This window comes from Erpetoichthys calabaricus, chromosome 2 (genome assembly GCF_900747795.2).
Source record: "Erpetoichthys calabaricus chromosome 2, fErpCal1.3, whole genome shotgun sequence".
NCBI lineage: Eukaryota > Metazoa > Chordata > Cladistia > Polypteriformes > Polypteridae > Erpetoichthys > Erpetoichthys calabaricus.
Genome location: NC_041395.2, coordinates 40,544,406 through 40,616,211, shown reverse-complemented (window position 1 = coordinate 40,616,211; position 71,806 = coordinate 40,544,406). Strand labels below are relative to the sequence as shown.

General features: G+C 42.5%; 2 protein-coding genes across 2 annotated transcripts; one reads left to right on the top strand and one right to left on the bottom strand.

Annotated features, from left to right (window-relative positions):
• Positions 1-22,924: 22,924 nt before the first annotated feature.
• Positions 22,925-33,044, top strand: LOC114645803 (neuritin-like). Its single transcript, XM_028793652.2, has 3 exons — positions 22,925-23,101; positions 23,540-23,687; positions 31,626-33,044. Exons 1-3 carry the CDS (start codon positions 22,975-22,977, stop codon positions 31,870-31,872), a joined length of 522 nt encoding a protein of 173 aa, XP_028649485.2. The 5' UTR covers positions 22,925-22,974; the 3' UTR covers positions 31,873-33,044.
• A 6,731-nt stretch (positions 33,045-39,775) lies between these two features.
• Positions 39,776-71,464, bottom strand: LOC114645254 (ciliated left-right organizer metallopeptidase). The gene is made up of 16 exons (XM_028793127.2): positions 71,360-71,464; positions 68,844-69,179; positions 63,666-63,759; positions 63,505-63,556; positions 63,267-63,416; positions 60,149-60,274; positions 59,980-60,064; positions 59,657-59,802; positions 52,754-52,934; positions 52,591-52,660; positions 48,627-48,723; positions 48,436-48,540; positions 41,507-41,644; positions 40,817-41,085; positions 40,535-40,717; positions 39,776-40,382 (listed from the first exon to the last, which is right to left on the bottom strand). Exons 2-16 carry the CDS (start codon positions 69,157-69,159, stop codon positions 40,172-40,174), a joined length of 2,223 nt encoding a protein of 740 aa, XP_028648960.2. The 5' UTR covers positions 69,160-69,179; positions 71,360-71,464; the 3' UTR covers positions 39,776-40,171.
• Positions 71,465-71,806: the final 342 nt, after the last annotated feature.

Sequence of the window (71,806 nt, the reverse complement as noted above, 5' to 3'; positions counted from 1 at the left end):
TGACTCTAAAAGACTTGGACCTTCATACTTTTGCAGAGATATCAGGAGTACAACACAACCTTTTCCAGCGATCTCATGATCAGCCCATGCTCTCCCAATCTACTGACTTCATAGGAAGAGTCACCAGAAACATGAAAGTCGCTGCTGAGGTAAGTGAACTTCGCAACAAGGTCGACATTCCTTCTGCATACAGACACACTACTGATGGCTGTGCCCAAGAGGTTATTAAAGGCCTAGATCTTGGTTTTTATCCTGGAGTCTTGCAAGCCCAGACACTCAGACTCCTCATTCAGTCTCTCAGGATCCCCAATTAGAGCCTGCATTAAGTCCACGAAGATCACAGCATTGTTGGCAAAGTCAAGATCAGTGAATTTTTCTTCACCAACAGATGCCCCAAAGTTGCTGGACCTCATGACCCTGCCCAACATCCAATCCATTCAATCCATCCAATTGGGTAGACCACATTAGATGATCTGCAGGAAAATGAATCATCTCCATGTATATGTATATAAACTGCTCAAAAAAATTAAAGGAACACTTTGAAAACACATCAGATCTCAACGGGAAAAAAATCCTGTTGGATATCTCTGCTGATATGGACTGGCTAATGTGTTAGGAGTGAAAGCATGTCAGAATCGTACTCAGTAGTTTGTATGGCTCCCACGTGCTTCTATGCATGCCTGACAATGTTGGGGCATGCTCCTAATGATACAATGGATGGTGTCCTGGGGGATCTCCTCCCAGATCTGGACCAAGGTATCACTGAGGTCCTGCAGAGTCTGGGGTGCAACCTGGCGGCGTCGGATGGACCGAAACATAATGTCCCAGAGGTGTTCTATTGGATTGACGTCAGGCAAGCATGGAGGTCAGTCAATGATATCAATTCCTTCATCCTCCAGGAATTGGCTGCATACTCTCATCACATGAGGCCGGGCATTGTTGTGCACCAGGAGGAACCCAGGACCCACTGCACCATCATAGGGTCTGACAATGGATCCAAGGATTTCATCCCGATACCTAATGACAGTCAAGGTGCCATTGTCTATCCTGTAGAGGTCTGTGTGTCCCTCTATGCATACAGTTAGGTCCATAAGTATTTGGACAGAGACAACTTTTTTCTGATTTTGGTTCTGTACATTACCACAATGAATTTTAAATGAAACAACTCAGATGCAGTTGAAGCGCAGACTTTCAGCTTTAATTCAGTGGGGTGAACAAAATGATTGCATAAAAATGTGAGGCAACTAAAGCATTTTTTTAACACAATCCCTTCATTTCAGGGGCTCAAAAGTAATTGGACAAATTAAATAACTGGAAATAAAATGTTAATTTCTAATACTTGGTTGAAAACCCTTTGCTGGCAATGACAGCCTGAAGTCTTGAACTCATGGACATCACCAGATGCTGGGTTTCCTCCTTTTTAATGCTCTGCCAGGCCTTTACTGCAGCGGCTTTCAGTTGCTGTTTGTTTGTGGGCCTTTCTGTCTGAAGTTTAGTCTTCAACAAGTGAAATGCCTGCTCAATTGGGTTAAGATCAGGTGACTGACTTGGCCATTCAAGAATTTTCCACTTCTTTGCTTTAATAACCTCCTGGGTTGCTTTGGCTGTATGTTTTGGGTCATTGTCCATCTGTATCATGAAACGCCGCCCAATCAATTTGACTGCATTTAGCTGGATTTGAGCAGACAGTATGTCTCTGAACACCTCAGAATTTATTCGGCTGCCTCTGTCCTGTGTCACATCATCAATAAACACTAGTGTCCCAGTGCCACTGGCAGCCATGCACGCCCAAGCCATCACACTGCCTCCACTGTGTTTTACAGATGATGTGGTATGCTTTGTATAATGAGCTGTTCCACGCCTTCTCCATACTTTTTTCTTGCCATCATTCTGCTAGAGGTTGATCTTGGTTTCATCTGTCCAAAGAATGTTTTTCCAGAACTGTGCTGAGTTTTTTAGATGTTCTTTAGCAAAGTCCAATCTAGCCTTTCTATTCTTGTGGCTTATGAGTGGCTTGCACCTTACACTGCACCCTCTGTATTTACTTTCATGCAGTCTTCTCTTTATGGTAGACTTGGATATCGATACGCCTACCCCCTGGAGAGTGTTGTTCACTTGGTTGGCTGTTGTGAAGGGGTGTCTCTTCACCATAGAAATGATTCTGCGATCATTCACCACTGTTGTCTTCCGTGGACGTCCAGGTCTTTTTGCGTTCCTGAGTTCACCAGTGCTTGCTTTCTTTCTCAGGATGTACCAAACTGTAGATTTTGCCACTGGTAATATTGTAGCAATTTCTCAGATCGTTTTTTTCTGTTTTTGCAGCTGAAGGATGGCTTCTTTCACCTGCATGGAGAGCTCCTTTGACCGCATGTTGTCTGTTCACAGCAAAATCTTCCACATGCAAGCACCATACCTCAAATCAACTCCAGTCCTTTTATCTGCTTAATTGATAATGACATAACGATGGCAAGCATGGGGTCCAGTCAATGATATCAGTTCCTTCATCCTCCAGGAACTGGCTGCATACTCTCACCACATGAGGCCGGGCATTGTTGTGCACCAGGAGGAACCCAGGACCCACTGCACCAGCATAGGGTCTGACAATGGATCCAAGGATTTCATCCCGATACCTAATGACAGTCAAGGTGCCATTGTCTAGCCTGTAGAGGTCTGTGTATCCCTCTATGCATACAGTTAGGTCCATAAGTATTTGAACAGAGACAACTTCTTTCTAATTTTGGTTCTGTACATCACCACAATGAATTTTAAATGAAACAACTCAGATGCAGTTGAAGTGCAGACTTTCAGCTTTAATTCAGTGGGGTGAACAAAACGATTGCATAAAAATGTGAGGCAACTAAAACATTTTTTAACACAATCCCTTCATTTTAGGGGCTCAAAAGTAACTGGCTGATTGACTCAAAGGCTATTTCATGGACAGGTGTGGGCAAGTCTGTTGTTATGTCATTATCAATTAAGCAGATAAAAGGCCTGGAGTTGATTTGAGATGTGGTGAACCTGCCAATTCTGGTATTCTATGGCAAGTGCCAATCGAGCTCCACAGTGCGGGGCAGTGAGAACAGGGCCCACTGGAGGACATCAGGCCCTCAGGCCACCCTCATGAAGTCTGATGGTGATTGTTTGGTCAGAAATATTCACACCAGTGCCCTGCTGGAGGTCATTCTGTAGGGCTCTGGGTAGCGCTCATCCTGTTCCTCCTTGCCCAAAGGAGTAGATAGCGGTCCTGCTGATGGGTTAAGGATCTTCTACGGCCCTGTCCAGCTCTCCTAGAGTAACTGCCTGTCTCCTGGAATCTCCTCCATGCCCTTGAGACTGTGCTGGAAGACATAGCAAACTGTCTGGCAATGGCACGCATTGATGTGCCATCCTGGAGAAGTTGGACTACCTGTGCAACTTCTGTAGGGTCCAGGTGTCACCTCATTCTACCAGTGGTGACATTGACCGTCACCAAATGCAAAACTAGTGAAAAAACAGTCAGGAAAGATGAGGAGGAAAAATGTCAGTGGCCTCCACCTGTTAAACCATTCCTGTTTTGGGTGTCGTCTCATTGTTGCCCATGTAGTGCACCTGTTGTTAATTTCATTAACACAAACGCAGCTGAAACTGATTAACAACCCCCTCCACTACTTAACTGACCAGTTCAATATCCCAGACGTTTCATTGATTTGATACTCTGATTAAAAGTGTTCCCTTGTGTTTTTGAGCAGTTTATATACAGTATGTATATATATATATAAGGTTTTTTTATTTTCATTCCACCTCAGTAATTTATACTGTATCATTAAGTCCATTACATAAAATCCAAATGAATATCCATTTTAATTCAAGATTGTAATGTGACAAACAGGACAACTGAGGGGGAGGAATACTGTTGCAAGGCACATCAATACAAAATGTGTTCAAATGAAAAGATGTACTCCATTAAGTCATTTGAAACTGTGATATCCGTGATGCAGTGGACCACTTTGCAGTATCACTGGTCTTATTCCCTGCTTTACTGCCAACTTGGGCTGCCCCCTGTGTTGAGTCTGCAGTTTCATCCTACATCTGTGTCTATGTTCTGTGGAGGCTGTGGTAGATGCATACAGTATAGAGATATATACAGTGATGCAAAAGAGGACACACAAAACCTAGATAAAATTCGATCAAAATGAAACAGTGAGATACAAATAAACTCATTAGAATACTCATTAGAACACTCTAGACGAGAACAGGCCACTCAGCCCAACAAAGCTCGTCAGTCCTATCCACTTATTTCTTCCAAAAAAACATCAAGTCGAGTTTTGAAAGTCCCCAATGTCTTACTGTCTACCACACTACTTGGTAGCTTATTCCAAGTGTCTATCGTTCTTTGAGTAAAGAAAAACTTCCTAATGTTTGTGTGAAATTTACCCTTAACATGTTTCCAGCTGTGTCCCCGTGTTCTTGATGAACTAATTTTAAAATAACAGTCTCGATCCACTGCACTAATTACCTTCATAATTTTAAACACTTCAATCATGTCACCTCTTAATCTTCTTTTGCTTATACTATAAAGGCTCAGCTCTTTTAATCTTTGCTCATAATTCAACCCCTGTAGCCCTGGAATCAGCCTAGTCGCTCTTCTCTGGGCCTTTTCTACCACTGCTATGTCCTTTTTGTAGCCTGGAGACCAAAACTGCATGCAGTACTCAAGATGAGGCCTCACCAGTGTGTTATAAAGGTTGAGCAGAACCTCCTTGGACTTGTACTCCACACATCATGTTATATAACCTAACCTTCTGTTAGCCTTCTTAATGGCTTCTGAACACTGTCGGGAAGTCGATAGCTTAGAGTCCACTATGACTCCTAAATCCTTCTCATAAGGTGTACTCTCGATTTTCTGACCGCCCATTGTGTATTCAAACCTAACATTTTTACTTCCTATGTGTAATACTTTACATTTACTGACATTAAATTTCATCTGCCACAAATCTGCCCAAGCCTGTATGCTGTCCAAGTCCTTCTGTAATGATATAACGGATTCCAAATTATCTGCTAATCCACCTATCTTGGTATCATCTGCAAACTTAACCAGCTTGTTACTTATATTCCTATCTAAATCATTTATATTTATTAAAAATAGCAGCAGCCCTAGCACTGACCCCTGTGGAACACCACTCTTAACATCGGCTAGTTCTGATGAGGTTCCTCACACCATCACCCTCTGCTTCCTGTGTCTGAGCCAATTCTGCACCCATCTAAGAACATCACCCTGAACTCCCACTTCTTTTAATTTGATGCCCAACCTCTCATGTGGCACCTTATCAAATGCTTTCTGAAAGTCCAGATAAATAATATCAAGAGCTCCACTTTGATCGTATCCTTTTGTTGCCTCCTCATAAAATTCCAGCATGTTAGAACACGACCTCCCTCTTCTGACCCCATGCTGACTGTTCCTAATAACTCCTGTCCTTGCCAGGTGTTGCTCAATCTTATCCTTAATAATTCCTTCCATTAATTTTCCTGTGATGCATGTTAAGCTTACTGGCCTATAGTTGCTTGGATCTGCCCTGTCACGCTTTTTATATAATGGGATGATATTTGCCATTTTCCAGTCCTTCAGAATCTCTCCAGTGTGCAGTGACTTCCTAAAAATATGTGTGTGTCCTGTGCTATGTGTTATGCAGGCTACTTCCCAACTCAAACATGTTGCATGGATGCCAAAACCACACCTTCACCTAACAATCTGCAAAATGTGAACACAATACAAAATTACAAGTGCCCCCAAAACCAGTAATTCTTCCATGTATCCACCCGTTGTCTCAAACCACTTATTACACTATAGGCTTATATGGTGCAAGAGCCCAACAGTACTTGTTGCAAGGCAGGAACCAACATTTTTAAACATTATATAAGAAAATATCTCTCATTCTCACCCATTTCATCACAGTGGTATGTAAATCCTATCTGCTGTTAGTTAGATTTCCTTTCAATGAAGCCATAGCTGATTTATCTAGCATCATCACTGTCGAACCAGAGGTTTGCACCATTCATTTATAATCAACAAAAACATAAATCAATTAGTGCTACACCCCTTCTGTATGATCTATGATATAATTAACTCTGCAAGGAGCCTTCTTAATTCACTGTCATATGCCCTGCACACCTTTCCTGCAGGAGGACAGTTTGATTTCACCCTGCAGCGAGAAATTCCTAAAGCCCTGTAGGGTTATAGTATAACCCTTGGTGGTATGCTCAGGAACGTTAGACTTTCCCAGTCAGAGGTCTGTAACCATTTGCATGGCACACATGAAGTATTAACAACAGCGCTGAAAGCCTGCCCTTCATTATTCAACATTATTGTGCATTGTCAAAAGTAAAACAACAGATGAAGCAATTTGGCCTTTACAGACTCTCCTTGCATATGGCGTACAGACAGCATAAATGTGAAAAGAAACAAATCCCTGTTTCAGAATTAGATATATAATTATGAACTAAAAAGCCTTTCTATTACAATATATTTAACAGTCATTTCACAAGTACTGAATTTCAATGCATATTTCATGCTGGTTTGTTCTATCTACAGTAGATTAAAGGTTTATTTTTTCTGCTAATGAAAAGTGTTTTTATATGGGAAAATTAGTTAAACAAGAAGCCCTAAAACAAAACACAAATTCAAAAACGTGTGGATTCTGTAGTTACAGACTCCGTAATGCACTGACAAGCAAAAACAGAAAAATGTTATTTTTATTCCATTTTTCAATGTTGCACACCATTACAAGATGTTTTACAGCTAGAAACATCTATCCATTATGTGAAGCCCCTCGTTCCAGTTGAGTGTTGCGCAGGGACTGGCCTCACTGCAGTTGCACAACAAAAGTGGGCCAACAAATGTGTACAGGAAAAGAGCATACAACGACAAATGCGCAGCACTAGTAACCCCCTTGGGGTACTTTCATTTGCTGGCAGAAGCATTTCTGCATTGAAGTTTCCTGTAGGTGAGCAGATTTCTTTGATGTAAACATTAACTTACCTAATAATGTCTGTCCCTCTTTTGCTAATGACTAGAGAAATATGCAAATTGACAAACCTTTGACTTTACAAAACGGGGTGCCTGTGTCTGGTCTGTTTCAGTTGATATCAGGTTATGGTTATACCCTGTGATACTGTCATCATCTGAAAAAAATACAGTCATATCCATTTAAATGCTAAGTAAAGTGAGAATCTTACAACAACCCTCAATCTTGTCGGCTATGAACTGACTGAATTGAAATGGTGATTTAAAATCAAATGACTGTCAGGTGAAAAAGGACAACCCACCATAGCACAGAAAGAATATCTGGACTACACACCTTGCATGACTCAAAATGTAACAGTAACTGCTGTGTGGCCAAGAGTTTGGTGGCCGCACACTGACCGGCAAAGAACTGAAAAAATATTTGATATTTGCATACATAGCTATTCTTTCCATACCAGGATTCTGTGCCTCCTTGAAACAGGAGCATCATACTGCTGGCTGCCCTGGAGGCATTTCAGGTTTAGCAAGGTCCTCCTCAACAGTAAGTGATAATGAAGATGCAGTGTAACATCTTGTAAACAATGTTACTTACTGTATATTTATCTCCTTCGAGTTCTGGGCTTTTCATACCTCTTTGCTGGTCTGTGTTTTGTAGCCACAACTGGGAAAAGCTCAAAGTGATAGTGCAAATGCGTGATTTAAAAATCAACAACAACAGGTGGTCCCGATCTTAATTCAGACAATGACCATCAAGCCCCAGTGCTAAACTGGAAAGCTCAACCTGCACATATGCATATCTCCACCCCAAAGGTATAGAGAACACTGCAGGGCCAACTGATCCAGCACCTCAGCTGAGAAACAGGTCGCATCACCCTGCACAAAGACAATCCTGAATATTACAAGAAGCAGTAGATAGAAAGAGTTACATTGAATGTATGATAGAAAAAAGTTGAGGGTTTTTATAGTCATTTTAATAATAAGTTAAATTACTGAGGGAAATGTATTACTTATTTTTCACAACATCCCGGTTGGGCTGTGGCCCACTGGCCCTTAATGCAGAAACACCACTGTTTACCGGAAAGGTTTTTTTTTTAAAATAATATGCATGAAATGTATATGTTGCCTGACATATAATGCAAGGAGAAACACAGTACAAGTGTGTGCCTCAAAATCCATGGAAGTAAAAAGCTACCTGTACTGTGCAATCCGGCACAACCTTTCTAAAAGCAGCATTTGTCTATGTGTCGGGATTAAGTGTTGCAGGTCTCAAACAAGGCAATACACAAAGACATGGCCTTTAACACATAAAATCACATTTTCCCATTTCCTTTTTGTGATGTAAAGTGCTTTATGTTTAAAAGTATTCATAAGTTCTTCAAAAGCATCAGGAATGTCATCGAAAGGCACAATTCTAATAACGTTTAACAGGCAAGAGATTTGTTGCTTTTGTAAATGTCCGCTAAATTACATTTTTGCAATTTTCTCCACAGAAACTGCCCAAGATGGAGATAGCAGGATATTAGCTGCATGTATTTGCTCTTGTGCACATTTTTCCTGAACACATTTGTCAGTCCACTTTTGTCAGAGTGCCACATTTTCGTGTTTAATTATGAGGTTGGTTAAGTTACACCATACCATGCTTTGGTCCCAACTACATATCTGGACCAGAATCGTCCTCTTTGTGGAGTATCAATGTATTTAATAGACAAGCAACTGTTAGGATCCATTGGACAACTAAAGATTACATTTATTTGTTATGGTGGCGACGCATGTATATGAAGTAACCTTGGGTCCTGGAGTGCAGTTTCCTTAGTCATTGTGCCACAGATGCTACCATAGCTTCTATCTGAGAATACTTACAATATAAAAGACATGGTGTGCCAATTCAAGACTGACTTCTATCCAAAATGGCTCTGTATGACTGCTGTGCTGAAGACAAAGACTTTTCCAGTTAGGAGAAATAACTGACATTTACTGTGCCATTGACATTAGATATGATTATCCAGGATATGGGCCTCTTTTTATTATTTTTTAATTACTAATCATAATGACTTTACTGCTTTTATGTTTCCTCTTTTCTATCAGTGTACCATTTTCTAAACAGCAACTGTGGTGACATCTTACTTGTTAACCTGGTAGGTAAGCACATGCAGCTGTCAGACACACTAGACAGGCCTTCCCTTAGTATGATGCTTGCCATTGGACAGAAGTGTCATCACTCCGGATGGACAAAAGGACAGGCCACACATCATGTGGTGAAAGCACTGGTATTCCCATCCACAGCTGAAAGATGTATGTGGGAGATGGGCAGAATCCTGCTGGTGTGTTTGACAAATGTGTGGTCCCAGTGTCAATATTGGCGCAGGTGGTAGTGCTGCTGCTTTGCAGTAAGGGGACTGTGGAAGGTTGTGGGTTCGCTTCCCGGTTCCTCCCTGTGTGGATAGCGCTTTGAGTACTGAGAAAAGCGCTATAAAAATGTAATGAATTATTATTATTATTATTAATATTCCAATATCCCTGATATCTGCCTCTATGTAGAATATTCAGCTGCATGCTAAGGGGTGTACACCTTGAGTAACAACATGGATAAAAATGTGAAAGAGGAATATGAGAATACAGTCTGAATACATGAATAGAAAATCTGATGTGTTCAGACATGCAAACCCAGCTAAGAATGTTAAGTGTCATTTTATAATTAAAAAAGAAAGTAAAAGCAGTGTATTGCATGACCAGAGCAGAATCAGCTATTAAGCAGGACCTGGAGTCTGCCATGAAATGGTAAGAAGCTTCTGTCCCAGTCTGGAATTTGCTCTTTGGAGTTGATACTAAGTGCTCCCTGCCACCTGCAAACAAGAGACCTTTGGGTTATTTAAGGAAATGTCACATTACATGACTTTTCCAGCAGTTTTCAGTCATAGCCTTCATTTTCCTAAACTTAGTTAGTCGGAGGTAGTTGCTTAATGTGACAACCCAAACGACTCACTCCCAGACCATCAAACAGGTTTGATTTTATCTTCACTCATGGTGGGGGGGTTATGTGTGTGAGAGCTGATAATCCCAATTAATGCTCATCCGGAAGCAAAATGTGTTTAATGTAGCAACATGGAACGTGGGTGTTTTGGACCTCACAAACAGAAGAGAAGCTTGTCAGTCTGATGTTTAATGCTTTACTACCACAACAGAAAGGAAAAAAACAAACAAGCGGCCAAGATTACTGCTGAACTCACCATAGCTGTTAACTCTTCATACAGTGCCATTTCCAACAGGTGGCACATTACTGGCTGTCTTATAAAGGGGCCAGCAGGTCAGCACTCAGTTGTTAGATGTGACATAGGTAGCAATTTTCAGTTGTTTAAATTGACTTGGTCTGGAGACAAGATCGGCAACTGCAGTCAACAAATCTGATATACTCCATGACTAGAAGTTGTGTAATGTGACATTGGCTTTAGAAGTTTTCACATCAGGGAGAAGCTGTTCTGTCAGGGACAACTTCTGAGTTGCAAATGGCACTCTTCTTTGTGTGTGGCACCAGGCTGAGCTGTTTCCCAGCACCCCCTGTGTGCCCCTGGACTATTACAGCTTCCATATCCTTCTTTTGGGACACAAATAAGGTGCTTGTTAATTTGACGATTGCTGGTTGTATTAGGAGTGTTCGGATCACCAGCTCTGACTCCTTCTTTTTTCTTTATTCTCAGCCTGAAGTCTGCTAATCCTTTGATGCTTCCTGAAATGAATATTTGCTACACTATTACTGTAGGTAAGAATGAATAGACTTCTAATAAAGATGCCTGCCAGTCACAAAGCTTGTGATGATAATCACACTGTGAAATGTTAATGAAGATTTAGCATTCAAGCTTTGATGACTGTTCTTTTGCAGATTATTGTTACAAATCAATGTCTTCCGTCGAATCAGCCATCCACTCATTTTCTGTACATTTTCTATACAAAACAGAAATAGAAACATTTTGCTTTCATAATGGTGTAGTTATTCAGGATTCTATGTAGTCATTCTTTCAATTAATAGCCTTTTCAATGTGTTGTCAGTGGGACAGTCTAGAATTAAAACCAAAATATATTTCAGCTGTTTTTTAGGACACTGGGAAGTTCACTTCTCTTTGTTTTGTCACTTTATGTGTCCAGTAAATCGCATTAAAATCTTCAAGTATGATGTGCTCATTAAGGTGTAGCCTCAACTGTGATGAGACCTCAGCAGAATCTCTAGAAGGAGGCTCAGGTCCAAGGAAGATCGTATGCCACCAGCATTTGAACCAGAATAATGGAAAGCTACCAAGCCCCTTTAGTTATGAAACAATGCCAGGAGGCTTGTCTTTAGAGGATAAGAAGGAGCAAAGGATAATAGCCCAGGATGACCAATAGCAAGAAGGCACCTTGTATGACACAGGTGCAACATTGTGCTAAACAAGCTAAAAGTGATTCTCATTTGAAGAGCATAAGCAACCAAAATCTGTTGACAATATGGTGGACATTTCACTCATTCAAGCTCCCTTGAAAAAGTGAAGTTTACTTAGTGTCACCTACACCTGGTCGCCATCTCCATGGAGTCTGCATGTTCTCCTCTTGTCTGGGTGGGTTTTTCTTCCTGATTTCCTCTCACATCCTCTATGGTAGGTTTATTGGTGACTCTATATTGGCTCAATGTGAATGTATGCATTATTAGACCCTGTTATGGACTGGTTCTCCATCCTGGGCTCGTTTCTATATTAAACCACAATGATATTTTGTGACCATGAACTGGACTAAGTAGGTCTGAGAATATGTTATAACTTTTCTGTGAATCCCTGACAAAAAAGGGAGCGTAGATAAAGTTCCAGTAATTTTGGTGTGTATTTGGGTTTATTATAAGGAGGAATGGTGACTGTTGGAAAAGAGACTAAAAATACAGTAGATAAGAAAGTCACTTTATTGAACAATCCAACATAGTGCCTTTCATTTCTATCTAATAGACAATTTTATATTTCTCCTTGAAAAGATGTTTTTAACAAAAAAAAAGCACGTTAAGATAATCTAAAGTAGACTGCTTTGAAAATGATATGTATGAGTCATCCTGAATATACCAACAGGCTAAATATTTAGAAGCAGTGAACAGTTAAATGCAAATGATGAACAAACCTCACTTGTTAAATCAGATGTTGGCACATTATTTTCAAAAAGCCAGGATCCAAAGATATAAATACCTTCTGAGAATTCTATAAAAGTATGGAATGGCAAGCCTTTCAAAAGTGTTGGAAAGCTAATTAAAGCTGAAACTTCTCACGAGGAAAGCGTGCAAACAGATTCTCCAACATCAAACTGTGCCATCTGCAAGGATCTTTGCAAAAGGAAGCTTTACCTTCTTGAAGGTACACAATATCTGTGTAAAAATAATTTATTGTCGCTGGCATCCTGTGAAAGGATTTTAAGGATGATGCCTTTACCTTAATAGAGCAGACACATCAGTCTGTTATAAGGTGTCATAGGCCATGTGGGTTTGGAAAAGGTCACACAAATGTCTCAGTCAACACTAAAACATTATTCATTGAGATATTAACCTTTGGAAATACGGCTTATAAATGAGACACACCGTTCTGTAAAACATATGACTTTTATTTTATACAAAGCTCTTTCAAGGACGCGTCTCACAACCCTAAAACTGGATTGAGAGTTTTAGTACATGAGTGGCTGGTCTTAGTGCAGTTCTGAAATGTGACCAGTAGTTATTTAGGCCATTTATGTAACAACTTGATTATTCCAGTCAGGGTCCCAGATCTGAGTGAAGTAAGAAAGAATCAGGATCCGGGTGCCAGTCAATGTGCTCTTAAGATATTTAATACTGGGCTCAGTCCGGACGGTGCTGTAACATAATTATTTGTTTGAAATTGTAAATCTCTATACTGGAGAGATTAGAATTAGAATGATTGACAAAAACAAATCTTTATTCACTGTGTAAATATTAAAAATATGAATAATGTTTACTGTTCAATATTTAAAATTCTAAACAAAATATCATTCTTTGAAAAGTTATTACATAGAACTTGCTTGGATAATCATGTCAGGTCGGGGAGATGCACTGGTATAGCAGGTTGCTGTGCCCATCACATAACGAAACAGCTTGGCATCCTGGTTGGGAACCCCCCAGGCAGACATGTGGTCCATTCCTACCCTATGGAAATGACCATCTATCTCTCGCAGCCAGATATATCATGGGTGTCTACTTGGCCTGGTCCAGCTACTCGGGTCCTCAACAATGAAATATGTATAATAAAGAATGGGAATTTCTAATTATGGAAGTTACTTTAGAATGACTGAATAACACTTTCTGAAGTGCTAGAGCATGGAAATTTTTAATTTTATGTAGAGTGCTCTGTGTTTCAGAATAACATCTCCGTGACACATAGGATGGAATTTCTATGTCAGATTGAGTAGAGTTTGTTTAACTCCCAACTGGAGAGACTTCTGTGCATAGTATGCATCTTCCCCCAAAGTCTTCTTCAGATTTTGTCTTCATCCCACGTTTCATAAGGATACCTCAGAGTACATCAATAAATCTAAACCTGTGCTTCTAAACGTGTGGTCCACAAGCTGACAGTCATCAGGGCAAAATGTATTTTATACCACTCAGATATGTTAGTCCGTTGTGCTTACACTTAATCATCTATTTGTAACAATCAGGGCTGCTAGCTGACATCAGCACTACTACAGTAAATCAATATATTAAGATACATGAGAAATGGACCTAACACTACCACCATGGGGCACACGTCTAACTTTCTTATGAATGGTATTAATTTTTGCTTCAGTTCCAAGTATTCCTGCACCCCCATCTCTACCTCAATCTCTCTCACTGTTTCTCTAACATGTAACACTTCTTCCATCTCAGTGTCTGTCCTGTCCAGCTGATCACTGTAGTGGACTCTCTTCTAAACTCACTTTGATGTCAACCTAGTTGGCCCACATCTGGTCGAGGCAGGCCTTTAACTCCATTTCACCGGTGATGCGCACATGAACACATCTTCATGGCCAAAAGTGTTATTATGGATCACAAACTTACAACATGCACATTGAAATGCAAATGTAGCAATTTTGGATTTGAATCTTAGTATTTATCACATAAATACCCTTCATAAAATACATTTGGTAAGCGTAATGCTGAATTACTCTAACAGGTGTCTGTCAGACTCAAGTGGTCCGCTTTTAAATTTCACTTCAGCAAAGTTTTCCTAGGTCCAAAATACTTTGAATACGACTGATCTAAATGTACTCTTAGTGAATGAGCGTGTGTGTGCATAAAGGGGGCTTTGTCATTGGCTGGTGTCCCTTTCTAGGAGTGCACCCATAAGGACTCTGGCTTTATATGACCCTAGTCCAGGGGTCCTCAATCACAGTCCTGGAGGGCCGCAGTGGCTGCAGTTTTTTGTTCTAACCTGGTGGCTTAATTAGAAAACAATTCTTGCCAATAATTTAATTTCATGGCTTGTTAGTGCTTTAACTCTGCTATGTCAGTTAATTCTCATATCCTGGATTTTCTTCCCCTTTGTAAGGATATCATCCAAATGATTTGAAGGCTAAAATGGAGGAGAAATTCTCAGTCCTTCATTTTTTTCTCTTCACTTTCCTTCCAAGTATTTAATTAAACCAAATAGTGCATGATAAATACACACGGGTGTACATGGTAACAAGCTAAATGGAGAAATGCTGGTCTCTTTTGTCATTTGCATGTTATTGCTAATTAAGAGCAACTAAAAACCAAGAATTCAGCTGTTTAAGACTAAAATAAGAAATAAGGGTTCAAAATCTTAATGAGCGAGACCACTAAAGTGAAGCAGAAGTGTTACTTGAGCAATAAGCGCTTCTTATTAAGCAATTGGGTTGGAGCAAAAACCTGCAGCCACTGCGGCCCTCCAGGACCCTGACTGAGGACCCCTTCCCTAAACAGAAAAAATGAATGAATAAAATGGAAGTGAATATTCATCAGGCTGTGCATTTCCTGTGCTCCTTATCCAATTTACAGGTTGGGTTTACTTCTGTTTAATTCATCTGCCCGCTCTTCTCTCCACTACCTTTCGTTACCATTGTGTGCTTGGCTTGTTGGTAGCACGTTGTACGTATTAACATTGCATGTTGTATGAGCCTGGCAGATTTTAGACTTCTTTTTAATCATCTTCATCTTAAACATATTCATGATAAGACAATTTTTTTGTGTTGTGATACTCTACCAAAGCCTAGAAACATCTGCTCTTTCAAGGTAGTAATTCTGTGCCAAATGTGTGACAAGGGAGAACTTGGCTTACTCAACCACACGCAGGAATTCAGTTTAATTGAACTCGTTATTATATGCAATATCATATTTCCGTTAACACGATAGATTGTTTCTGGCTTGATGCAGCATTAATTATTATCAAGGCGTCAGAGACATCCCATTTTGGCAAAACAGGCTCCAGGCCAGCTTCTCCTCTATGACCCCCTTTGTCGCCGTGCCCCGTGTAGTTCACGGTAACTCCCAAGCATTCTTCCATTTCCACCAAACAGTAGAATCCCATCAGCCGCAGCTATATTTTGCCTTGCAGAGGATTACAGTGGCCTCCAGCTGAGCTTTCATGGCCCTTTTCTCTTTGAAAGTGTCAGACACTATCAGCAAAGACCAACCTGGCAGCTGTCTCTTGTATCCTAGGAATTCTATTCAGTTCTTCACTTAGTGCTCTTGGAGTTGGCTCTTACAGGACACATTTGTTAAGAACGGGGTCCTTTGACTACTGATAGCCACTGGTCGGTCGTGGAATTGCCATTATTCTGGCCTTTTAGTTGACTTCTACTCACACGTGTGTGACACTGTATAGTTGTTTGCACAGTGTCCGATTAATGGTGGGTTGAAATTGTGTTGTCTCGAGTTGCTTATGTCTTGTGTCGTGGTGAAAAATTGTCACCAAAAGGCTTTTACCTGAAATGAAGGCTATTAGGACTCAGAGGATAGGCAAACAGAGTTTATGGTTTTATTGCAATAAAACAACAATAATAACACAAACTCAACCCAATATGGCCAAACTGGACTGAGCCCTGAACAGGCCAAGAATCACAGTTTATATAACTATTTCTTATCATTCTGACCTCGCTCAAATTCGCTGTTCCCTCTGACTCCCCTCTGCACCTGTCCAGCCGGTACCTCGAGTTCTCATGGGAACCATTATTATCTCCTGACTTCCTTCTGCAGCTGGCCACTGGTATTTTTACTGTCTATTGTTCTTTTTTATTTTTGCTGTTTTTGCTTATTTTGGTTGGCCTCAGCCGGGCAGATGTTCTTTCTTTCATTTTTGGGCTTTCCCTTATCACTTCCCCTTCCTTGGCTTTCAAGCTATTTTATACTTGGTGGCTTAAAGCTAAGCTTTAATTAAAAAGAAATATGGCATGTGATTTTATTTAATCATTTGCTTGGCAGGCCTGACTTGCATTAATATCTGCACTAAGGTTAATGCTTATATATTTTTCTATATTTATTTATGCTAATACATGAATACACTCATTTTATTTTCCATACATTACATCATCTTGACCTTGTTGTAACAATACATTTGCTGTTTCTGCTGACTCACTATTCCAGCTGGTTTCTCACGTGCCTACCCTGACCATTTTTCTGTATTCCGTCATTGGTATCATTCCTTGCTTCCTAGCCTTCAGACAACAGGTGTTCTCCTTATTCCCCCTTCTGTTGTCCTCAGATAGTTTCTGTATGTCATTTTCTTCCTGCTGTATTCTTCCTTTCCCAATATTTGGTATTTTTGCTTCAAGCTTAACTAGAAAATGCAATATGACTAATGTCTTTATTTAACTATTTGCTTGTCATGTCTAATTTATGCTAAATCTAATGTTTCAGAAGCTGTCAATTACTTTTATGTCTATTTATACTAATACTAATACATAAATTTTTATTTTCCATACCTGTATCCCATGTTTTTGCACCTAACCAAAGTCAATTCTGGTATGTTTCACATACTAGCAATTAAGTGATTCTAATTCTGAAAGCTCTCGACAATGAAAGCATTAACACCGGACAAGGGCTATAAATTGTTTGTGGGGGAATTTCTTCTTGATTACAGTGGTAAATTTATTAACTTTCTGAAAACAGTATGCTAAACATTGTGGCGAATCAGTTTTAAATAATCAGCCTTAGATCAGTCTGTGTCGACAGATTTTAGCATTCAGTAATACAGAATAAACAAGGTCACTTAGCTGTAATTGTGTAAGTTGACTGTATACAGTGCATCCAGAAAGTATTCACAGCGCATCACTTTTTCCACATTTTGTTATGTTACGGCCTTATTCCAAAATGGATTAAATTCATTTTTTCCTCAGAATTCTACACACAGCACCCCATAATGACAATGTGAAAAAAGTTTACTTGAGGTTTTTGCAAATTTATTAAAAATAAAAAAACTGAGAAATCCCATGTACTAAGTATTCACAGCCTTTGCTCAATACTTTGTCGATGCACCTTTGGCAGCAATTACAGCCTCAAGTCTTTTTGAAGATGATGCCACAAGCTTGGCACGCCTATCCTTGGCCAGTTTCGCCCATTCCTCTTTGCAGCACCTCTCAAGCTCCATCAGGTTGGATGGGAAGCGTCGGTGCACAGCCATTTTAAGATCTCTCCAGAGATGTTCAATCGGATTCAAGTCTGGGCTCTGGCTGGGCCACTCAAGGACATTCACAGAGTTGTCCTGAAGCCACTCCTTTGATATCTTGGCTGTGTGCTTAGGGTCGTTGTCCTGCTGAAAGATGAACCTTCGTCCCAGTCTGAGGTCAAGAGTGCTCTGGAGCAGGTTTTCATCCAGGATGTCTCTGTACATTGCTGCAGTCATCTTTCCCTTTATCCTGACTAGTCTCCCAGTCCCTGCCGCTTTAAAACATCCCCACAGTATGATGCTGCCACCACCATGCTTCACTGTAGGGATGGTATTGGCCTGGTGATGAGCGGTGCCTGGTTTCCTCCAAACGTGATGCCTGGTACTCACACCAAAGAGTTCAATCTTTGTCTCATCAGACCAGAGAATTTTCTTTCTCATGGTCTGAGAGTCCTTCAGGTGCCTTTTGGCAAACTCCAGGTGGGCTGCCATGTGCCTTTTACTAAGGAGTGTCTTCCGTCTGGCCACTCTACCATACAGGCCTGATTGGTGGATTGCTGCAGGGATGGTTGTCCTTCTGGGAGGTTCTCCTCTATCCACAGAGGACCTCTGGAGCTCTGACAAAGTGACCATCGGGTTCTTGGTCACCTCCCTGACTAAGGCCCTTCTCTCCCGATCGCTCAGTTTAGATGGCCGGCCAGCTCTAGGAAGAGTCTTGGTGGTTTCGAACTTCTTCCACTTACGGATGATGGAGGCCACTGTGCTCATTGGGACCTTCAAAGCAGCAGAAATTTTTCTGTAACCTTCCCCAGATTTGTGCCTCGAGACAATCCTGTCTCGGAGGTCTACAGACAATTCCTTTGACTTCATGCTTGGTTTGTGCTCTGACATGAACTGTCATCTGTGGACCTTATATAGACAGGTGTGTGCCTTTCAAAATCATGTCCAGTCAACTGAATTTACCATAGGTGGACTCCAATGAAGCTGCAGAAACATCTCAAGGATGATCAGGAGAAACAGGATGCACCTGAGTTCAGTTTCGAGCTTCACAGCAAAGGCTGTGAATACTTATGTACATGTGCTTTGTCAATTTTTTTATTTTTAATAAATTTGCAAAAACCTCAAGTAAACTTTTTTCACATTGTCATTATGGGGTTTTGTGTGTAGAATTCTGAGGAAAAAAATGAATTTAATCCATTTTGGAATAAGGCTGTAACATAACAAAATGTGGAAAACGTGATGCGCTGTGAATACTTTCCGGATGCACTGTATGTTTTGTTAGCAGCTATTTATCTTCATTTTTGTTATTCTGTGTATGCTACTCTTTGCAAAATATACTTAATGGTGAGGTGCTTGTAGAGTTGGACGCTGCACATCTGTCCAGGAGGGCAGCAGCAAAAAAGATGTGAAAACGATCACGAAATGGGAGAACACCAGTGAGGGTCGAGTGCTGGATGTTTTCCCTGACTTGTGTTTGTTTAATTGCTATTTTTGTGATTTTTGAGATATTCTTTTTCATGTTTTGATGTGATTTCTTTATTATTTGTATTCTGTCCCTTTAAATGTGAGTCTGTTCCTTGTGATCTGTGTGTGGCACCTCAAGAGGCAGGCCACTCTGATGTACGTCACCACTCTGTGACCGCCCTCTGGCTATTTAGGGATCTGGGATGAGGACCTCGGGAGTGGCGCATTAGGCTTCGCCTAGGACCACCTTGTAAGTGGGCCCTTTTTGCTGTTTCTGAAATTTTGGTTATATTGTCTGTTTTTGAACAAATATTCTCATTTGTAAACATTTCTTTTGGTGAAGTCTATATCTTCAAGCCAGAGCTTTCTGTCCCTTAGTCTTTTAGGACTTCAAAGGCATTTGTGAACTTTTGAAGCCAAAACTACTTTTTAGGTCAAAGCAGCCATCTACACTCAAAAACAAAACAACAATTAATTTATAACAATTATGCTACACAATGTTGTACAAACAAATGGTGTTGATTTAACATATGCAGAGGGCTTAACAGCCACATAAAGTACAATTGTTGATATTTAAAAATGTAAACATATCAAATCTGGATTATTTTTATTAACCTAAGCATCTTTACTAACTGCAAGAAAAAAAATTCTTCAGTGCAATTCACTGAGATCAGGGTGGGCAACACGTATCATAAATCAGCTTCCACAACCACACAAAATCCAAGGCATTCAGAAAAACAAATCAATTTCCTAAAAGTCTTTAACTTTGTTTCCAAATTTGTAAAGGTGTGGAGATCCTGTGGACCACAATGCAACAAAAGGGGCAGATCTTTACGGAAAAATAGGACGGTCACATATATAAAACTTGCTTATTTTAAGTCAGCATAATTCGACTGTATATTGTGAAGCTAAGTGTTAATTTTGAGTAAGACTAACTTAAAATAGACGAGTAAAGACAACAATCCCTGAGGATGTTGTGCTTCTGTTTAACAAAAATAATTTAATGGATTTGTTTCAATGTCATTTAATTGTGTTGCTGTGACATAAAGAAGATGATGTTGATGTAACTAGAAAAAGCTATGTAATATCAAAAAGCATGATTATTTTAAGTTTAATTAACTTCAATTAGATAAATAAAGTCAACAACCCTGTTGGTTATTTTTAGATTTTGGGATCAAGCTGCCTAAGTAGGCTATTTCAGTTTTTCATTTTTAATAAATCTCCAAACTTTTATGAAGTCATTTTGGGTTATGGGCGGCACGGTGGCGCAGTGGGTAGCGCTGCTGCCTCGCAGTTGGGAGACCTGGGGACCCGGGTTCGCTTCCCGGGTCCTCCCTGCGTGGAGTTTGCATGTTCTCCCCGTGTCTGCGTGGGTTTCCTCCGGGCGCTCCGGTTTCCTCCCACAGTCCAAAGACATGCAGGTTAGGTGGATTGGCGATTCTAAATTGGCCCTAGTGTGTGCTTGGTGTGTGGGTGTGTTTGTGTGTGTCCTGCGGTGGGTTGGCACCCTGCCCAGGATTGGTTCCTGCCTTGTGCCCTGTGTTGGCTGGGATTGGCTCCAGCGGACCCCCGTGACCCTGTGTTCGGATTCAGCGGGTTGGGAAATGGATGGATGGATTTTGGGTTATTAAGTATAGATTGGTGGGAAAAATGGAAAATTTATCAATTTTAAAATTAAATTTACAATTCAATAAAGTACACAGAAAGTGACGTCTGAATTCTGAGTCAATATATCTCTCTGTCTGTCATATAGTGCCTGTCCTATCTATCTATCTATCTATCTATCTATCTATCTATCTATCTATCTATCTATCTATCTATCTATCTATCTATAGTGCTCTTCACTATCTATCTATCTATCTATCTATCTATCTATCTATCTATCTATCTATCTATCTATAGTGCTCTTCACTATCTATCTATCTATCTATCTATCTATCTATCTATCTATCTATCTGTCTGTCTGTCTGTCTGTCTGTCTGTCTGTCTATTTATCTATCTATAGTGCCTTTCCTATCTATCTATCTATCTATCTATCTAAAACAGCGCTTCCCAAACTCGGTCCTGGGGACCCCCTGTGGTTGCAGGTTTTTGTTCCAATCAGCTTCTGTTTTTAATTGGACTCCTGGGGGAATTAAATGAACTGTAATTTCCCAAATTTCCCAAGTTCTGTGTTTTGGGATCAACATAGAAATTAGAAAATTAAGTTTGGTAAAAAAAAAATAAAATAAAATGTTCCAATCAGTTATGGGAATAATGTATTTTTTTCTTTTTAACAATGCAGCATTTTCATCTTGATTTTCATTCTACTTTTCTAGGTGTTCTAATTGTTTAATCCACTATTTACTAATTAGTAAATAGTAGTAGTTGCAGCCTTTGCTTATTCAGTGTTGTTTGCCTGTGTCTGCTCTGCTCGTTTTTAATTGTCATTAATAAGATACAACGAAGGGGAAAAACTGCACAGAGAAAGGGCAAAATATAATGAAATCAACAAAAGAGAGTTAAGCATTTAAATCGATAGCAAAAGCAGAAATATTTCTAAATGTCTTATAAATGTGCTTTTCTGAATGTAATAAGAGAAAAAAAATCCCAGCTAATTCAATGAGCTCAGTGCTATCAGGTGTTGTCATCGATTATGAATCTGATTGGAACAAAAACCTGCAGCCACAGGGGGGCCACAGGACCGAGTTTGGGAAACGCTGATCTAAAATGTATAATCTTAGTACTTTACATCACACAAAATAAATTCACTTTAATTCTACCAGTTCTAATTTTAGATCTCACAATATTGCTTCACTCAATTTTCTGTTATGTTTAAACAGGGTAAGCAATAATAATCTTTATGCTTCAAAGCTTGTAATATTAACTGATTTATAGTGTTAATTCTATATGAAGCTATGTTTGAACTGTTTATTTTTTTCATTTTAAATGTATAATTTATACACTAATAACCTCACATTTATTTATTTAATTTATCCATCATCTATTTCTTCATGTCGGTGTAGCATTGGCGCAAGGCGATTGCCAGCTCCCGACGGGACGCCAGTCCGACACAAGACCCGCGCCCACACACACAGTTTCCAGTTCTGCAATTTTTCACATTTATGATTTTTTTAAACCCGTCCATATAACGATGGTTTTCCTATCCATCAAGTGCGCTTTCTTTGGGCGTTGAGCTCTCGGAGACACAACTTTGTTCGCACGGCTTTACTTTAATGAGTCAAAGTTTTAAAAACGCGTGATGTTATTAAAATCGCGACTTGTGCCGGCTTTGTAGGGCCGAATTCTCCCAATCAGGTGGCAGCTTTAGCCAAGGTACGGCGTGTCGCCGGTTTGGATTATTGCGCTTCTTCGCTTGACTGACAGCTGCCTGCTCGCGGGATGCTCGGTGCCCGCAATTGACGAGCGGGCTGCGGTGCAGAAAACCCCGGTTCTGCCACGGGCCGGCATTGCGGGCGCTTGTTTTTTTTTCCGTGACATTTTATTGGTCCCTCTAAGTATCCCCACCTATCTGGGCAGTTGGATACACACCTCTGACGAAAAGCTTTGACTGCTCTGTTGGTGCTTCTCCCTCCTGCTGATACTCCCTCGAGAACAAATGCTGTTTGTGTGTGTGTGTGCGTGTGTGTGTGATGGGGGAGGTGAGGATGAAGCCTCAGTAGCCCCCAACGAACGCGCTGTCCCCCTGTGCCTACTTCAGTTTCACATCTGCTTCGCTCATCGCCACCTCCCCTGCCTTATGGTACCCTTCTCTTAACTCGTTTCCACCCCCCGCTCGCTCTCTCTCTCTCTCTCTCACACACACGCGCGCACACACACACAGTGCCCCCCCCCCCCCCTTCTCCCCCCACAGCCCGCTCCCTTCCTCCTCCTTTCGCTCTCTCGCTGTCTAAGCAGATGCTTCGTTCCTTTTTTTTCCTTTTGCATCGCTGCTTGCTTTATTTCGTTCCGTTGGCTCTGGCTGACAGGCTGGCTGAGATGGAGCTCGGGTTCAAGGGCTTGACATTGCTGCTCATGCACACTAGTGAGTCTTCCTCGACCGATCCTGGATGTCTTTGTGTCATTTCTGCCCCCTAACCTATTCTCACCCACCCCTGAATATGGATCGCTCTTTACCGTCCGTCTTCTTTTCCTATTGTGCACCTTATTTTTTTTTAAACGAGACTGATCTATGCGGGTGATGTGTCATATATAGCGCCTTTAATGGAGTCCGCGTGCCTATGCTCTGAAATGCGATGCTCTTCGCCCCGATGTTACAATGTGGTGAAGTTGGCATCAAAGGCTGCCATTGCCCACTCTGTCACGTTACAAGGTTTCCGATTTGCTTCTTGGGTTGGCAGCGCCTAACACGAGCTGGGCACTTTGTCCGTTGCCTGTCCGGAGAGCGCAGGGTTGTATGTGAATAAATCGGGTAGTTCTCGCTCTCCTGTAATATAGCGCCTTAACCGCTTCTCTTTTTCAGTTCTAGGCTGGGCTGCCGGCGCTGGAGGGTCGCGCTGTAAGGACATCTATCGAGGATTTTCCGAATGCCTGCTACGCCTGGGAGACAACATGAGTCAGTATGTGGAGCAGGAGCTGGTGGACTCGCATGAGATCGACAACGTGTGCGCGTGAGTCTGACAGACCGGGGTATGGCATCGTCTTCGGGGGGCTTAGAGGGGAAGGGGAGTGTCCGCCGCTTCGGCACACAAGTGTCAGAAATGCCCATGCGGCTATACGCAGATGGCTGCTTGTCACTCGGCAGATGTCCCGAGCGGCTTCTTCTCGCGGTAGGGCTACGAATCTTCGGCATCCCGGCCGGCCGACCCCCTCGGTGCCGGGGCTTCAGTCACGTGCAGCCGAGAGCTGGAGCGCGAGAGTCCGCCGCGAATGCACATCTTATCATTTATTAATGACGGCTTTTTAAAGAAACGTGGAAAACCACTTTTCTGTAAGTGTACAGTAGAATGGGGCGGCGGAGGAGGAGAGGGAGTGTCGTGGAGGTCCACGCTAGCAAGTTAAACGAACACTTAAAAGTGCATCGGTGGCTGTTCATAAGGTGGTCGTTTAGCTGTGACCAAGGTGTTAAAGGGGTCGCCGTATGTGCTCATTTAACCATCGATCTACTCCAGTACTAAATGACACCGTAAATCAGAGACCTGCCCTTCGTGGTTATTTCATATTAAACGCTAATCTTTTTTTTATTTACGACTTGATTTTTTTTTTGTTGTTCTTTTGCCGGAGTGTCAGGAATCACGCGGAAATATAACGCTACAGCAATACTCACCTTTTCTTTTCGGGTGGATAAAAACAATGAAAAAAGAGTGGGATCGTTCAGGTGTATTAGCCGTGGATTTAGTGATCCGACCATGCATTTTCGATCGGTCACAACATGACGTGAAACCAAAATGATTATTAATATTATGATAGGGTGAGGCAGAGGTAGCGCTGTTGCCTCTTAAGCCGACCTGGATTCGACTTCTCCCTGCGTGGAGTCTGCCTGTGCTCCCCAGGTCTGCGTGACTTTCCTCCCACAGTCCAAACACAGGCAGGTTTGGTCAATTGGCGACCCTAAACTGCCCCGCGTGTGTGTGTGTGTGTGTGTGTGTGTGGTCTTACGGTATGCTGATGTCCTGACCAGGGTTTGTTCCTTCCTTGCACCTTTGGTAGCTGCGATAGGCTCCAGAAGCGTACTTAACCCACCATGTTTGAACCCGTGCTCTTCGACTTGTAAGGTAGCGCACCAACCACTGGTCCACCATGCTGCCATTGAGTGTTTTTGTTCTAGCACCGCTTTGGCGCAGGTTGTCAGTGCAGACAACTGAATTTTAATATGAAGGCAGGTGGGGGTCATTGCTTAACTGCACAGGCATTTCAGATTTTTGACGAGGTGTAAATATCACGGCGATAAACATGCTGGAAATTTGATTTGGGAGGCTGAAAACGAACAGAATGAAAGGGCAGACCGGCGAGGGGCACTGCTTTATAATGATTGTTCAGTTAATATTTAATGATATTTATTTATTTATCAAAGCTTTGGTAAATTGTCGAAATGGCAAGGCAATAAGTGCGTTTTAATTTAAATTCAAAATGAGCAGAGGAATTGCCGACTCCAGGAAAGCGGGCACAGGAGGCATGCAGTGGTTTATTTAATGGGGCTTATTATTTACTTGGGCTGTGAACCTGAGTTGGAATAAATGGGTTAAGATAATAAATGGCTAGGCAGACACAGATTTATTCAGTTTGGTAGCAGATGTAAGTCACAGCCTAACATACACAATCACATAACATTCTACAGTCTGCTTAATGCATTTGGGGGTTGTGGGGGGGCTGGAGCCTCTCCTGGCAGCATCAGACACAAAGCAGGCAAAAGCCTTTAGACGAGTCTCACACACCCACTCGGGGCCGATTTGAACACAGCAATTCACTGAACCTCCGAGGCCTTGGAATGTGGAAAGAAAAGTAAAGCACCTGAAGACAAACCCACACGGAGACGCAAGGAGAACGTAAAAACGAAATGCAATCCGGCGCAGGGTTTGAATTGAACACTGAATCTGTGAGGCAGCTCAGTGAGCTCGTATTAATAACTGTGTGTCCAGCATATATGTCGTCGTTTACACTCACTAAGAAAATTCTTAGGACCACTTCACTAACACTGGGCAGGACCACCTTTTTTGCTCTCAAAACCGCATGGACTGCACGAGATGCTGGAAACATTCCTTTGAGATTCTGCACATTCGTGTTGTGAATCTCCTGCCAAAGACGTTCTCTTAAATTCTGATCTGGTGACTGAGAAGGCCACTGAAGAATGCTGAACTCGCTGGCATGATCATGAGACCAGTTTGGAGCGACTTCTGCTCTGTGCCATGGTGTGTTAGCATGCGATACACAGCCATTAGAAGAGGGGTAAAGTGTGAACATGAAGGGAATGCACATGGTCAGCAACACAACTCAAATAGGCTGTGGCATTCACGCGATGATGGTATTAACAGGCTCACATTGTGCCAAGAAAACATTAACCACACCAGCAGTCTGGAGTGCTGACCCGATACAGGTGGGGTACGTGGATTCATGCTGTTGGCACCAAATTCTGACCCTCCCATCTGTGCGTCTCAACAGAAATCGAGATTCATCTGACCAGGCTACATCCAGTTTTGGTGAGCCTGTGCCCACTGCAGCCTCCTGTTCTTGACAGGAATGGCACCCAATGTGGTCTTTGCCTATCAGCCACAAGGTTTGACGTGTTTCACGTTCTCCGATGCCTTTCTGCTCATCACAGTTGTACACAGTGGTTATCCGAGTTACCGTCGCCTTTCTGTCAGCTCAGGCCAGTCTGGTCTTTCTCACCAACGAGGTGTTTCCATCTGCAGAGCTGCCACTTATTTTTTTTATCTTTTGTTTCTCACATGGGCGGCACGGTGGCACAGTGGGTAGCGCTGCTGCCTCGCAGTTAGGAGACCCGGGTTCACTTCCTGCATCCTCCCTGCATGGAGTTTGCATGTTCTCCCCGTGTCTGCGTGGGTTTCCTCCGGGCGCTCCGGTTTCCTCCCACAGTCCAAAGACATGCTGGTTAGGTGGATTGGCAATTCTAAATTGGCCCTAGTGTGTGCTTGGTGTGTGGGTGTGTTTGTGTGTGTCCTGCGGTGGGTTGGCACCCTGCCCATGATTGGTTCCTGCCTTGTGCCCTGTGTTGGCTGGGATTGGCTCCGGCAGACCCCCGTGACCCTGTGTTCGGATTCAGCGGGTTGGAAAATGGATGGATGGCTGTTTCTCACATTATTCTGAGTAAACTCTAGTGAGCATTGTGTGTGAAAATCACAGGAGGTCATCAGTCATGGAAATACTCAAAGCAGCAACAATCGTGCCACAGTCCAAATCCCTGAGATCACCCTCTGGTGTGTGATGTGAACATTAACTGAAGCTCCTGACCTGCTTCTGTGTGGCTTTATGCATTGCGCTGCTGCCACATGATTGGCTGAGTAGAAAATTGCATGGATAAGCAGGTGTACCGGTGGTCCTAATAATTTGCTCAGCGTGTGTATGATGGATATACTGCATTATACTTCTAAATCTAACACAATATTAACCCCGTTCACTCAGTCTGGGGCACAAGGCAAGAAATTAGCCAGCCCAGTCCATCCATTTTGGAAACATTTCATGCACAACACACACAAGGTCATTTTAGAATCTTCAAGCAGCCAAATGGGGACAGCTTTGGCTTGTGGGAATACTTGAAGAAAACCCACCGGGACAGTAAAAATGTAAAAACAGTTACTTGAGCATGGGGTAGAAACCCTGGGTGCTGAATCTGTCAGGCGGTGGGTCAACCACTGCACCACCATAATTCCCTTGAATAAGTGATTATGAAATGGACGACTGATGGCTTTGTGAAGTGTATGTGTGTGTCTGTCTGCTATCGTGTGCGGGTGTTTAGATGTACGTAGTATACGGTGTGTGTGCAGGCATACTGAATATAACTGGGTAGCATGGCAGTGCAGAGGGCAGCATTCTCAACTCCAAGCTCTTCAGCTCCAGTTTTATTCCCAGTTTCTTTCTTTTCTGTGTGGGTTTCCCTGTGCTGCCAGTGCTCATGTACTGTATGTGGCTCTAATCTGGCCCAGTGAGTTCGGGGGGTCAACAACGGCACCATGTTGTGTATTGGGGTCTTTTCAAAGAAGAGAGTTGAGAAAGTGGGCAGAGGAGTAAAGAAACTCACTTAATGTTGTATGGTGTGATTGATATTCAGATGGTTTTCATAGTACTGGGTGTTGTACCGTGTTAGCCATTATGAATGTGGTGAGAAGTCAAGCAAAATGACCCCTTTTATTGGCTAACTAAAAAGATTAGAATATGCAGGCTTAAGAGGGCAACTCAGGCCCCTTCTTCAGGCAAAATGTAATACAGAAAGTGGAGTTCCCTGTGTTTATATACACACTAGGACAAGAAACAACATTAGAAAACCTTTAAGTGAGACAGACATCTTTAACTCTTTCGGGGCTGATGTATCGACTTTTGTCAAAAGGAGGAGTTGACGATGGCAATCAACTGTAAACTGTGACAAAACCAACCGTTATGTTTTAGTTGGACTCTCGTTGCTAGAAGCAAAGGAGATTTCAGGCGCTCGTGTGAGTAGCAAGGCGCAAACAACGGCAAAAATGGCACTGACATAATGGTGAGAGATCAAAGCGAATGCGTAAAGCAAAATACTCCGTGGCTGAAGTTTTGCCTGCTATCTCTGAACTGGACTATGACTTGTCAGACTCCGATTTTGATACGAGTGATCGAAAACGAATGTGAGGTTCCAGCTTCAGCTGACTGGTCCGCAGCTAATCGTGGTGCTGAACAGGTTCATGTAGCTGACATGCCTACAGCAAAGTTCGCCAGGAGGACTGCCACTTAACAAGGTAGAGGTAGAAACCAGATTGCAATGCACTGCGACTGTGACCGCTGCTGTTGCTGCCGCCATACGAAAACAGCAAGCCTGCCGCACATTCTTGGCAAACTGGCAGCATGCAGCAACAGACGTTTTACATTGATTTCTGTGTGAAACCATTGCTTTTCAGAAACTATGTTTTTTGGAAAAATATATTCAGCCCTCAAAGAGTTAAATGTAAAAAATTAACAGACCTCTCCAGGCTAAGATTCATTAAGCAAGAAAGGAGAACAATGCATAGACAAAGTCTTTGTGTTCATAGAAAAGCTTTAATGTGAAAATTTGACAAGTGTCAAGTAAGAAATGGGAAAGTGAGCAAAAGAAAGAAGATGGCGAGTCATTTTGTTGTAGTAAGTAGTCTGTTAAATATCCGTCTGTCTACAGCGCATATAAAAATACTCCTCTTTTTCAAATCTTCACTTTCTAGTGTGGCATAGTGGTTAAGGCTTTAGACTTCAAACTCTGACTACTGACACTGTGTGACCACAAGTAAGCCTCCTTACGTGCCTGTGCTGCGACTGGGAAAACACAAGAAATGTAATCAATTGTATCATAAAAGTGTAAGCCAAGTAAATAATTGGGAATATATTGTTGTACAGCATTGATTCACAGTGGATGTAAATTGGGTTCTTTGACACTGAACAACAGAAAAAAAGACTTTAATGCCAAAGTGAAAACAGATCTCTGTAAAGTGGTCTAAATTTAATTGCAAATATAAAGCACAAAATAACTGATCTTGTAAATATTCACCCCGTTTATGCCAGTGTTTCGCAGATGCCCCTTTGGCAGCCATGACGGCCCACTGAGGACCCACTGAGTCATGCTCGTGCTTTGCACATCTCCACACTGACGCTTATTCCTCATTTATCCTGTTTGTCAATCTGCTCAAACTCTGTCAGGTGTCGTGGAGATCGTGAATTCACAGCCTTCTTCAAATCCAGTTACAAATTCTCAGTTGGATTGAGATCTGGACTTGGGCACTGCCACTCCAGGACAGTAACATTTGAGGTTTGTGGCACATTCCTGTGTAGCTTTGGCTTGATCCTTGGTGTCGTTGTCTTGCAGGAAAACAAATCTTCTCCTATAGTGCACGTTTTCTGGATGCTGCATCAGGTTTTCCCCCAGGATTTCTCCATGTTTTGCTGCATTCATTCTACCATCAGAAGCCTTCCAGGGCTCGCTGCAGGGAAGCATCCCCAAAGCTTGATGCTGCCACCACCACCCTGCTCCAATTAATAATGTGCATTTTTGATGGTCAGAAAACTCAATTTTGGTCTCCTTAGACCTTAGAACCTTCTTCTAGTTGACTTCGGAGTCTCCTACATGTCTTCTTCTGAGATGTCATGCGGTTTATTTATTTAGTTTTTTAATAGTGGCTTTCATTTGGCCACAAGTCAAGTTGGGGAGCATGCACTGGTACAGAGCATTGACACACCAACCACATGACGAAACAACTCGATTCCAGTTGGCAACCCCCCAGGCAGACACACAGTCCAGTCCCACCCTCCAGAAATGACCCTCTATCTGCCGCAGCCAGGTATTACGTAGGCGACCCCTTGGCCTGGTCCAGCCACTTGGGTCCCCAGCAATGAGGATCTTACAAGCCGGATCACCCTCGGGGAAGCGCGCCACATGGCCGTAGTGCCGTAACTGACGCTCCCTCACAATGCAGGTAATGTGCCTCATTCAGGACTCCATGAGCAACACAAAGTCAAACCAACGGTACCCAAGGATTTTCCGGAGAGACACAGTAAAGAAGGAGTCCGGTCTTCGTCTCAGGTCACTGGATAGCGTCCATGTCTCGCAACCATATAGCAAGACAGGAAGCACCAGGACTCTAAAGATTTGGACCTTCGTCCTTTTGCATAGATATCAGGAGCACCACACACCCCTTTCCAGCAACCTCATGACCCCCCAATGCTCTCCCAATCCGTCTACTGACTTCATAGGAAGAGTCACCAGAGACATGAATGTCACTGCCAAGGTAAGTTTTGGCCACCCTCCCATAAAGCTGTAACTGGTGAGGCATCTGTGCACCATCTCTCCAATCTCAGCCACTGTAGCCTGCATCTCCGTCAGACGTCTCTTGGTGGCCTCCCTCACTACTGTTGTTGTTCTTCTTCTTCTTCCATAATACCTCAGTTTGTTGTGGATGGCAACAGATTTACAACTGTGCCATATTCTTTCCATGCCTTAATGGTTGATTTAACTGGACTCCAAGGGATATTCAGTGACTTGGACATTTTCTTTTCTCCATCCTATGAGTTGTCCTTTTCTTGGAGTTGCTTGGCGTGTTTTTTTTTGTTTTCATTGGGTATGTTAGGCCACCATACTGACTCACCACAAGCTGAACCTGCCATATTCAGGGGCATTTAGACTGCGGTCAACTGAAACCCCAGACTGGTGAAGCCAATTAGCTGCACCAGTGAGGTTTTACTGTAGGTCTGTCACATTAAAGAGGGTGAATACGTACTGTACGTGATTCATTATCTTGTTTTTTTGTAATTAATTTAGACCACTAAGCAGAGAACAGGCTTCAGTTTGACATTAAACCTTTTTTTTTTTTCTGCTGATCTGTGTCAGAAACACCAGGACTATCTAATGTAGTGCCTTTCACTATCTATCTATCTATCTATCTATCTATCTATCTATCTATCTATCTATCTATCTATCTATCTATCTATCTATCTATCTATCTATCATATAGTGCCTTTTATCTGCCTATCATTATCACCTCAATGTGATTAATAACATTATTTAATAAAGTTATGAAGCTGAACTAAACTGAAAATGGCACGCTCAGGCACTAATCAGTTGAGTTTCATTTCCGAGGCCTTTGGCAGTGCCAGGGTGAGCTGCCAGTGATGTGTTGGAGGCTGTCAGTGCGAGAGGACATGTCCTTAATAACAAGTATTTTGGAAATTAAGTAGATAAACGTTTTGTGACGTGGAAAGCAATTCCATTAGTGCAGATATAAGCCATAATGCGGCGTTTCCTGGGTGTGAGCTGCACACACCACCCGCCTCCCCCAAATGCCCCGAGTTGACTGGCGCTGTACTAATTCTGTGCGTTTTTCTCCTTTTTCATCTCTAGTTCTGACTCTCCACTCTTTCTCTGTCTGTTCACTTGTTTGCAGACACTGGGACGAATTTCATGCGTGTGGCATGGCTGCCATCTCAGACTGCCAGCTGGAGGTGCAGGGCATTTGGGATTCCTTGCGGCAAGAATCAGAAAAGCTCAACTTCCAGGGCAACCTTTATGACCTGTGCAGAAAACGAAAGCAGGCCAACCAGGACAAGCTGATGGGCGGCGCGCACAGGACGGGGGTCCCGGTCAGCCTCCTGCTCGGCCTCATCGTGACCCTGAACGCCCTGCTTTACTGACTCCTGATCACTTGAGCAGCATGTTTTCTCGTATTTTGTTTTTCAGTCTTCTTGTGATGGTGTAACACTTTTTCTGTCTCTTTGAGGTATCTCCTTCACCACAAACGCACTGCCTGTGTGTTATTTACTGTTATTGGTAGTCAATCATCCACCCACGAGATGACCACCTTCTCACATCCATTCACCAGCCCCTTATGAGTGGCACTCGGCCCATCTGTCACACTGTATGCTGAACAGTATCAGTCTGCTTGTCCTCTTGACTTTAACTCAATAATCACAATACTTTAATTACACCGTTACCACTCTAAATCAATAATACCAGCCTGTATAGTGAATATAAATGTTAATTCCTATCTGACCCTCACTGACCACCTGAAATTCATCTATGGACCCCCTAGGGGTCCACGGACCTCAGGTTAAGAACCCCTGATCTATAAAGTAACAATTAAAATATTTTTACCTGTAACTTTACAAATCTAATTTCTTTGTTTGAAGTAGAGGCGCCTTTTTGGACCCTGATACTTCTCTACTTCTATGAAGATTTTTCTATGTGAACAGCAGACAGGAGTTACCTAACTGTTGTTAAATTTAAATATTAAACACAACGTCTGTCTGTCTGTCTGTCGGTCTCCTATACAGTCCTGTACCCTTTGGCTGCTCTCGAGGACAATGCGGTCAGCCTTAACTATTTTTGAACCCACATTTGAACCCTGGGGATCCCAGAGGTTTGTTTTTATTTTACTTGTGTGCTTCAGTTTGCCCACCACTGCCACCTGCTGGCGCAGAGCAAGTGAACCACCTGAGCAGACTGAAGGCCAACTGGCAGACCAAAGCTTAACATGACTTATCTGGGCAGCGCCACGTGCTGCTTCTGTCTACTGTAATGTAAAAAGGAGCATCTTGGGCTTTTGTAGAGGCTTCATCGAGAATGGAAGTGCAGCACAACCTGAAGGAGAACTAAAGGGTGGTTGCTTCAGTCCATCTTTGTCGGCCCCTCTTCAGGTTTTAAGCACTATGAACTGTCTAGTTTGAACTAAGACGATAAGTCAGGCATGACAGCATTCATGGTCACAACCCAGCAAGGAGTTCTTGCAATTCTAGAATTCCATCCATCCAACCCGCTGAATCCGAACACAGGGGTCTGCTGGAGCCAATCCCAGCCAACACAGGGCACAAGGCAGGAACCAATCCCGGGCAGGGTGCCAACCCACCGCAGGACACACACACAAACACACCCACACACCAAGCACACACTAGGGCCAATTTAGAATCGCCAATCCACCTAACCTGCATGTCTTTGGACTGTGGGAGGAAACCGGAGCGCCCGGAGGAAACCCACGCAGACACGGGGAGAACATGCAAACTCCACGCAGGGAGGACCCGGGAATCGAACCCAGGTCCCCAGGTCTCCCAACTGCGAGGCAGCAGCGCTACCCACTGCGCCACCGTGCCGCCCATTCTAGAATTCCATCTGACCCAAAAAGATGAAATTGTCAACACGCGAGAGTAGAGACATTGATGGAGAGGCAGAGTGAATGACAGATGGGACAGCTAACAATGACAACAGGGTCACCATTTAAAAAACACACAAATCCTTTGCTTTCTTTCTTTTACCTATTATACAAATATATCCGGGCAATGCCAGGTACTTTGGCTAGTTTATTTTAAAAGATTATCCAATTATAATCTTTAAGTTGGTAAAGAGTTATTTACTTATACAGTATTTCTTTTGAACGCCTTATGGCATTTGAAACTAAAAAAAGAGAACATTTTCAAATGTTGCAGGGATCTGTAGTGCCTGCGCACTTTCCTTTTCTGGGGTTTGTCCCAAAACCAAACTATGTAATTTGATTTGGCATCCGGGTAGAAAAGGGCAGCCCGGTGGTGCAGTGCTTAGTGCTGCTGCCTCACAGGACCAGCATGCTGCGTTTACTGTGTAGGGGTGACGTGTTCTCCCAGGTATGTGAGATCGCCTCCGGACCCCCAAAGACGTCTGTGTCAGGTTAACGGGTGATCCTGTTTTCCTGCCCTTTGCCCATTGCTGCCCCAGACCCTGCAGAGCAATGAATTGGGTTAAGTGGACTTGAGAAGGCTAAAGAATATAAAGAAGTGTGATAAATGTCAGCAGCAGGGGTCTACAGCTGCCATTAATAGAGGGACCAGAACCCAGTGGCACGCTGAGCCCTCACCTCGAGCGCCCACTTCTGAGACAGGAAACACATTTTTATTTTTTTAAATGAATTTGGTGCATTTGAAGACATTTACAGGTTTTTTTTTTATCCATACACTTTGTTTATTTATTTATTGCTGGCAGCCAAAACCAATCCTGGCATGGAAGGTGCTAAGTCAGGACTGGGCAGCAGTGCCAACTTCACAAATAGCCTTTGGCATGTCGGAGGAAATCTACACAACACAAAGAGAAATCGGGCAAGTGACAGAGAGAGTGGCCAGGCCAGGACTTGAACCCAGGAGGCCTAAGCTGTAACCGCTCACCCATAGTGCTTGGCGAGGGTTTGGTGGATTTAAGTACAAAATTGAAAGGAAAGTTAAACCAAAAAAGTCTCACTGAATTTTAAAAAACGAATAAGAAGATGCTGGCTCACCCGGGTTCAAATTCTGACCAGTTCTCTATGGGGAGAATCACGTCGTGTTGGGAATTTCGATTTCCTCCCACATGCCAAAGAAGCACAGGTCAGGGTGACGAGATGCTGTCCCGTTGTGAGTGGGCAGGCTTAGTGTTGGAATGGCATCCCATCTCGGGTTGGCCTCACCCTGATGTTTCCCTCCTGCACATGCAGATGTGCCTCCTCATTAGGGTACTGGGGGGTTGTCAGCATGTCTGGGAGTCAATGTGGCCGCTGCTCACGCGGCTAACACCATGGCGTGATTTGATTTTAGTGGAGTGAAATTGCAGGACGTGTAGACATTTCTCAGATTCACGTTTAGTAACAGCAGCGTGTGTGCAAGTATTTAAAAATGGCTGAGCAGTTGGCATTGGTGTGCCCAGTCACATCGATTACTGAACAAGCTGGCAGCACTCGGTGTGCCATGGGGTGAAGCCTTTTTTTTTGTTTTAATTCATTCTGGTGGTATACATAGAAAGTGAGATGATCAGCAGGGGGCGATGTTGAGTACTGCTGTGCCATTTGAGGTCCCCTCAGTAAATAAAGCACAGGCCCTCTCTTAGACTTGAAATGCCACTAACGCCTGTAAGTGAATTATGGGCAAAATAACCCGAAAGTCATAAATCAACGGTATATCCACAGACACACAATTACTGTATAGAGAGTAACAATACATTATTTATGAATAGTTTAGGAAGTATAAAAAAACTAAAGCAATATAACATAGAGCTCATGTGAAGATGGTGTACTGTCAGGGAGCGGGCAGCCATGCCAGCTCAAACCCAGCAGTGTCAGAGGACCCGCCTGATGGTATTTTATGGACATCTGTAAAACTGTGAGAGGCTGATTGTCAGTTCTATTAAATAAAAAGAAATTGCGTATTTTAAGCCTTTCTTGTTTATTATGAGGTCGGCGAGGGCTGCAGGTTGATTGGACAAGCGAGTCGTAACGTCATTTAAACTGGACACGTGACAAAAAGACGACTAAAAAAACAAGTCCACCATTTGTCCTTCTCATTCCTGTCACACTAACGTATTCGAGCGAGTGGAGAATCCTTCATCTTACAGAAGCGAATTGAAAGTCCACGTGGGCCTCTTCTAATGGACTTTGTTATTTACCAGCCAGGTGCTCTCCTCCTAAGGTCCCGTCACATTACACGACTTTTCCAGCACTTTTCTGTTGCAGACTTCAGTTACGTAATCTTGGTGAGTCACAAGCAGTAGCCGCGTGACCAGCAGTCGTGCCGCCTGACATACCCAGTGACTCACTTCGGTAAAGTCCAACGACTTGGTGTTTGTGTGAAGTTACAGAGGTGTCTGCAGGAGCGCTGATGACCAATAAATGGACATTCGGAGATGCAAAATGCAGTGGCACAGAATAAGGAACGAAGAGAAGGCCATCCGTCTGATGTCATGTGCTGTACATACCATGACAGAATAAGAAATAAAAAAGGAATAAAAAGGCACGAGATTGCAGTTGAACTTGCAGAACCTGGAAAGCATCAGGTAGCACACTCAGATAAAGGGGTGAGCTTGTGATACTTTGTGTGAAACGGCGTTCAAACGTGGTCACACAAACAGCTAATATGACGCAACCTGCAAATAGGAGTTGTGTAATCTGCCATCCTCCGCTGATGAGATCAGCAACTGCAGTCATCAAGATTGACTTTTCCTCCAACTAGATGTCGTGTAAGGTGACATCGGTTTTAGACAAACATCTTTCTGTGTCTTTCAACCCTCGCCCTTCTTCTCCACAGCTCCATTTTTAGTAGAGTTCTGGGAAAATGTACTCTTTTAATTCTTCTGCACATTCAGGTCAAGAAATCTCTTGGATGTGTGAGGCCCCAGGCACATGTTACTAGATCTCCAGAGCGGGGTGTGAATGGAGATAAATGACAAGTTACCCCTGTCAGTACCTGAAACTTCTTACCAATTCCCTGAAGTGCCAGAGATATGAAATGTGAGTCACCACAGCCTCCAGCACTCTTTGAAGACAAGAGCTGGGTGCAATGGTGACACTTCCAGGCCATTTTAGTGGAAGATTGCGAGATACACCCCATAGTGACACTTCCAGGCCGTTTTAGTGGAAGATTGCGAGATACACCCCATAAATGGCTTATTAACTGCTCAAGGCCACCACGCTGATATGTCCATCCAATTGTGGGCTAAAAATTTCCCATATGAGGAGGACCAAGCAGCCACAGTGGACTCATCACTGCCTACATCAAGACAGTGTACAGAAGTGATCAAGGAGCTCAACAGAACATTAGGTTATATACTGTAGCGCCCTGATGTGTGGAGTACAAGTCACAGGAGGTTCTGCTCAAGCTTTATGACACACTGGTGAGGCCTCATCTGGAGTACTGTGTGCAGTTTCGGTCTCCAGGCTACAAAAAGGACATAGCAGCGGTAGAGAAGGTCCAGAGAAGAGCGACTAGGCTGATTCCAGGGCTAACAGGTAGGAGCTGTAAGGAAAGATTGATGAGTTTGAACATTTTCAGTCTAAGCAAAAGAAGATTAAGAGGTGACCTGATTGAAGTGTTTAAAATTATGAAGGGAATTAGTGCAGTGGATCGAGACTGTGACTTTAAAATGAGTTCATTAAGAACACGGAGACACAGTTGTAACTTATTAAGGGTAAATTTCACACAAACATTAGGAAGTTTTTCTTCACACAGAGAGCCATAAACACTTGGAATAAGCGACCAAGTAGTGTGGTGGACAGTTGATGTTATTTTGTAAGAATTCAGCGGAGAGGACCGGCGAGCTTTGTTGGGCTGGATGGCCCTCACTTGTCCCAGTTGTTCTAATGTTCTAACTGTGGTCAGTGAAGCCCTTCCTTATAATCGTCACATGAAAGTCATCAAAAGTGAGGCCTGCTGTATAAATGCAAGCTTTCTGAATGGATACACGTTAAGCCTTCCAGCACATCACAAATCAGAATTCGGCTGAAGAATTGACATAACATTGTAGGTAATGAGCCATCAGCATCCGAGAGTCAGGTCACATCCACATCTGCAGCTGAGAACCATGAAAGCAGAGCAACACCACAGGCCTCCAAGTTTTTTTTGGACTTTGGGTGTCCTTGAGGATGACTTTTTAAGATTTAATAAGCTATTTAAGGCATAGTTCTGTACAATAACAAAATCCCTTGTTGCAAGATCAATAAAATACATTTCAAACAAAAAAATTACTGCTCGTGGCATTTCATTGTCCTTGCTTCTTAAAAACCCAACTGCCACTTGACACCAAGGCAGTCCCAAGGTGATGCGACTTCATAATACGCAGCAACCAACTAAATTTGGTTTCCATGATTCAGTCCAGAGGGGCTTCTCGAAGCCCCAGACTCAGTGGTTCTGTGACAGACCCTGCTCGTGGGACCCCATTTGGATGGATAATCTGTGAGAATGGAGAGCCCTCCCTGGGGTCAAATTCCACTTACTGGAGGAGAGATCAGCTTCATTTTTATTGATGTTCTGGGCTCAAATGTTTTTTAAAAAGCATTTTTTAAAAATTGGAGAGATGGGATTAGACGGTGTCTCCAGTGCGAACTTATCAAATGTGTTCACCTGCATAACAACATAAGAAATTTGACAAATGACAGGAGACCATTTAGTCCATCAGGCTTCATTAGCTAACAGCTAAACTGTCCCAATGTCTCCTCCAGATCCTGCTTCAGATAACTCTCACTAGTTTGTTCCAACAACTCTGTGGTGTGTCTTTTGTTTTGAAGGATCAATTTGTGTCCCTGATTGTAAAACTAAAATGGAGGAAATAGTTCAGAGTGCTCACAAGTGCCACACGGCGCCACCTGCTGTCCAGATGTTTCTCCCGCAGGGTTTTCGTTTCCAAATTGTAGTCTTACTCCTTAAAAAAAAGGGATATTCACATACATTTTTAACAGTATAACAACTAACCAGAGCAAATAAAGAGGGCGCTGGAGGTGGAGTGCGCCCCCTAGTGTTGAAATACGGTGAAAAAAAAAACCACAGCAAAAGTGTGTCTTCTGTGTTGTCCTCTAGAGCTCCTGGAGGTAAAATGAAAACAGATGATAAAAATCAGCAGGTGTGCACAAAAGTCTGTCTATAAATGAGAAATATTAGACTTTTCCGTTACCATTTCTGTTTCCATTTTGAGGAGCTTATCAGTGGTTTTGAATACTTCTTCCTCCTTAGCTATTCCCATTTTTTATTGGGTCACTATTTTGGCGTCGACTTCTGAAGTATCCATCACTAATAGGATTCAGAATGATTTTTACAGTTGAATGTCTGTCCTGACACAAACCAGCGGTGGGTATACATACAATGTGAAAAACTAAATCAACCAACGAAAAAATGTAAAAATTAATCAAAGAGGAGCACGGCTAACACCAGTTGAACTGAAGCAGGCAGCGCCATCTTGTGTCCATTTTCACTTACAGGGGGAGCGGTGGCGGTTCAGTTTCTCTTTTCAAGGGCCATCCAATGCTTTGAACTGAAAATGACCAGTAATAATGATGAAGTCTGGGGGCACAACGCTAAAGTGGGGTGTTTTAGCTTCCATTTTATGTGGTTGTGTGTCCAATGTGTGTCCATCTTTTCATTTTCAGAACCCTCAATACTGGGCTACTGGACACTGACACATATTTTGAAACCATCAAGTGGAACCAACCAACCCTGGACAGGGATGCCAGTCAGTCATTGGCATGTGTGCCACCTTTGATTTGTCAATCTACTGAAAACACAAAATTATAAAAAAAACTAAGGGGCTCTGCCTTCTGCTTGCCAACCCCTGGACGGGCACTACACGCTAGCCACTTTGCGGCTCTGCCGCTCGCGTATGAGGAGGTGGATGTACAATTTAAACAGATTGTTATTTTCATGGGAATGGTTACATATGCATAATAGAACTAAATATTTTACATTACAGTGAGTAATTAACCAAATTAAAAAATAGTAAAACGTAATAAATTGAAAGAAAATTTTGTTTCATGTTGTGTTAGAGGTACTCTTTGCGTTATACGTTTTCGTTCTGTTTAGCTTTGAAATTAACACGCAAATACTTTTAAACTTACACTTCTACTGTAAAACTTCAGTAAAAACAATATTTAGAATTAAATTATTGTCAATATCGCATTGAATTTTGATTCCGTGTTTGGACTTACACCCTGGCATGCACTAGAAAGGGTGGGCAGTGTGGCACCAGACTTGAAACCACAAGTTTGCCAGGTCACTGTCATTCCTTGTGTGACCCTGAGCATGTCATTTCATCTGCCTGTCCTCCAGTTATAAATAAATAAATAAATGTAAACAATTCGGAAATTGAAACATTCCTTGTTAATCTAGGAAGGTACCATCTTAAATATTGATGTTCACTGGGACTGAGCACCACATAGTGCCGCCTGGTGGTGGTCGCTCATGGAGTTTCCTGTGAGTCATTTACAAAAATGATATTAAAAGATCTACTAGAAGTACCCCAGGGTCTTTCACAAAAGGAGGACCACCAGTCCGGTGCATTCTTCTGAATAGATTCCACTCTCTCTTTCCACACGTGGCTTGGCTTGATCGTGCCTCTTCAGCAGATATAACAGCCTCCTATGAGGTTCTCTTCATTTCCCAGCCCAGGCTTTCCGTTCAGCTCAGCCACTATTGATGCCATCTGTAGAGAAGCATGGCAGCGCTCATAGGACCCACTGCTTCAGCTCTGGTGGTGAACCCGAATCCTGGCCAGACGCTTCCTCTTGTAGAGCAGAGTGAGGCCAACACAAACCAAGGAGAACGCCAATACCATCCCTAGGCCGCCGCACAGGGTGGCAACAGCCACTGGAGACATCGCCCTCTCTGTAGAGGAGTTGGCTGCCCCAGGCAGGGCAGAGATATCAGGAGAACCAACAGATGAGCTCAGCAACCTGCAGAGACAGACAATGAAAAACGTGACGTGAATGGACACACTGATGTGCACTCTTTTTAAAAGATCTGAAGCAGATGCAATAAGACAAGTGAGGAAAATCTGCTTGGGCAATTTTGGGGTATTCTCAGGAGGTACAAAGAAGACACTTACTTGACTTCATAGGCAATGTAGTTGGTCCCCTGCAGCCAGTAGGAGATTTGTCTTTGCTGGACTGATGACCACAGCGTTTGGTACACATCGGCGAGGGACATGGTCCTGCACTCGGGTGACTGCCACACCAGATCCAGGGTCAGGTGTAAGGGGTCACGAAGCAAAACATTTTGAAAGTGGCACCTGGAGGACAGAAAGGACAGATATGAGGCTGGATGTGAATAGGGTGACACCTACAGTATGTGAGACGAGGCCTAGTAGGTCAGGATCAGGTGGACTCACCGGTCAAGTCCAGTGGCATTTATCATGGCCTCCACTGGCAGATTGGCATACTGTGACCATGTTGTTGTAGATACCTCAGAGGTCTTCTCCATGACCATGAACACAACCTCAACAGAAGAGGACATCACCATGGCAGACGCCCCTGTAGTGGATGTGGGACTGGTGACAGAGCTGACAGTTGTGGCTTGCACGAAAGGAGCAAGAAGACCTCTTGTAGGGCCACATAGGCGGCCATCTGGACAGAACAAGACCCCTGTGTATCCTGGTACCTATGAAGGGTGAAGATAGAGAAACAAAATCAGAAGTGAAGACAATCCATATGTCCATATTACGGCAGTTAGGAAGTCAAACCTGGAGGCTCAGCAACAAGCAAAACTTGAGAGGCTTCAATTCAACAAAAGTGTGTACAAGAATAGAAAAGAGAAACAAAAACTGACAGGAAGGCTAAAGATCAGGGGGCACAGAGTCCCTGAGAAATCCCAACACACACACAAAGGCTGTTTAAACAGAGCAGATATAAAACCCCATGGTATGAACTGTCATTATGTGATTTCCATGAGCTACGTTTTTAGAGTTCAATTTATAAGATCACTCAGGTGTTATTTTGTGTATAGCGCCTCTCACAGTGGGAGTTTCACAAGCACTTCCAGCCTCTCCTGATCTTTCTTCTCGCCCCCCTCATCTTTTTACCTGAATTGCTTCTCCAGCCGTGCAGTTCAGCCAGTCTGACCCCAGAACCTTCACCTGGAAGGCATTCTCTCCGGTACATCTGTGCAGATAACAGCTCCCGGTGAGGCTGAGCGCCGTCTCATTCTGTGAGGTGGAGTTCTGCATGAGAACATGTGAGAACATTGTGATGAAGTGTGACTACGGAAAGAAGCAGCAGAGCCCTCGTCACAGCAGCGAACAGACTGGGTAGGCCATTTTGTAACAGCAAATGGGTTTATTAATGTGCAGTATAAGGCCTGAACATGTCTTCACCCCACTTGGAAGTTTCTCGTTATACAACACTGAATCTTTTTTACATTGAACAACAGAAAAAGCCTCATTGGTGCAAAAGTGAAAACAGATCTCTACAAAGCCATCTAAATTAATTACAGAATAACTGACCATCTAAGTATTCACCCCCTTTAATATGACACCCCTGAATCCTCACTGGTGCAGTCAATTGGTTTTAGAAGTCACAGAACTGGTGCAATGGAGATCACTGGACTGGGGTTTCAGCGGATTGTAATCTCTAAATGCTCCTTAACCTACACGATAAAAACAAAAGAACATTAAAAAGAACTCACTAAAAACATCGCACATGTACTGTGTCAGTGTGCCCGTGTCGATCAAACACAGGAAGCTCTACAGTTTACTTGTGACTTTACGCTGTAGGAAGATACGTAAATAAATCAAGGTAAATAACATTCAATCTGACTTTTATATAAGTAACATTTACATTTTTTATATAAAGACCATCACAAAACATAATCACAAACCGGACTTTGTACGATACGTTGATGAGCTCTGTAAGCCGTGCTGCTTTGTTGAAGGACAGGTGTGGGGCAGACTGACTGGCAGGATGATGCCTGACCTGTTGCTGCATCCAAACGGTGCCATCTTTCGCCTTTACGCCTGGTGCAGCTGCGTTGTTCTTATATGTGAGTGGACGTTTATTGTGAGGGGTGGGGGATGCTTCTGTTTGCTTTCTCTGACGTAGAACCCTCATCCAAGTTCACTTCTGTTATAGCACATCTTTATTTGAAAACTAACAGTGTCAGATCGAGGGGAGCGTGAACGTGACTGAGAGAATAAAACTGAATAATAGAAAAAAAAAATGCTAATAAATTTACACCGGCTGTTACAGACTCAAATCAACTGTATGTTATTATATAATAGTAACAATAAGAGCAGCTCACTACTCAAAACGGTAAATGCAGGAAGGACCTGGAATCGAACCCACAACAATCTTGATTATGAGACAGTGTTTTTTACCTCTGCACCAGCCAAGTGGATGTGTCAGCATCATACACTAACCTGATTTCTTATTCTTTGGTTATATTCTTAGATAAAAGTGCACTTGTTTTGTTATACTTGAACCTTTTGTTAAAGTGCTTATTTGATATTTGGACTTCAGTCTTCACACATTATACACTTCATGTGTACATTTTGTACTATAGCATGAGAAAAGTTTGTGTTTTAGTCATATCTTCAACTTTTCTTGCCTCACATTTTCTTTCATCCTACATTTACATAGATCGTTGTAGACACGGAACACACATGAAATGTGTTCCAAATAACGATTGTCACAGGAGGCTGGGGGACAGACCCAGACGGGACGCCTGGAAAGACTGGGAAGTGGTTTATACATCCCCCAGGCCACGAGGGGGCAACCACCCTGGATCAGGAGAGGACCACAGGAGAAGAGCAACAAGGCTCAATCCCATTGGGGCCCGTGGCCACTGCCAGGGGGCGCCCCGAGCCTCAGAGAGCCCGGGAAACATGCACTTCCACCACACCAGGGAAGGTGAAGGAAGATCCTTCCAGCGATGCCCGGAGTGCTTCCAGGTGCAAGGGCAGCACTTCCACCACACCAGGAAGTGCTGCCGGAACAGTGTCATCAGGCACCTGGAACACATCCAGGTGGGAATAAAAGGGGACACCTCCCTACAATCGGGAAGCTAGAGTCGGGAGTGGGAGCAGGACGAAGCTCCCGTGAGGAGAGGAAAGGCGGCCCACGGACATTCAGAAGAGAGACCCGTGGAGAGGGTGATTGGTGCTGGGAGCACTGTGTGCTGTGTGAAATTTTGTATATAATAAACGTGTGTTTTGTGGAAAGTGCTGGTGTTAGCCTGATGGTGTTCGGAACCGAGCTCACACAATATATTATTTACCCTATACAACTCCAGACACCTCACACCCATATAAACAGACTTGAGCTGGGAGAACTTTTTGTCCGACTTGAGCTGCGTTGGTGGGAATGAGATAGCAGGCTGCTTGCTGATTGACACATTTTCAAGACAATGACGCTGATGACAAGGTGCAAAGGAATTTAAGGTGGCCCGGCATTACAACATTTTTTGTAGGCTTCAGGGATTCTCGTGTTAAAAACAGCAAATTCAATATCCTGGAGAATTTGTGGCTGGACTTGGAAAAAGCTGCTCACTCATCATGTCCATGACACCTGACAGAGCTGAGGCAGTTTTATAAAAACAGGGAAAAACGTCAGAGTGAAGATGAGCAAAGCTGAGAGAGTCAGAGAGGCCTGTGCACTGACTGAAGGCTGTTATGGCTGCCAAAGGGGCTTCTGCTATATACGGAGTTGAAAGGCGTGAATATTTATGTGATCAGTTATTTTGTGGTTTATATTTGTCATTAATTTTGCACCTATTTGTTTCTACCCTGACATTAAAGTCTTTTTCTGTTGATCAGTGTCAAAAAAGCCAAATTAAATGTAACTTTCAAAGGGATGAATACTTTCTGTATGCACTGTATATGCAATATGTACATTAGTAATATTAATAATACATTAGTAATATTATTACCTTACCTTATCTTTTCCTTTAATTCATCTTCTGCAGTGGTGTATCTAGTACCAAGAGGGCACAAACTACAATTTCAAGATCCTAGAAATCCAGTCATACGAGTTCAGATGGCCCTTCTTAATTCCTCATGTATTCGTCTTTTGTAAGCACCAAACTAACTGTTTCACTCCAATTCAATGTTAGTCCTTCCCTTCACAGTCTTCTACTCTCACATTTAGCATTTCATGTATTTCTTCTGCTGAAAGTTAAGTGAAGAAAAGGGCTAACATTGAATTGCTGGAAAACGTTTGGTATGGTGCTTACAAAAGAGAAAGCAGTGGCAGAATGCCAGGTAAAAGTAAAATCCAGAAATGTCAAGCAAGTGGATCACTTTAGTTACCCGTGTGGCATATTAACAAGATTTAAAAAAAAAAAAAAATGATCACGAAATCAAGAGAAGGACTGCTATGGCAAAAACAGCTTTTAAGAGTTAAAACACACACTTAAAATACCAACACATACCAATGAAAGGAAAGGTGAACATTATGAGGTGTTAAGTTTGGCCTCTCTTAATTTTGTGAAACATGGACTGCAAACAAAACAATGGAAGGTGGACTAGAGAGCTGTGAGATGTGCTCTTTTAGAAGAATGCTAAGCATTTCTCTTTCCAGATCAAGCAAAAAATTAAGAATTATAAGGAGAGTACAGGTAAAAAGAAATTTGCTAAAGCCAATGTCACATTACGTGACTTTTTTGTCATGTGTGCATGTCAGATTTGCCAACCACAGCCGCTGATCTCGTCACTGCACCATGTCATCTTACACGACTGAAAATCGCAGCCCATGTCACATTTACTGACTGAGCGCTGATCTCAGAACATGGTCGTGCCCGCCCCTTTTCTTGACAGCCAATAGCATGCTGCCTGATGCAACTGCCGCAGTGTGCTGGGTTAATTGCTGCAGCGAGCTCAGCAGCAATCTCTGCCCTTCATTTCCCGTTTCTATTCTGTTATGGTGTGTGAAATATGAGACATCAGACAGACGAGCTTCTCTTCCATTTGTGAGGTCCATTCAGCTGCATTTTCGGCCCATTTTTTCTCATTTCCTTTCTGTTTACCTTCATAAAACATGAGACATCAGGCAGACAAGTTTCTCTTCTATTTGTGAAGTTCAAAACATGCGTATTTGTTCTTACTCATTGCTCCTTTCTATGCATTGTACTTCTTGATGAACATTCATTGATTATCAGCTCCCCTGCATGCACAGCCGGCTCCTCCGACTAACAAGAAAATCAAATCTGTTTGACTTTATCCTGGCCATTCGCAGACTGGGTGGTCTCAGTCATTGGGGATGTGACATTAGATGACGTCTTCACGGGAGCCTCACCGCCGACTGCCTCCAACTGGCTAAGATTATGTAAATGAATGCTATGACGGAAAACTGCTGGAAAAGTTGTTGATGGGCAATTAATGGACAATTAACATACCTGGGACACATCATCAGAGTTGAAGGTATTACTGGCTAAAATAATTGGGACATGAGCAGAGAAACCCCATTGGTGGAAAGTTCAGGAACAACAGGAGTTGCAATGAGATTTTTAGTATGGCAAGAGAAAGAGACAAATGGAAGACCAAGACCAGGAACGTCTGCATCGGACACGACACTTAGACAGAGTTATGTATTAAGTTTCCTAGGAAGCAATAATGTGTTGAATAGACATAGATAAGATAATAAGTAATGGTATCTATCCACTACGTATAAAAATGGCTGTAAAGGTGTCATTCATTTCTTTATCTTCTCTCCTGCCTCTCTTGACAGAGGACCTGCACAGTGTGGTTGTAATAAATAATCATTTGGCCAGATGATAGTAAATGTAGACACATGTTTTCTCCAGCAACCAGTTTGTAGGAGTGATAAAGCTTAATGTGATCTTTTAATGACAACTGACCGTCAGTCATTACAGCTCTGTCATAACAAACCGTGTAAGTGACTGCACACAAAGTGATCGGCTCGTAATTTGCACCCTCCTGTTCATAGATTTTCTTCCCCAAACATTCCCATATCTGCCTCAGCAGTCCATCCAGCTCTGCTCGCCACCAGAGATGCTGTACACCCAGGCTTCCCTCCAGTCTGAAAATGCACAACCGGCCCTGCACCTTTCACAAGGGTGCTATTCATTATTCGCTGTCTGCTTCACATTTTTCACATTCCCCTGTGATTCACTGGCACCCCATCCAGCACTGATTCCTGCCAAGATGTACACCAGTTCCCAGCAACCCTGAGCAGAATTAAATGGATATGACAACAGAGAGAGGGACATTAATAACAATACTCACTATTCTCCCTAAAAATACCCACAATTATATATTACAACACGTCACGTACAACATTCTCACTACACGTTATTCACAGTCTACTGCACGCCCTACTAAGTTATTAACCGTGCGTCCCATTTGACCCACAATCAGATGACGTGCACTCAGCTTGTCCACGGTCTACACAGTCACCTGAGGTATATCCACGCTCTCTTCACACAGGTGGTGCACTAGGTGGTATGCCAATTTAAGGGGCTGGTGCTGACACCCCATCTTCTTCCCTGTGAAGGCCACTGGCTTTGGGCCTTGAATGATTGTTTGCTCTCCTATACCAGGACCACACGCTCCTTCCATGCTCTGATGTCATAAGCCATACCTCTCTGGGACAAGGGGGGGCAGTGCTGTTCGTCCCATAGCTCAGAGATGCCACCCAAGGAGGACCCCCCTAGCCCCATCCACCATGCCCCATGAAGCCTTTATGCATGGATGACATAAAAGCGGGCTGATCCAGGAAGGTGGTATAGCATTTTAAAGCAGTATCCGATGCGGACAGCGAGCTCCCGTTATGTTGCTTTATACTGTCAAGGCTGACTGAAGCCCTTCATTTGGTACTCCAAGCGCACATTGTTGATTTTCATTACCAGTTAAAAGAAGCAACCCAGTTGGTGTCCCCTTAATTCAGTGTCCAGATAAGTTGCCCACCACATTTCGCTCCTGGTAATTTTCACCCCCCCCCCCCCCAACATTTCGCCACAACTATATTTTGCCCCGGTATTTATGAACATATCTATAATTGCAATTAAAAATTTAATAAACCTTACCCAACATTGAATATAAAAAAGTTCACTCAGGTAGTGTTCTTATATGACTCACAGATCAACGTGTTCCACTGAAAATAGTATGCGTGATTGCCTCCATAAAAGGTGAGCATTGTACTTAAAATTTAATCCGTGTTATGTGATATAATATTGTCCTAGATTTTACGCTTTTTTTTTGCCAGCACTACGGCCGTTTCAAGACGTGCGTTTACGGTTTTCGCCGCCTGATTATCGGTGGTACGTGGCCGTGTTGAAGAACCATCAACACCTCGCAGACAGTGCAATTATCAAAATTGTTGCGTCACCACTCACCGCATCATGTATTACGTTCTCACTGAAAGTGTTATTTTTTGCAATGCCGTGACATTGGCATGTGCCTCTGCAACATAACAGAAATTATTTTTTGTGAACATTAAAATCACAAAGATATTAATTTAGTACATAATTCTATTTCACGTTTGTTTTTTTGCCATGGCATGTGATACTAATTTTTGTAAAATCGTTTGGATTCGTTTAATCGAAATATAAATTTATATATGTTTACAGAGCATTTCATTTAAGTGATGCACTATTGCTAACTTTATCATTTTGCTACAAAAATGTTTAAATTAGGAAAGTCAGTTTTGAACACTGAGAACGATTATTCACTTTATTCTTTCTAGAAACTTCCAACACTCAAAACGCCTGGGTGTGGGTATTAGAAGTTACTGGGGTGGGGGAGAAATGTAGTGGGGGCAAAATGTGAGGGGCGAAATGTCCGTAAACCCGTTAATTCTCGAGTATTCCCTAAATGATAATTGGTGCCCCCATCCCCATGTCCATGTTCATTGTGCACGGTGAGAAATAGTGATCTGAGATTAATGTAAATCAATTTTAAAGTCCAATCCCCACAGTTCTATTACATCCATGACCGAGTGTAAGTCGCACTTTAATGCCTCGTGTAGCGTGTCATACAACAGGAACAGCAGGAACTCTTACCTTACGGGAAAGATTGGCGAAAAAACAGCGGCTCTCTGGACCAAAAATCTCCCCACTTAACCAAGTCATGGCCACTGCACCATTCGCTTCCATCCAGCATGCGCTCTGAAAAATCAAAGTTTATATTTCAGTAAATAAGAGGCAGGATGTCCTGTAGCGACAGAAACAAATAATAGAAATGACAAACTAACGTCGTTACTGAGGGGTTTGTATATCCGACATCCTTCCAGAAAGTCATCAGTGGTGCACACACCTTTGTCAAAATGTAGGTAGTGACATCCAGGGCCACTGCAATGATAAAGAGGTCATCAATAATAATTAATTAATCAATTACATTTATATAGCACTTTTGTAAAGTGCTTTACATAGACAGTAGGGAGTCACTTCAGCCATCACCAATGCGTAGCACCCACCTAGATGTTACAACGGCAGCCATTCTTGCATCAGTATGCTGACCAAACATTAGCGATTAGGCGGTAAAGGAGAGACAGGGAGAGATGGTCAGTAAGAGACGGGCGATAATCAAGGGGCGAGAATGGCCAGGCCGAGGTAAGCAATTTAGCCAGGACATCGGGATACACTCTGCTCTTTATGAAGGATGCCCAGGTATCTTTTATGATCACAGAGAGTCAAGACTTCGGGTTTACTACTCATTCGAAGGACAGCACCAATATTTACAGTTCACTGGCCCCTCCACTGCACTGGGGCACAGATTTCCACAGAGACCTCATGGTAAGCACCCCCAGGTTGCTTTACCGGCACCTCTTCCAGCTGCAACCCCAGTATTTCCTAGATGGTCTCCCATCCTAGTACTGGCCAGGCCCAAACACACTTAGAGTTTCAGGTGGACTACGTGTTCTGAAGTGTTCTCAAGGCCTGAAAAGGGTGGAAGATCAGAAGAGAATAAGAGAGAATCTGAACTTTGCTGTTGGAAAGAACACCATGTCAATGGATGGACATGAAAGTAGCTAGTGCACCATTTCTTTTTGGCTTCTGGTAGGCTGTGTGACGGCACCCTAACAAGTCTGGGAAAGTCAATTGATGGATTGAAGGTGACATGCTTTAGTGCACTCCTCTGAGGGAAGACATTTTCTTTCCTCTTTGAAGCCCCCACTTGTGTACTTCAGGCAGGAATACTGTGTCCCTTTCTCACATCCTGTCTGCTGCCAATTCTTCATCTGACAAGAAGAACCTTTTTAAGGGCAGTCAGGACCAGGTGGGAGTGTATGATATTCCATTTCCAGATCTGTCTCCTGTTGACTCATTGACACAGCAATCTTGTCATAATATATAATGAGAAGATGATAGGTCCATCAAAGTTGTTTGACTAGCTGAAAGCTAAGCTGTCCCCAGATATCACCCAGTCATCTTCATTTACGTGGCTTATCCATTTGTGCGAAGAAGCACTCCCTGAATTTTCATCCCCTTCATTTCCACTGACACTCACAGTTTTCTTTCTCAGGACAAAAGCTGCTGAGCTCATTAAAGTCTCTCTCTGGAACTCTCTGGGCTCTTTGGCCCTTGACCTTTGGAAAGCCCCCTTCCTAAATCTTAGTCTGGTAGAACTGTTGGTGAGTAGAACCAGTGGCCCATCTGGAGAAAGTACTGAAAAGTGCCCCTCTCAGTCCTGACTAGTTAAGAACTGTCTGGCAACAGGTCGGTGCCACAGCCTTGGGCATTAAAGGAATAGTCCACCTGGAAATTGATGTTAATTTATATGTTACTTATGTCATGTAGTTTTGTGGATATGGCTGAGAAAAAATTTTCAATCTTCATTTTAAAATTCATGCAGAATGGACACACATCTTTTGATAAGACAGGTGTCAATGGAGACCAACAGGCAACAATACCAAAAACATCCATGGAAAAATCTGTAGATACGCCTACTGTCATTACATTTATTTTCATATCAATGACCCACAGCTGGAGTACCTCGAGATTATTTAGTGGCAGTCTGTGACCTTGTTGAAATATCTCAGATATACACAAGCATGGCCGCATTCTCTTTCTGTTTTCACTTGCTTTTCTTTAACTTGTAATCTTTAGTTTTAGGCCCATGACTTTTCCAGTGATTAACACTCATCGCATTCATTTATATAATCTGAGCCAGTTGGAGGCACTAGGGGATGCGCTCCCATGAAGACGATCTTTTAAAGTGACATACCCAATGACTGAGACCACCTAGTCGGTGACTGGTGAAAACAAAGTCAGAGGGGCAGGCTCTTTGCGTGCAAGAGTTGAGAACCAATGAGCGTTCACTCAGCAGAACAATGCATAGAATGCAGTAATGAGGGATTAGGAACACACGTGTTTTGAACCTCATAAATAGAAAAGAACCTCATCTGTCTGATGTCTCGTGTTTTATGTACCACAACAAAATGGAATAAAGAAATAAGGGTCGAGACTGTGTCTGAATGCACCTCAGCCATTAACTCTTTGTACAGCCTCCATCAGGCAGCACAAGGGCTATGAACCTCACAAACAGAAGAGAAGCTGGTCTGTCTGATGTCTCATATTTTACATATCATAACAGAATGGAAAAAAGAAATAAAAGGCAGAGATTGGCGCTGAACCTACTGCAGCTTTTAATACTTCGTACATCTCTGGCTCCATCAGGCAGCACTCTATTGGCTGTCACAATAAGGGGCAACCATGACTGCTCTTGAAATGTGACATGGCCTGCAATTTTCAGTCGTGTAATTTGAGATGGCGCAGTGACAAGATCAGTGACTGCAAATGGCAAACCTGACATACTCCACAACAAAAATGTCACATAATGTGACATTGGCTCTCCTCATCTCTCATCGCACTTTGTAATGTTAATCTCACTTAACGCACAATGGTGTCCAATGGATAAGCTGCTACTGGCCTGAAGGTGGGTCTTCAATTCAAATGCTCATTTTAATTTGGCTGTGCTTCATTTTTGTTCGAAAGAGTGTTTTTCCAGCAGTAGTTCAGATGACAATATTTTAGTAATAACACATCTTTGAGATGTTGTGAACATGCGACTGGATTACTTCACATGTGGATTATGCAAGACAACTACAGTGAGATTTTGTTTTCATGTTTTTGATATTCTTTGCTGTTGGGTTGCTAGGGTTGGTCATCATTTTCTATTGTTATCTCCGAACTGTTTGAAAACACGAGACTAAAAATTTTCCACAGCCATCAATACAAACGCCATTGGGTTAATAAAAGATTAAAACAAATACCACTTTTGGGTGGAGTTAGTCCATTGACCCACACTGCTTCACTCCATGTCAGTCTTCATACGCTGCTCAGACGTCCTCACTACGTCTGCCTTCAGTCTCTTTTTGTCTGATTTACACCAAACTGTTATTCTTATGCTTATGTGGGAATTCAGGGAGAGGAGATATGCGGCAGTGGAGGGTAAAGTTTTAATCACTGTTAAAATATTGTTTGTTTTCTTTTCTTTATTAACTATTTAAAAATCAAAATACATTTGATGCCCCCAACCAAAGACGTCCTTAAGTATGCGATGTGTTCATTAGTGGAATGGATTCTGCCAGATTATAGCGGCACTTTGAGGCTGCAGATTCAGTTGTAAGTCATCATAATGGGGCAGAAAGAAGCGCACCACCACTCATGAAGGGAGGATGGCCCCAAAGTAATTAATCTGTGGACACAGAAATGTAAGAATAGCAAGAGTGGTGGGCTGAGGAATAGCTAAGCCTCATGCGTTAATAGGTGGCACCCACAAGATCCATTCAGAGAATGTTGGGGTCCCTGCTGTTATGGAGGACAGGTTGACTGGGAGGTACCCACAGTGCCAGGCTCTCTAAATATGCTATGGAACTCCAGGGCTTTTCTGGCCTTGCTAATAGTTCTAGGGATTGCCGCCGTGTAGGCTTTAAAAGCCAGTTCCTATCAGTGAGCACAGTACCCAGTGGTGAGATGTTGGCATGCATTCAGCTGCAAAATGAAAGGGGGACCAGGAAAAAGAGTGAGGAATACGGCAGAGGGAGTGCTTGTGTGAAGGTACTGTGGATGGGCAAGCAGACAGGCCACCCCACTGGACAGACAGGCTACTGAATCTATGGCCTGAGGTTGCTGCAGGCAAGTTATTTTGTTTCTGTTTCACTTGTGGAAATGATTTTGCCATATCCATCTGAAGATCATATCACAAAGTCTTACCTCCCCATGCAGAAAAACTGAGAGGTTTGAGCAGAGCAGGAGGATTTAAGCCCAAATGAGTCCCCTTCTCCTGCAATACATGAAAGACGTGATGAAAAAGCCAGCAATGGTTAAGGTAGACTGAACCCCACAGCATTTATTTATAAAATCCAAAATGGCCTACCGGCTCCCCAGATAAGAGACTCTGCAGCACTCATGTTCACCTGGTACCATCCAGTGTCGGCCAAGGCAGCCAAGGTAATCTGGTCAATCTGGACGTGCCACGGCTCCCCCAGTGAGGCAGCCATTATGGAACCCTGTAAGAAGCGAGCTTCCCAGTGTGAAGAGAGCATACCTACTCCATCCTGGATCAGAGAGACACAATGTCACAATATGAATTTCCCCTTGGGATTAATAAAATATCTATCAATCTATCTATCTATCTACAGTATCTATCTATCTATCTATCAATAGAGAGCAGGGGATCAACTGATGTGAACCACAGTTGAAGATGGTCGAGAGATGTGGTCATCTGTTTGACATGGCTGAGCTGCTGAGAGCAGATAGACTTGCATCTTTGCATTAATACGTAATGCAATTTACAAAGAAAACTTAGGGTGGAGATGTCCTAAGGGAAGACTCCACAGGTTGAGAGATTAAATGAAACATTGAATAAATGAACTCGACAAAGACATGTATTCATTTCTTTGATGTATTTTCTCTGAAACGGGTCTATCATAATTATTTAATCACTTCCACCATGCCACACTGGTAAGCACTCTAATGGTTTTAAGAAAAAATTGACCACCTGAGGAATTCTGGAGGCCACATGGAGCACATCTGTAGCTGGACTAGAACTGATGATCGAGCATTACAAATGAGGTCAACCATTTCTATTTTTTTCAATATTTCTATTTATGGATGGCATTGCCACAACATGCCACCAAAACTGTTGCCTATTCATTGGTAACCTGATTTGCTTATTCCAATATTGAGTCACCTGTGCAGGAAGAATCAGGTGTTGTGACGATGCGGGTTTGCTGCATGCTCCCGTCACCGTCGGTAATGTTGCAGATGAGCTAAGCAGTGAGGCAACAACATAGCAAGGGGATGGTGCAAAAGTGTCAAGTGCTTTTATTAAAACAATCAAAACAAAAACAATGTCCAAATAAATAAATGCAGTGCTTCCAAAAAGAGTCATTACATAAATAATCCATAAAACAAAACGTGGAGGTAAAAATCAAAAAATAGAAAAAAAAAACACAATCCTTTAAAAATCGAGGTTAAAACACAATGCAGGAGCAGTACTTTAAAAACACAATTCAGAGCCCGGTGCTTCTTTTACCCTGCCGTCTCTCCCGCTTCTCCTGTTTGGGCCCCACAACAGGAGAGTCGTCCTCTCAGCAGCTGACCTTCACTCCGCTCGACCGGTCTGGAGGCCTCCCGATCCCTGGCTTCGGTCGCGCACTCATCCCAGACCGAGACTTGGTTTCCTTGACGACCAGGACGCTCACGTCAAGGACTTCACCCACCAAGCCTCCCGACTCCCGCTGCCTTCCCAGCCTTACGCGGCCAGTCGTCCTTCTGCCGGTCACTCCCGTTCCTTCCTACAATGCTCAGCGAGAGCGACCGCTTCCTTTTGCTCCCACTGAGTGTTGGCCAAACACCCTTCTTGGGGCTCACCTTCCAGCTGCCTGTCTGCGAGCCTGCACGCGCTCACTCGCTCCCTCTCTCTCTCACTCACACCGGCTCTCACCACCCTGCTTCATGCTCTCCAGCAACCTCCGTCTTTCTTTCTCTTTCCTTTTTCATTCTCTCTTTTTACCTCCCTGGCTGACGCGCGCTTCTATATATCAAGAGGGCAAGGCAGCTGTGGCAAATTAGCAGCCCCAGGAACAATCACAGATGCGGGCGGTCTCTTACCTGTGCACTTAGGTGAGAAACGCCCACATCACAAATTGCCCTGAGAACCGCTTCAGCCACACAACCACCACACCCCCTTGCTAAGCCGTGAGCGCAGTGATTATTTATTTTAAAAACTGGCCTTAGAACAGGAGCTGGGGACCTGCTATACCACAGGTGTATCAAGAAAGAAACTAGAAGAAATGTCAAAGCACACTTGTGAGTAAATATGGACTCATATGGGGGAAATGTATAATTTATAATTACCAGAGGACATGTGAAGGAAACCAGAGGACTAACTTCAACCAGGTCATTAGGGATGGGATTTGAATTGAAATCAATGGAGCTGTGAGACAGCAGAGTTGACTGCTCTGTCACTCTGGTGACACTGATGTGCCGTAATTTCTTTTTAGGTGCATTCGTATATAATGTGCAGAGCACCTATTGCAATAGCCCATGTCTGTCTGCCCACATGAAACAATTCTCTCCATCATAGACCAGTTTTGTTGAGATGTGGCACATTTGTTCTTCAAGGAAATGTATCAAGACAGTTTAATTTTTGCTTAGATATCTTGAACTGATTGAGCTGTACAAAGTTTTCAAGAATTCCCATTGAAAAGCATTGGCGAATTTGCAAGTTCATCCATCTCAAAACAGAGAAGCATTCTGTGCGAATTCAACTTGGAATTAGTTTACTGTTACAATTGGACCTTGAGAGTAGTTGCCTGAACTTGTATTTTTTTGTATTTTTCCTCTTTTACTCGTCTGACAGCCACTTGAATGCCCAATGCAGGCGAGTCAAACTCAGGGCAGAGCAGGGCACACGCGCAAACAGCTCACACAGCACTGCTGCTGCTGCTTTAGAGAAGTTAACTAACAGAGTACCAAAAAAGTGACTTCTCTGGAAATAAATCAAAGGGGAGAGCAATTATGTAAGCATATTTAAGACAACATTGGTTGAACAATATTATATTATTATTGAAAAGAACTGGCATTATCAACCTGCAGCTAAATGGTATTTGAAGTAATTAATAACACAGAAAAGGTGCAGCTACCCGACACATTAATGATATAAACATAGGGTGTGTTTAAAAATGGACCGTGGTGTTGGGTGGGGTGGAGCTTCAGTGGCTTAAGCCCCTGATCTTTCAGTCCCAGATATACATAACCAATTGTGGCGAGCCCCTGATCTTCTTGCCCATTGTGTGCTATTCGCAGAGGTGGGTAGAGTAGCCAAAAATTGCACTCAAGTAAGAGTAGCGTTACTTCAAAATAATATTGCTCAAGTAGAAGTAAAAAGTAGTCATCCAATAAATGACTCAAGAGTAAAAAAGTATTTGGTGAAAAGACTAACTGTTTGATCATAATAAATTATTTATTTTTTAGACATGTTGTAATAAGACAGACAAAAATATAAAATAATGTGCAAATCCTGCTATTTCCAAATAATAAAATAAAAAATGAGTAAAAATAAATAACATCTTTACAGAATAAAGATGCACAAATAACACAAAGTTCCAAATCTCAGTTTTTCACAACAAAGCTTTTGAAGCCAATACCTACAGTAGGTAACATGTATGTTTGAACAGTGCAAACTACTTACAGTGACAAGATAACCTGACTGTACACTGACAGTATCATACTGTATATTCACTTGCCCTCCAAGTAGCACAGCTGATAGAAAATAGCATTGGAACAAGGCAGCTTGTGCACATACAAGAAGTCTCACTTTACCATGACAGCCTGTGTCTGTGTATGTCTGGTTAAAATGTGCTTGTTGCTCACTCAGAGAAGTGCTGGTTAAGCTTCAGCAGGAGTTGGCTCTCAAGGTTCTAGCAGTGAAGCTGTGACCGTTTAGCAGTAAACAGCAGCCCCGCATGACTAAAAAGTCTCTCACAGGCTGCATACGCAGGAAGTTTGTGTGTGGTCATGTGACTGCATGGCTACATCTGATTGGTGAAACGGAGTCATGTGATTATTGTTGCTATGTCTGATTGGTGAAACAGTCATGCAGTAGATCCACTGGCACTTTCTCTCTGGCAAAAATATAGCGTATCTAATGTGTAAATGGGAAAAAAAGTAACGATTCGAGTGTTTTGCTAATGTAGCGGAGTAAGAGTAGCGTTTCTTCTTCACAAATGTACTCAGGTAAAAGTAAAAAGTATGGTGCAGTAAAACTACTCTTAGAAGTACAATTTTTTTAAAAAGTTACTCAAGTAAATGTAACGGAGTAAATGTAATTTGTTGCTACCCACCTCTGGCTATTCGTATTCCCATTATACAATAAATTAGTTCCTTTTCAGGTTCTTACTTATTTATATACTTTTAATGGATTACTGTGTTTTAACTAATATTAATAGCTAGATGGGGAACTTATTTAATTTTCTTTCCTTCTTTCATAGGTTAATGTTGACTCACTTTTATGTTAGTGTTGGTCATTTTCTATTAACAGATATTTTCCAGTTGCTAATTATTGAATACTACTCTGTTAGGTATATTTTCAAAAAAATTATGTTGAAGAAAATTGAACAACAATTAGTAACTGACCCTACACCACTAACACACATCAATCAATGCCATTTGTACTTCACTTGAATTGCAGTTTGCTGTGTATATAAGCTAAGGAGCCACCACAATCCTATTTGTGCTCCGTTTTTAGCCCCAATGTGAAGTGCTTTAAAAAACATGTATTTAATTGAATCTACTAACATATGCAATTGCATTCTTATATCACTGTTACTTTTGAATAGGACTAATTGTTACAAAACTATTTAATAAACAAAAATGTAATAACTGACTCCTGGACAGGGTTGCCAGGCATCCTGGTTTGAACAGGACTGTCCCGAGTTCAACAGACAAATCCAAGACGATTCCTGCATTGCCTCATCATTTCAGTTTTTATATTGAACATCTAGTTAAAGAGGCTGGATAAACTTTTGTAGACAGCCTAGCGTACCACCTTTTATGAATAAAATTTGTGTCGGCTGAATCCGAGTGTTTGAATCGTGTATGTTTGTGTCGTGCTTATCATTGCTGCTCGTGTGTAATTTATATTGAAAGTGAAGTGCTAGTGATAAAGACTTTTCAACTATTTACATATATTGTGTTGTATTATATAAAACATAAAATCATGTTACAATTTATAACAAACATACCAATACCTAAATTTTGAATGAAAAAGAAATGAAGAAAAAGAAATAAAACTGTGTGAAATTGTTACCATATATTCATATTTATGTTAATTTAGTATGCATTGAAATATTGCATTACTACTCATACTAAGTTCATGTGAAAGTAAAATAAGGAAAAATCAAGATTTTTTAACATTACTATGATGATAAGCATTATTTCTTCTGTTTAATACAAAACATTTTGATTTAAAAAAAAAAATAATATATTAACATGTAAAAACTTTTCATCTTTATACTTAACATATTTTTTTTGGTCACTCAAAATGTTGGCAGGCTCGATCTGTGATTTTGGAAAACTGGCAACCCTCCTCTTGGATGAAGTAAATAAAAATGTGAAATGCTGCAACTTTCCTATCCGTTAACTTAGTCGATGAACGCACCTGAATGTTACGCCATGTGTACATTGTCTAACTTGTTTAAATTGTGCTGAAAACTGCGCTTTAGGATGTTAGCTGTCAGCGTAGGCACCAATAGCCATGTGATTTTAAAAGGAATCAAACAGAAAACAGATGAATGAATAAGTGGACGTTATGAAGGAGGATTCATTAATTTGAAAATTCTTAATTTGTCTTTTAGGCGGCATGGTGGCGTGGTTGCTAGCACTGCTGCCTCGCAGTAAGGAGACCTGGGTTTGCTTTCCGGGTCCTCCCTGCGTGAAGTTTGCATGTTCTCCCCGTGTTTGTGTGGGTTTCCTCCCACAGTCCAAAGACGTGCAGGTTAGGTGCATTGGCGATCCTAAATTCTCCCTGGTGTGTGCTTGGTGTGTGTGTGCCCTGCGGTGGGCTGGCGCCCTGCCCGGGGTTTGTTCCTGCCTTGTGCCCTGTGCTGGCTGGGATTGGCTCCAGCAGACCCCCTGACCCTGTGTTAGGATATAGCGGGTTGGATAATGACTGACTGACTGACTAATTTTTCTTTTTCCACAGAATGACCATCTTATGTGGACAAATGAATCAGGAAATATATTGGGAAAGAAGACGTTAAAGCGAGCCGGTGTTCAGATATATTTTAATTTGAGTGGTTCTCGATTGTGCACAACTCTGCACATTTTGCAGATGAAAAGTTGAAAGTGAAGCTCAATGATCAGTTTTGATTTGCATAGTTTCTTATAACTGACACTAAAATTCTTTTGCTAGCGATTTTGCAATTTCACAGTGCACAACTCACTAAAAGGAGATTTTAAATGTTTTTATATTTGCAGAAAACTAGGAAAACTGGTCCATAAAGTTTTGGCCACATTTCCATATTTATGTGCGTTTCTTTTCTGCAACTATGTAATACAGATAATCAGCTGCACACTAGTAAGATCAATTCTGTTTATGCCGTGTCGTCCACATCATTGCAGAGGTCCAGTGCGTTTTTTTTTTTTTTAAAGTGAATTGCTGCATATATTCCAGACGAAGACACACCAAACACACCACTGGGCATGTTACTGGTTTTTTTTCCTCACAGGAAAACCTCACAACACATGAAATCAACTCTTTACTTAGCAATCGCCCTTTCCTGCTGTTGAGGGTTTGCATACTCAGTGTAGCTTCACGTCTCATTTCTGTCTCTTGTGCATCTTTAGGACTGTGTTCTCCAAGACTGTCATTATAACTGGCAGCACACACCTAATGGCTCAACACAATGCCTAGGTGATTTTTTTTCTTTCACTAGAGATCTTTATTTAAACACTAAATGAGAGGCAAATGCTTGTGGAATTAATGCATGGAAACATTTCTAAACAAGAAATGAACCCTTTTCTTCCTGAAAGCAAATCACCATTTCTTGTGTGTTACGAAGCAAAACACAGAGTTTCACTGCAAATTCAATTTTGCCCAAATAAATAAATAACATATTATAAAAGAGGATCGAATCTAAAAAATTGACCCCATGAGGCTCCCTGGATGGCTCTTTCTCCTCAGGGTCTTACATTTACACACATGCTGTTGACATCTCCTCGGTGGTCAAAGCCATAGCTAATTCAAGTTAAGGAATTACCTGCTTTTTCTTACCTTATTTTCCAATGGCCCACCTGCTTCATGGGAGCTGGACTTGAGGTGGTCCTGCATGGCTTTGATCACCTTCTGGGTGTAGATCCGGAATTGGCCGTACTCATCGGTGTTGGTTACAAAGCTGCGTGAAGAGCAGCTGATGCCAACTTTAAGGACAAAACAAGTATATGAGGGGAAACAAAACCAAAACAAACAAGAAAACAGAAGAGAAAGAAGTAAAGAAAGAGTCAGCAATGAGATCCTCAGGGGGTCACTCTTTGCATTTGATTGTCTAAGTAGGAGAGAAGGAGAAAGAAAAAATCAAAAAAGACCATGGAACACACCAGCTGGGCTGTCGGAGCAGTCCCTCCACTTGTCAAATAGCTCCCGCGAGAAGCCCAATGCATGAAGCAGTTCATGGACGGCTGTCTAAAGTGACCAACAGATGCGAGACGTGAGAAGTGATTCACTTATAAGCACTGCCCCCCGCACAGTCGCTGCATATTTACTCACCAGAACTGTTTTTGGATGGTTAAACTGCCTGGCTGTCAGACGGGCCCGGCAAAACACCACAGCTCCGGCAATCGGACGGTCACTGGCATCAAGCTGGCAGTAAGAGGCATATGCGATAACTGAAGGCTAGAGAACATTAGAACATTAGAACACTCTAGATGAGAACAGGCCATTCAGCCCAACAAAGCTCGCCAGTCCTATCCACTTATTTCTTCCAAAAAAACATCAAGTCGAGTTTTGAAAGTCCCTAAAGTCTTACTGTCTACCACACTACTTGGTAGCTTATTCCAAGTGTCTATTGTTCTTTGTGTAAAGAAAAACTTCCTAATGTTTGTGTAAAATTTACCCTTAACAAGTTTCCAACTGTGTCCCCGTGTTCTTGATGAACTCCTTTTAAAATAACAGTCTCGATCCACTGCACTAATTCCCTTCATAATTTTAAACACCAATCATGTCACCTCTTAATCTTTTTTTGTTTAAACTGTAAAGGCTCAGCTCTTTTCCTCATAATTCAACCCCTGTAGCCCTCGAATCAGCCTAGTCGCTCTTCTCTGGACCTTTTCCAGCGCTGCTATTTCCTTTTTGTAGCCTGGAGACCAAAACTGCACGCATTACTCCAGATGAGGCCTCACCAGTGCATTATAAAGGTTGAGCAGAAACTCCTGTGACTTGTACTCCACATATCGTGTTATATAACCTAACATTCTGTTAGCCTTCTTAATGGCTTCTGAACACTGTCTGGAAGTCGATAGCTTAGAGTCCACTATGACTCGTAAATCCTTCTCATAAAGTGTACTCTCGATTTTCTGACCGCCCATTGTGTATTCAAACCTAACATTTTTACTTCCTATGTGTAATACTTTACATTTACTGACATTAAATTTCATCTGCCACAAATCTGCCCAAGTCTGTATGCTATCCAAGTCCTTCTGTAATGATATAACGGATTCCAAATTATCTGCTCATCCACCTATCTTGGTATCATCTACAAACTTAACCAGCTTGTTACTTATATTCCTATCTAAATCATTTATATATATTAAAAATAGCAGCGGCCCTAGCACTGACCCCAAATAACATTTAAAGGTGAGTAGAGAAAAACTGTTGAACATCTAAAGGGGGATGCAGCCCACCATAATTTGACACTAAAGAGGACGCAATGAATTGTAACTTCTGTTCATTCAGAAAAATGATCTCTCCTAATGACAGGACTTTAGGGACCTTCAAAACTCGACTTGATGTTATTTTGGGGGATTTAAGTGGAGAGGACTGATAGGCGTTGTTGGGCTGAATGGCCTGTTCTCGTCAAAAGTTTTTGTAATATTCTAACTTGGAAATAAATACCACAATTGCTTTGAAGACATGTCTTTCAAGGTTTAAGATTAGACAAGTGGTCATTAAAGAACAGTTGCTACACTGTTCAAAAGGATTATGAAATTCAAACCAAATCGCTAATCAAAATTTGCAGTCAAAATTTATCTTCAATGTTGATATAAAAAACAAAAAAAAAACAAAACTAGGAGCTCTTGTATTAGACATAAAGTTCACACAGCAGCCTGTGTGGCCCACCATCGACCCACATTACTAGCAACAGGGACCGCTGTCGTCAATACTATTTGGCACACCATAAATACGAAGCACGACAGTAGTATTGGGCAACCTATTAATTTCTGCATACACACGTTTTGTTTTGAAATTTAAAAGTTGATTTTCGTTAATGTCTTGGTTTTTCTTATTACATGGCACCATTTGCAGCAGGACACATGACCTTGATCTTCATGCTGTTGACATAATGGCCATTATTCTATAAATATGGCAAAGTTTGCACAATATGATATCTCGCAGTAGATAAAATAACTTCAAGAGTGTCTTTAGTGTCAATTAGCTTAATTCCCAAGTAGGCCCTAGTGGTACGATTTGGTTTTCATCTTTGGTAGCCCCAGTCTAGTTCTGGTCTCACAGTTCTGACCCTTGCTTTGCCTGGCCACGTCTTTTTTCTTGTTATCATCTCCTGTTTTTTCTAAGTGCTAACAATAATCTCCAGGCATTTTACCTTGCCAATAACAGAAAGAACATTAGACAAATTAGTGGCAGAGTTATGTTACAAAACCAAAGATAAAAATAACCAACAATACTAGAAACTGCTCTTAATATTTCAAAAGATTACACAAAACACTTCAGCACAAGGTGCAACTTGATTCTGACACCTGTAAATCAAAAAATGAAGCACAAATTAGAACAAACACAATGGTGGTAGTTTCCTCCTTACTATAATCCTACAGTACCTCAAACACATGTTGAACAATGAAGATCTGCCTCTGTCTGAATCATCTTCAAGGTGGTCACCTACACAGAATTTCTGTATTTCATGAACATTTATCGGCCTGGCTTTCCATCAAAGGTATCACATTCCTCAAAGGATCCATGCACACTTTTGTCCAAACCACCAAATGCTCCAAAAACTCAACAGTTCATTCTGTTCAAGCTACTCCAACCTTGAACACCCCTTCATTCTCTCTCATATACAGTGGAACCTCGGGTCACGAACATCTCGGACCACATACAAATCGGGTTACGACCAGAGTTTTGGAACACGAATTATGGTTGTGACCCAAGGTTCCACTGTACCCATATCTCTTCTTTGAGCAGACTCTATCCTTTAGAGACCCTCACTCCTGCTACAATCCTCTGCCTTCTTTTTCTATAAAAACTCCAAAACTCACATCCTCCTGAAGCCCTCAATTTTTTTTTTTAAATCTGACCCCTACTTCCTAAATGTTCCTGAGGCCTTCTGTGATCATGTTCTTGAACAACACTCCCACCCGCCATAGCCTACATACTGAAAGCCCATGGTGTGCCGTCTCTCTGGACACCCAAATAACAATACAATTCTTTTACAAAAGTGCTCTCCTCTTATATTTGTTTAAACTCAGTGTCCGACAATGTCCAGAAGGTCACCCTCTTTCTCATCTCTCCCTCTTTGGTCAATCTGACACCATTTTATTTCTTTCTAACTGAATATTCACCCTTTGCCAGTTTGGTGTTCTACCTTCATTTAAGAATCCATCAAAACCAAGGATGCTCAGATCATCTGTGATGCCCAGGAGGACAAATTTACCTCACTACGGCACTTATCAGTATCAGCAGCCTGAACGTAGAGAAGGAAATCTGCATCCATGACTCCAACTCCATCCTCCTTGATGACTTCCCGTGGCTGATCACCAGTGGCTGACCACACTGCATAACCACTGAGGTGCTCATCTGGAATCTGAAAACAGCAACGTTATCATGTAACATGTCAGCAAACCAAAACTAGGAATGAGAACATTTCTAGAATCTTTACAGGCCAGTCTCACCACTACATCCAGGCAGGTCTCGATCCGGTAGTTCTCATTGCTAATCCCACACCTGCAATCAAAATGCACAATCAATGTTACATGCAACCCCTAGGGGGCAGATGTGTGTGCTCAGGGGTCAGCACATTCACAGGTTGGGCCACTCTATGCTAAAGGCTCACCGGTTGTAATTGGGCAGACTAGAGTTCCTCCAGATGGACTTGCAGTATTTGTTGATGTCACGATTGAGGAGCAGCCGCCCTGGAACTCGATTCACTGTGAATGTGAAGGAAAAAAGAAAAAGACCACTGAGAAAAGAAAGGGAAGAGCAACAAGCAGTCTGTGTGGAAAATGGAGAGAAAGTGAAAGATGATACAGGAGAATGGAAAGCTGATGGCACACTGGGTACAGGCAGAAGGGAAAATGGGCCAACTAACTAAGAGGAATAAGACATGGAAGAGACCAACAGAAATTGGCAAAGCAGCCCGACAGCTCAGTCTGGTTAAGCATTATAATGGTGGCAAACCACTTATTTGTCACACTACTCTACTTAATAGATTATCTTCGATTGGCATTACCCATACTCCATTAGATTGGTTCAGATCCTCTCTCTCTGGCCGCACTCAGTTCATTCAGCTTAAAACTTTCACATCCCAACACACCGCAGTTACTTCAGGTGCGCCCCAGGGCTCTGTCCTGGTACCCCTCCTTTTCATTATTTACCTCCTTCTCCATGGCAATATCTTTCGTAAATATAACATTAGCTGATGACACCCAGCTCTACCTCACTAGCAAACCTACTGCTTCCTTTCCACCTTCCTCACTTATTGATTGCATAGCAGAAATTAAATCCTGGTTTTCTTCAAATTTTCTTAAATTATGGTTAGTGATAGTGACAAAACTGAGGTTCTCCTCATTGGTACAAAATCAACATTATCCCAAACGGATCATTTTTCATTTGTTATTGATAATTCCTCTGTCTCTCCTTCCCCACAGGTTAAGCGTCTGGGTGTCATCCTTGACAGTACTTTATCCTTTCAGTCCCACATCAATAACATCTCCCGGTCTGCATATTTCCACTTCTGTAACATTAATCATATTCACCAACACCCCCCCCCCCCCCCCCCCCCCCCTCACTCCCCACACCACTGCTATCCTTGTTCATATCCTTGTCACCTCTCGTCTGGATTATTGCAATTCCCTTTTCTTTGGTCTTTCTCGCAAATCTCTTTATAAGCTTCAACTGGTCCAGAATTCAGCTGCTCACATCATTACTAGAACCCTCTCTATTCACCATATGACTCTCGTCTTGCAGCAGCTTCATTGGCTTCCAGTTAAGTTCCAAATTCAATTCAAAATTCTCCTACTAACTTTTATGGCTCTCCACATACCTTGTCCCTCCATATCTGTCTGACCTCCTCCATGTTGCCATTCCCTCCCGTACCCTTAGATCCTCTTCCTCCATCCACCTGACTGTCCCCTTCGTCTGTCTTACCACTATGGGGGTCACAGCATTCAGTTGCTCTGCTCCCCAGCTCTGGAACTCATTACCTTCCGAGCTTAGAAATATTGAATCATTCTCTCTTTTCAAATCTAAACTTAAAACTCATTTGTTAGGACTTCTTTTTCTCTTTGATTACAATTGCTCTGTCTGATTTAAAATTTTGTATTTTCAGTTTTGTTTATAATGTGTGTTTTATCCGTTATTCGGTGTCCTTGATTGTTTAGAAAGGCGCCTATGAATAAATAAAAATGTATAAAAAATGAATTAATGCTAGGCCAGCTATGAATTGAGGTTCAGGGTGCGTTTTGGTGTCCCCGTTGTTTGCTGTCATCATTTCTGTTTCTCAACACAACAGATTGCATCACGACAAGGACAACAGCAGGCCACAAATCAGGTATTCAATGGCGGCTCAGTCACCAATTAGAAGATACTGAGTTCCATCCATCCATCCATCCTCTTATCTGAGGTCGGGTCATGGGGGCAGCAGCTTGAGCAGAGATACCCAGACTTCCCTCTCCCTGGCCACTTCTTCTAGCTCTTCCAGGAGAATCCCGAGGCGTTCCCAGGCCAGCCAGGAGACATAGTCCCTCCAGCGTGTCCTGGGTCTTCCCCGGGGCCTCCTCTCGGTTGGTTTGCTGGTGATAATGCCCTCATATCACACTGGCCTAGTGATATGGAAGAAAAGACAGAGACACTGACCAAGGCAGAAAAGAAACTTGGACTTAACATCAACAAGGGAAGGACAAAGATAATGAGGATAAACCACAACAGTACTGAAAACATTGAAATGAGAGGAGACAATCTAGAAGGCATTGAACAGTTCACATGTACAAATGTAGCTCAAAGTGCTTTACAAGATGAAGAAAGATAAAAGAAAAAAATATAAAAATAAGATTAGGCCATACTAAGTAACAAAGAATAAAGTAAGGTCTGACGGCCAGGAGGACGGAAAAAAACAAAAAACAAAAAAAAAAAAACAGAGGGCTGGAGAAAAAAAAAAACAACATCTGCAGGGGTTCCACGGCTGCGAGACCACCCAGCCCACACTAGGCGTTCTACCCAACATAAATGATCTAATTCAGTCCTCAATGGTCAATAACCAGGGAGGCAGAGATCAAGATATCAGCACCAGAACTGGAAAGGCTACAGCAGCTTTTAAAATTCTTTAACCACTATGGAGATCACAAGAAGCCTCACCAAAGACCAAAGTGCAAATATTTAAACACCAACATGAAATCCATTTTATCGTATGCCTGCAAGTCCTGATGTACCACCAGAACCTCCACATACATTCTGCAAACGTTTATGAACAGATGTCTCTGACACGTCCCCAACATCAAATGTTATGAGAAAACAACCAATATTGAAATATGGAGGAAGACTGGACAAGATATAATCAACCACCAGATCAAGACGAGAAAGTGGAGACGGCTTGGCCACACTACATGAAAATCAGTATTAAAACGTTAAACCCCAAGCCCTGAGATGGAACCCTCAGGGAAAATGGAAATGGCCCACGGAGCAAAAATCGGGATAAGCGGGATACACATGGGGTCACCTAGAAGTGCTATCTAGGGTCAAGGAAAGGGGGCGACCCCCTGCTGATGACCTGCGCCCCACACAGGGTACAAAAGAAGATTGTTTGCACATGTGATGTCATAGTCAGGGTCTTATCCTTGGTTCAAGTGTCTTTTTATTCATTTTATTGTTTTTTGTAATTTACATTTAAAAAAAAAGTTCTTTCCTTTCTGTATTTTATTGTTCTTGTTGACTGATTTTCTAGAATTATTACAAGTTGATTTATTCTGTTTGCTATTTTACATGTCAATGCCATGTTGAGCCTAAGGGGTTAGGGCTCACCTAATGGTGAAGCTGTGGGACCACCACCAGAACAATACAATTCTTTGTAAGCTTTAATGCTAGTGCTGTGGTATTATTGAAAATGTCTGCTGTTTGTCTCTCTCTTGACTTTTAGGTTCCATATATTGTCAGTGCTCTTTCTTATTAATCATTATTAATGAACTTTATTTTTAAAATTACACTTTCTGGTTTTGGTTGCATTTAGGTTTATTGTTAAGCATACTTTACTTTTATATCTATCTCCTTCTGCTTTTCTTGCAGGGGGCAAATGAGCCGCTGGTCCACTGAACGTGGTCATCTTTGTAAATGTGTGTGGTAAACCTGCACACTCAGACATGAGGACAGCAGGCCCACGCCACACAGACGTCCAGCTGCAGGATTCTTGATCCATGAGGTATCATCATCACCCACTGAAAGTGTAATTGATGTAAAATAAATGCAAATCTAAAGTCATACAACATATGCCTGGCACTATCTTGTCACGGTCTTTAATAGAAGACAATCATGGAGGTGGGCATTCAATGTAAGATGAACACAACTGAAATGCGAAAACAGCCAGGGATGAGTTTGTTGGGTTTATGTGCCTCACATCTGAGTGGCACACATCACACGTGTCCAATGTGTAAATGGCGTGACATCGGGTGGGACGGGGAGCAGTGAGGAAGGAGCGTGGAGGGCTAAGGGCAGAGTGGCACTGGGGGGAGTGCAGCTGGAATGGCAGTCAGCGGGTGGACTCAAGTAGCGGGAGTCGTACCATCACATGTACATTACAGTGGAATTGTGACTTGTGTAACTGACCAACATTCAACACATGGCCACTCTCTGCTGCCATGATAAATAAGAATGTATTAGAAATAAATATAAATCCATTTTATTGAATAGAAAACACACACAACCTTACCTGCCATCCTCCTGTTTCCACTCCACTCTCAGAAGGAGGGACAGACAGTGTGCTCTTGTGGTGACAGCACTGGAGTTTAAATTGTATTTTATTTAATCACTAAGACCACAGGTTCTAATCCCCCCCGCCTTACTTCCCTGTGTGACTCCGAGAAAGTCAATGAAGGAGCCACAGCCGTCCGGCCACATCTGACACTTTTCTAAACCCACCTCTTCATCAAAGTGCAGAGTCAGATCCATCAGGCCGTGTTTTATATAGCGCCTTTCCATAAATGAAACTCAAATACTGTAATATACAAATCAACAGTATAACAGAGTTGAGCCTTTTTCATGACCTACATATCTTAACACAGAATTACAGCGGGTTGAAGCCGACGCCGAGTGGGAGACCAGTCCATCACAAAATGGACTCACGTATTTCAAGTTATCAATGAGAATAATAAAATGAAGCACCATCTCTTAAAGTGTTTGTGTGCGTCATGGCGCTGGAGAGTGATGGTGTGCTGCACCGCTAAGAATTCCACTCTTCTCTGTAGACACAACAATATGGCTACTGCTACTACAGCTCAAGGGGGGAAGCACATTAAAAATCCACAGACAGTGACCAGGCTGGCATTTGAACCCAAGTCAGTTAAGGTGTGACGCACCAGCACCAGCCCCTGGGCCACCATACGAGCAGCTGGACTTATGGTAAAGCAGATGGTCTGGCCGGCTGGCCTGGAAATCCCATCACTGGCACACTGTGTGAATCTGAGGTGGGCACCACAGCGTCCAGGGTTTAACTGTCAAGGTACTGTGACAAATACACAGCTCACTTTGGATTTGTAAGACGCTTTGGATAAAAGTGCTAGCTGAATGATGTAAATAAACGCATTAAGAGTGCAAAGTGTTCACCAGGAGAGAAACTAAACAAACTGACTGATTGGCCGACTGATTGACTGATTGATTGTCTTGTTGACTCACTGATTGGCTGGCTGACTGTTCACAGTATCAATGGCTTTTGGACATGCTGGCATCAGGGAAGCAAACCGCCATATTGAGGAGTAATAAGCAGCGTCTTTCTTGTGGGAGCGGACTGCAAGACGGGGTCACCTACCAGACAGGAGGCTAGCGATGATCACAGTGGCTTCATTGACGGCACTGTCCAGGCGCGCTCTCTCGTCGGCACTCAGATCAGACTGGCTGGTAGCCATCCAGCTGTGAATGCGGATGGGCAGCATCGGTGGCAGAGACTGGCGAAGGTAGAGGCCAGCCGGCTGTAATTGGCTGCCACTCTTTGGGGTTTGAGGAGCGGATACCACCGAGACCGATGACTGGACCTCATCATGCAGACAGGATTGGAAAGGAACAGAGAAGACAGTGATGGACGGCAGCCACAAGACCACCAGGAGCCAATGACAGGGCGTCATCATCTTGGAAACACTGTGGTCACCTAAAAGACAATTAAGACCTCTTAGTTAAACCGAGGTCACAGGATTCTTTCTCTAAGAATGTGGGAGAAAAATCTCAAAAGTCCAATCTGACGCATCTGTTTTCTACCTGAATAATATTTCATGTCCCACTGACCAGCAATCATCTGAATCTATGAGGATGCCGACTTGACATTTAGTCAAAGAGCCCAGGAGTGAAGAGAAGTGCTGACTTGGAGTCGATTGTGTTTGTTCCCAAATAGGATCATCTTTCTTTTGTCTTTTATTTACTTGAAGGAAACTTTGAAGAGCCCAGCTGCTTATTTGCTCGACACATCGGCTCAGTGAGTTGACTGCTGTGTTCACGTGATATCGGACAGACGCTGTCCTCATGATCGGCGTACAAACTCAGAGCTATAGGTCAGAAAACAAAGCGACTCGAATTCTCAGAGCTGTGATGTAACGCTGACTTTTCGTATTAGTAAACTGTATAAAATACAAAATATAACCTGACCAACCAGAAAGGCACATTTTTTAGTCAAATTGCATTTGGAGCAAAGTGATGCACTTTTAATATGCTTAGTTTGCTCTTTATTTTTACACAAAAAAAAAATTCAGTTTAATCCTTGTTATTTTTGCAGACTGAGTAACAAATAAGCAGTGATCTTGTGTTGCTTCAAAACGTCAGTCTGGAAATTCGCATGAATGTACTGAAGGGAGAAGGTGAAACGTCACAAGTCCGAGCTCTGAAGACACTTCATATGAGATTAGGAGATTTCAGTCATTTGTTGATAGAGGTGAGGAGATCTGGGTGTCTGCATAACAATATTTTTGTCATCTTGTACAATTTGTCCCAGCGGGCTCAATTAGATCGAACCCCCGGGGCACCCCACACATCACAGTGGTCAACCCAGATTCACAGTCATTAATGGCAATAAAACAGGCCCAATTCTAAATTCAAACTGAACCCATCAAGTTCCATTCCTGATTGTCCTACAAGTGCTGGGCACCTTAATAATAATAATTCTTTGCATTTATATAGCGCTATTCTCACTACTCAAAGAGCTCAGCAATTGCAGGTTAAGGGCCCAACAGAGCAGAGCCCCTATTGGCATTTACGGGATTCAAACCGGCAACCTTCCGATTGCCAGTGCAGATCCCTAGCCTCAGAGCCACCACTCCGCCTTCAGGGCTCTGATGAGGTGCGCAGTACCACTCCACACCAGTAGGGGGCGCAGTCACTAATACGTTCTCCCCTTTCCTCCACAGTCCCTTAGAGACAAACGGAGGTCACTTCCTTTGTTTTCCCAGAAGCCCCATCTCTTCCAGATCCCACAGTATATAACCCACTAAGCACTGGATGAAGGCGTTCATTACGGGGCCAGACAGGACAGGAGACGGAGCTCCTAACTTGAGGCGCTTACAAGTCTGACTCTTTAGTGGTCATTGAACTTTGTGTTTGCTTTATTACTTTAACTATCTGTGTTCATTACTCCATTAAAACGGGGTCCACCACAGAGGTGCCCCAACTCTGCTATTGTCTTGTTCTTTAGTGCTACACAAATCTACAAGTATTTTATGATTGATGGTATCAAAAGCAGCACCACGACTGATGTTTACATCTTTTCGTTTAGCAGACACTTCAATCCAAAAAGACAATCAAATGAATTCAACATAATCGAGTCAGCATCTGTTAGGGGTCGAGTGTCACAAGAATGTCAGAAGGTTCCTCTATAAGAGCTCTCAGTACTGTAATGTTGTCTAAAGCCCGACTGAAGACTTTCACAACTCCACACATTGGCGTTCCTTAAGTTGCTTTCATTAGGCGTCTTTTCACTGACATTTTTGACATAAAATGGTTAAATGAGTCTTTTATACATTGGCATTCATTTTTAATTTTAGCCAACTTTACAATTCAACAACACCACCGGCCTTTCTAGCTTGAACCCCGAGAGCATTCGCATTACTCAGTGCCCTGAAAATACAGATGGAGGCAGAGAGGCTGACAAAGCAGGCATTCAAGAGAAAGGTGAACAAAAGCACAGCCACAGAGGAAAGTATTGAATATCCAGAGAGAATTCCAAGGAAAGAAGGCCCGTGTGGCTCAAGCAAAAAGAGAGATTCCAGCCTTCTTGGTCATTTGTGGGATGGTAGTGCAAGTACTGGCTCTGAATGACCCCTCAGTCACCCCCAGGGGACCTACCTGACTGGACAAGATGAGCTGCGGCAGAGGAGCGGGTAAGAAACGGAATCTGCCAGCGGTGCCTTCTCAGATGGCTCACAGAGGCTCTTTGTCTCCGTGTGTGTGTGTGTGTGTGTGTGTGGGAGCATCAAGACCGGTTCAACTGGTCCTGCTAATTCCAGCTCTTCAGAGTTCTATGGTAGCAGCTCTGGAATATTCACAAGGGCTTTTGGTTGGCATGCATCTAAAAGAAGATCTGTAAGGAAGAGATCTGTAAAGAAGATCATATTCCATAACGTAACACTCTCCAGCCGTCTTAATTCAAGTCAAGCGTGTGAGGTGTCCATCCTAGCAGCAATGAGTGCAAATCAAAAACAATCGGGAGTGCGCTGTCCTCGACTTACTCGTATACTGAGATAGAGGAAAAGATCATCAGAACCGCTTCGAGTTGCGCAGTATTTCTCAAAT

What these genes read in the sequence shown, in the direction of transcription:
- LOC114645803 (XM_028793652.2), top strand. Translation starts at nt 22,975, where the DNA reads ATGCTTCGTTCCTTTTTTTTCCTTTTGCATCGCTGCTTGCTTTATTTC. An exon ending in ATTGCTGCTCATGCACACTA is followed by an intron (nt 23,102 to 23,539) that starts GTGAGTCTTCCT and finishes TCTCTTTTTCAG; the next exon opens with TTCTAGGCTGGGCTGCCGGC. An exon ending in GAGATCGACAACGTGTGCGC is followed by an intron (nt 23,688 to 31,625) that starts GTGAGTCTGACA and finishes ACTTGTTTGCAG; the next exon opens with ACACTGGGACGAATTTCATG.
- LOC114645254 (XM_028793127.2), bottom strand. Translation starts at nt 69,159, where the DNA reads ATGATGACGCCCTGTCATTGGCTCCTGGTGGTCTTGTGGCTGCCGTCC. An exon ending in TCGCCAATCTTTCCCGTAAG is followed by an intron (nt 41,645 to 48,435) that starts GTAAGAGTTCCT and finishes GTTCTCATGCAG; the next exon opens with AACTCCACCTCACAGAATGA. An exon ending in CGGCTGGAGAAGCAATTCAG is followed by an intron (nt 41,086 to 41,506) that starts GTAAAAAGATGA and finishes CACCCTTCATAG; the next exon opens with GTACCAGGATACACAGGGGT.